General features: G+C 32.6%; 3 protein-coding genes across 3 annotated transcripts; 1 reads left to right on the top strand and 2 right to left on the bottom strand.

Moving 5' to 3' along the window:
* The first annotated feature begins 23,971 nt into the window (after positions 1-23,971).
* On the top strand, positions 23,972-29,934 carry MP (Transcriptional factor B3 family protein / auxin-responsive factor AUX/IAA-like protein). Its single transcript, XM_020377501.3, has 14 exons — positions 23,972-25,017; positions 25,123-25,235; positions 25,404-25,502; positions 25,625-25,681; positions 25,793-25,945; positions 26,046-26,130; positions 26,373-26,463; positions 26,753-26,917; positions 27,006-27,128; positions 27,255-27,330; positions 27,511-27,646; positions 27,727-29,012; positions 29,168-29,358; positions 29,468-29,934. The coding sequence occupies exons 1-14, from the start codon at positions 24,888-24,890 to the stop codon at positions 29,583-29,585; spliced, it is 2,823 nt and encodes a 940-aa protein (XP_020233090.1). The 5' UTR covers positions 23,972-24,887; the 3' UTR covers positions 29,586-29,934.
* Positions 29,935-35,307: 5,373 nt separating this feature from the next.
* Positions 35,308-37,170, bottom strand: LOC109813344 (putative methyltransferase At1g29790). The gene has a single exon (XM_020377507.3). It carries the CDS (start codon positions 36,955-36,957, stop codon positions 35,698-35,700), a length of 1,260 nt encoding a protein of 419 aa, XP_020233096.1. The 5' UTR covers positions 36,958-37,170; the 3' UTR covers positions 35,308-35,697.
* A 3,935-nt stretch (positions 37,171-41,105) lies between these two features.
* LOC109813336 (ATP-dependent RNA helicase) lies at positions 41,106-48,267 on the bottom strand. Its single transcript, XM_020377496.3, has 4 exons — positions 48,128-48,267; positions 44,705-47,990; positions 43,922-44,318; positions 41,106-41,680 (listed from the first exon to the last, which is right to left on the bottom strand). The coding sequence occupies exons 2-3, from the start codon at positions 47,977-47,979 to the stop codon at positions 43,925-43,927; spliced, it is 3,669 nt and encodes a 1,222-aa protein (XP_020233085.1). The 5' UTR covers positions 47,980-47,990; positions 48,128-48,267; the 3' UTR covers positions 41,106-41,680; positions 43,922-43,924.
* Positions 48,268-72,089: the final 23,822 nt, after the last annotated feature.

Raw genomic sequence — 72,089 nt, 5'->3', positions numbered from 1 at the left:
TAGTCGAGTGTGGAGACCTAGTGAGTAATGAATATCTGAAAATGAAATATTTTCCAAGTTCACTAACCAAACATGCTTTTATGTGGTTTATGACTTTGCCACCTAATTCAATTATTACTTGGGCACAACTGGAAAAGAGTTTCCACGAACACTTTTTTCGAGAGGAAACTAAGGTGAGCATAGTTGATCTGATGAATATAAAGAGGCAACATCATGAGACATTGAACAAATATTTGAATAGATACAGGCAACTAAAGTCTCTCAATTATGTGATATTGAACGATGAACTATACAAGAGAGGCTTCGATGGAATCTTATTTAACTGCCTCGAAAATCATGAAAGCTACATAGCCATGGCAGAGGTACATGAAGGTATTTGTGGAGCTCATCAAGCCGAGGAGAAAATGAAATGGACTTTGTCCATAAAAGGATATTTTTGGCCAGGTATGTTCAAAGACTGTATCGAATTTGCAAAAGATTGCGAGGAATGCCAAAAGCATGGTCCAATACATAAATTACCAACAACTGAGTTGCATGCGATTGTCAAACCTTGGCCATTTCGAGGTTGGGCAATTGATATAATTGGTCAGATTCATCCTCCATCAACAAAAAACCACAAATACATAATTGTGGCCATCGATTATTTTACAAAGTGGGTGGAAGCAATTCTTGTAAAAGAGGTGATAAAATTTATCAAAGAAACATTATATTTCGATTCGGAACACCCCAGACAATAACTACATATCAAGGTACGGTATTCACAGGTTGAAAAGTTCCACAATATGCTCAATCGAGAGGAATCAAACTGATTACTTCGACACCTTACTATGCACAAGCTAATGGCCAGGTCGAGGCTGCTAATAAAGTAATCATAGCTTTGATTAAGAAACATATTTCAGGGAAACCTCGAACTTGGCATGAAACATTATTGCAAGTGTTGTGGGCTTATAGAAATTCACCGAGGAATGCCACTCAAACTACGCCATACAAGTTGGTTTATGGTCACGAAACAATGTTGCCTATTGATATCAACTTACAATCCGTTCACGTGCAAAGGCAAAATGATCTACCAGTCGAGGATTATTGGAATCTAATGTATGATGAGTTAATTCGACTAGATGACGAAAGAATAATAGCCATGTAGAATATCATTCAACAGAAAGAGAAAATAACTCAAGTTTACAACAAAAAGGTGAGGAGTAAACAATTTTCGAGCGGAGACTTAGTCTTAAAAGTTATCCTCCCAATGGACCAGAAATCTCGAGATCGTGGTAAGTGGTCCTACAATTGGGAAGGACCGTTCGTCATTGAAAGACTCTACTCGAACAATGCATATTTGATTAAAGAGATGAATTTGAGAAATACGAGTAAAGTGATCAACGGAAAATACTTGAAGAAATTTCATGAAGGTAACATGTACTGAGATTGGTGTCCAAAGAGATAAGCAATAAAGGTACAAGGGATAAATACCAAAATATATATAGGCATCTCTCATCTTCTCGATCATTTGCAGAATTTAGATTTGAGTGCTTTATATGCCTTATATGCCTGATCGAGACTTTGTTTCCTCGAAGCACACAATACTTCCAATCTTTTCTTTTGCTCGAATGACTTCGAGAGTTTGAGAGATATGCATTTTCCTTTTTCCCTTAGGCCTTTCTACTTCAACATAATCTCTTGACTTTGGAGCCTCAAAGCAGCATGTTTTGATTTGATCGAATCAACCTCTTGTTGTAACGCTGCAAAGGAATTCTCCGTGTCTTCCTCAGACTGTTTAAGCCTCATCAATTCTGGAACCAACTGAGAAGTGGATTCCTTGATCGAGAGAAGCTTTGCTTTGAGTTCTTCTAATTTGGTTCGATCCCCTTCAGTATCAAGCTCGATCTGGACTACCTTTTGATTCGAAGCTGACCACTTTGTGTGCAACTCGGAGGCAGCAGCAAAAGTATGCACATATTCATTTAATTCCATTGTTACCTCCAGGGAAGATCAGGAAATGCATTTAGATCATCAACCATCTGCTCGATCTCTATTTTGAATTGGGGATCCATAAGAGCTTGGTCCAGATCATCCATATATGCCTTCGAGCGGAAGGAAGGTAATAGAAGTCGAAAACTCGCAACCACCTCTTGGGTTTTACCTGAGGCCGAGGTTCCGCTAGTCCAATTCTCCAAGACCTCAAAAATATCATCTTGAACAGCTTCATCATCGAAAAAGCTCATGAAGTCCACATCATCGGGAGGAATGGAAGCGAGTAGAGTTTTCAAGGGTCTAGCATCAGTTGTTGTCGCAAGATGATCAAGGGAGGGAGATTGGTGAAATTTATCCTTAGAGGATACCTCTAAACTTGCGCAAGAAAAATAATAGTTTTACTAATTCAGAGGTAATCTTGAAAACAAGCATAACGCCAAAGAAACAATTACCTACCTTGGCCAGAAGACACCCCAGTATCGAAATTAAACGAAGGTGCTTTGCCTTGCAAGGGATCTGGGGGAGAAGCTTCGACAGTTTCCACAACGATGGGAATGCTATCCGCGATAATATTGGAGGCGACAGTCTGCTAAGTAAAACACTTCGTTAGTATAAGACTTCGAGAATGCTCAAAAAACGTGAAAATCAAAGTTTAGTAGAATATAACTCAAAGGGGCGTTCAGGAGGAAGCAATGTCTCAAGGTTCTCGATGATGTCTCGAGAATGTAGAGCATTCGTAGGGGAAACATCCTCAGTCAAGGGGATACTTTGAGGGCTCTCAGAAGAAGATTCAGACACCTCTGAATCCACCTTTTTCTAAAAGAGGTAATCTTTATGAAGGATGAAATCGAATTAATAGAAAAGGTATTACATGGACAAACGCATTACTTGTACAGAAGATTTCATGGCATCCTTCAAGAGTTTCTCAGTGGAAATTTTCGGCTTAGGGACAGATTTAGCCGAAGTTGCTTTTCGTTTCCCTTTATCTTTGGAGGCCCTCCGAGTAGTGGAGATCTAAAACAAGACGAAGGGCGAGGGAATCAAAATTTCTTTCGGATGACGATTTTGACTAAAACAGGAAAAATGACTTACAGATTGACCACTATGAGAATCCGAATGGAGTTTTTTCTTAGGAATTTCGACCTCCTGCAAAGAATGCAAATACATGAATTTGTGACAACCATAAATTCATCACAATTACAAAAGAGAGGATGTATTTTCGATGTTCTTACTCTTGAGCGAAGGAAAAGCCTATCAGAAACATTTTTTGTTTTTCGAGGCTATAATGAAGTGTTCCCTTCATCATCTTCCGAATCACTCTCCTAGTGTGGGGTATCCTCTTGATGTTGAGGAACTTTTTGGGCTATAGCAGCTAAACATAAGAAAGTTGAAAATGAGTAAAGATGCGAGATTCGAGGTGGTCACAAAGGAAAAATAGGTAAAAGTTCAATTACCAGGATAGACAACAGTGTTATCGACCCAACACAAAGGCCAGCGCTTATCCCTGGGAAAACCATACACAGAACATCTCGCACTTGTCACTCGATCCTTAACAGGGATAGTCTTGTTATCCTCATACAAAGGATCAAGAGTCCTCACCCAAGGAGGATAATCAAGATATTTCGCAAGTCCAAAAAGGGCATTGGGAAGAGGAGGTATGTTTTTAGGACAAAACTTTTCGAAATCAGTTTGGCCTCGAGGATTAATGACTTTGTTTCGACGGATGTTCTTTTGTACCATTCTAGACAGGGATAAAGAGGCATCGAAAATTGTTTGAAACTTGTTGTCGGGGCGATAACAAACTTTAAAATATTTCTCAAACGGATAAATAATGTAGCAATTTTTATAAGTACCTAGGATTTTCGGGCCCTGCAGAGGAAAGGGAAATTTGGAATTAATGTTGTCAGGAGCATTTAATGTTCTAGGGTCTCATCAGAGATAAGGAAAATTAGAGCATTGGAAAACATTCTTTCTCGACTACCTCAAAACAAATGTTTTCCAGGGGGCATCTGTTAGCACCAAAAAAGGTAATTTGGAAATGCTCGAAATACGAGGCTTTCGAAATCGAAGGTGATCAGAAAAAGGGCAAAAGAGAAGTTCTAGAATTGGAAACATACGAAGCACAAGGAAAATCAGGAGATACTCGAATACATCTTTCGTGAAGCACTCGAAATCCTTGAAGTTGTCACTCGTGAAAAGGCTTCACAACTTCGCAACCTCTCAAAGTACAAGAAGAATCAGGAAACACTCGAGTATATTTTTCGTAAATCGCTCGAAATCCTAGGGACTCGGACATTCATGAATATACTTCGCAACCTCTCAAAATGAAGAAATCAGGGCAGACACAACTAAGGGAGGTCGAAGTAAATCGAAGGGATAAGTATCAGACTGCAGAGCAGTTTGGGGGGTTATAAGCGGTTCCGAAAGTTACTAAAAGATGTGCATGAAGTGACCCACGATTTGGAGGTTCAAAACGGTTACATATTCGTGACACACCAGATACAGTTATTTATGATCCCTCAAATTTCTATAAATTGACGAGCCATGCTTGTAGCAAAGGGTCAGAAAGCTCACACTCACAACACCTCACAAGCACTCTTCGCTTGCGCATATGGCTCACGTGCACGAGAAGGCTGGGTACGATTTCTCGACCACCCTTTCTTTTTCCTTTTTAGCGTAGCGTAGTGTAGCATAGTGTAGCGTAGTGTAGTCTTCTAAGTCCTTTTCATTATCCTTACGAATTGTAATTCTGTTATCATCGAATGAAGGATATGATTTCTGTAATCAATATACATGTCATTTATTCGATTCACATCAACATTCACGTGCATGAAATTGATTGTATGATAAGCATAGATATTTTGTTATGCTAAACAACACCCTAATCAATTAACTCTGCTACTGGTATGATTTATCACCAAAATTCTTCGAACCTGTCATGTCACACCACACCTAAATTGAAATTGTTCTAGTTCGAATAAAAAGAACCTACAAACAAAAATCCCCACAAACAATTCGGTAAATTCTCGTTGTGATGTTTCAAGAAAATGAACATCAATTTATAGGCACACAATAAAACGTGTAATTAAAACAATCATGACCCCTCATAATTTGTTGGAATTAATGCCTATGAAGCAATTGTGTAAACCACCTTTACTCGGTCAACTAATCATAATTTATTGTTGATTTGAATTTTTGGTGATATACTTATATCTTAACACGTGCAGGACACAAATTAAATGTTTATTACATATTAAAACTTGCAAAAAAAAATTATTCTATATTCATTCTTTTCCAACTTAAATTTTCATAGACTTTTAATGTTTGTAACTTACTAATTATTAATATATTTAATAAATATATCTAATTATTTTAGAATTAGTGTATGTTCATTTGTTATATTGTATTTCTTTTAGGATTTGTAAATGTTTCTTTGTGCCTTCGCTTTCAAATTGGCTTCCATTTTATTCTCGTGTTAACAAAGAAAGAGTTTATATATGGTTGACGAGAATGTTGGACCCTTTTCATGTGTGACTAAAAAACATTAATTTTCATCTTTTGCATTGAGACATATTTTAAAATAAATTCATAATAAGTATAATGTTGTCTTGAAATTTTGGAATGGTGGTTAAGTGATAACAAAAATTTACCAAGGCATAGAGAATTAAAATGGATTCAAAGGGTTAAATCAATGATTATGTCACCTAATAACTCTTTATTGATCGTTCTTGTGATTATTAGCTCTTGTGAGTCTGTTGACAATATCAAGAAAAGGAATATATCACATTGGTGGGAGGATCTCGAACATCTGAATAGTCAAAAACATAAATAAAGAACATGTAAAAAGTTAATTAATTATAGAGATTAATAACTTATAAAACATTTAAAGTAGACAAATGTTATAAAAAAAAATTATTAGTGTTGTCATTACTAGTCTCAGTAAAGCCATAGTGCGTAACATCGTGGATTGCAATGACAGATAATTTATCTCATTTTAAATCACAATCCTAAGTACAATGTCGATAAATTAGAGGAGTATTTATATAATTTATACAACGAAAGACATAATTCACCTTACACATGATTTAAATTAATTCTTTTTAAAATTTTGAGTCATGTAATCTTTTAAAAAATAAAAGTGGATATATTATGTGTAATTAGCCTATTAAACAATTGTATAAACCACTTTTACCGAATCTAACTCATCATAAATTCTTAAATATTTTTTTTTAATAATATATTAACACATATTATATTTATAATATTAATATAAATAACCTTTAATAATAAATAATTGTATCATGATGTGTTCTTATATTATAATTTTTTTTAGTGTTCCAACAAATAATTAGTCATGATTAAGACACATGACATCTTTCCAACCATCATAATGAACCTCAAAACACAGACTTGAAGCGGAAAACACCTAAATGTATATCACTATATAGCCTATATGGTTTGAGAGGCTTAATCTATTTTGGGTAGTGATCCCGAGGTTTAATCTAAACCAGAGTTTCACAAAATAAAAATATATTGTTAAGTTTATTTTCTCCTCTATTTTCCGGACTTAAACAAATGTTTCCATTACTCTACAACATTAAAATATCAATTTAATTCTTAAGGCTAACGTAGTGGTTGAGTAAATACTCGTTTCAATTTTTAATATTAAGTATTGATTGTTTTACTTTTGTAAAATTTTAAGTTCTTGATTGTGCATAAAGATTTCACTTTTCCTTCTATTATTGTTATTATTTTATTTTTATAATTATTTTGCACTAAAAATATTAGAGTGAATGTCTTTATACAAAATTAAAAATTAAAATGATAATTTTCACAAAGGCAAATATTAAATTGACTAACAAAATAAAAATTAATTTTTTTTATTTTACCCAATATTCCAAGATTTTATCTTTAATTAATCCGAATAAGTGAAATATGATTAATAATCATTTTGGTGATCAAACTCAAACACTTATTTTAAACTAAGATAATTAAAATAATAAAGAACATTTTAAATTGATATAGTTTGATTATTTTAAGGTGTAAAATTTAATTTAGTAATGTACTTATTGTTTTATATAAATAAAGAAATTACATATATTTTACTTCAATATTTTTTATTTATATATATTTCAATGCATTATTAACAATGATTTTTATTACTTCAAATATTGTTCTTACATTTTAATTCATTAATTGTTTTTAATTATGTACTTTTTAAGAGATATATATATATATATATATATATATATATATATATATATATAAAATCTATTTAGACGCTTTCAATTTATTTTTAACACATTATTTTTGTCTTTTGAGATAATTGTTTGTGATGTATTTAAAAATTAAATTATATTGAAACTAAAATATAATGTTAAAAGTAAGAATAATGAATTAAAAATTAATAATAATATTAAAAATAACAAAAAAAAATGTTCATAATTACAAAAAAAAATATAAAAACAAATTATGAATAATTACCTTTTTATATAAAATAAAAAATTATTTAATTAAATTATGCACATAATATTTTCTAATAATCTCAGTTAATTTTTTATTATTATTAAGAATGTGTTTGAAAAAACAGTAAATATTAAATTATTTTAATAATCAAATTTTGTTATATATAATCAATTTTTATAAGTCACCAAATAAAGAAAAAATTTATAATTAAAATGAAATTTTGTTTGAATAAATTTGCTATAAAAAAAAATTTTAAGATGTTTAATTTTATTTGATAACACCAAAATATTTTGCTTTTATATAATAAATTCATTTTAAAAAAATATTTTGAAAAACAATCCCAAGTTTCAAATTTTCGGATTCTATAAAAATAATTTATTTTTAAAATAAAAAAAATACAAATTTAAACTATTACCTTAAACAATTAGTTTATCTTATAAAAAAAATTCGAAAATAACATGAAAATTATTGTTATATATAACAGAAGTCATATATAGTATGATTCACAAATTGAAGTGAAAAACTCATTTTCATTTGAATGAAATTCGATGAAAAAATCTTTAATTTATGTGACGTTATAAAACCTACAAAAATAAAATAAACAACTCACTCTAACAATCAAGCATTATATATGTTCTGAGTCAATTTTCGTTTTCTTCTTCATTAATTATTTCTTTTCCCAGTTTATTCTGCAGGTAGACACGTCTAATTTTACTTCATTGTCCCAAGTGTTTTACTATTCCTCGTCATTATACCAACTATTATATTCTTTCTTCTTTAAATTCGGATTGAATGTTCGATCTCTTTATGTAAATTATTCTTTTTGAAATAAAAACAGTTTTTTTTTTTAAATAAGTAATTTTTTTAATGTATTTGTTTAAATTGTCTAAAGTTTTTTATAGAACCAATTAACTTACCCCATTTAACAAGTTGTCCAAACCAAACCAAATGGAGCAAACTCATTTTATCATTCCTATCCACAACCTTATAAAATAATTTGTATAATTTTCTTTTATAGAGGTACGGATATTCTACGAAAATAGATAATATTGGTTACATGGATGGGTTTACCCGAATAGGATATAAAGTCAATGAGTTTGTAAAGGAATCGAAAATAAGTGAGAAAGAGGGTTATCTGGGTTTCTATTGTATAAAATGATTTTTTTTAACTCTTTGACTAATGCACTTAAGTTCTATGTTATACAATTTTTTTACAATTTATTCTTATATAATTAAATTAAATTAACATTCTTGAGAGTGAAATAATTATTTTACATATTCTCATTAATTATTACACAAGAATAATTAAGTTGAGAGTAAAGTAAAACATGGTATAGTTGCTCAATAATTTTGTTCATTAAGTTTATGATCAAGAGTTTGATTCTTAGTCTGTGTATAGAAAGAATATTTGTTGAAGAAAGTTAATCTTTTAAATAAATCTTATTACTTTAAAGAATTAATCCTTACATTTCGATTATGAGATTATTTAGTTTACAGAACTTCAAAGAAAAAAAAATATCATTTCTAATTTTTATCACAAGGGAGTGGAATCCATATAGAAGAATGGTAATCACTTCTGAATGAATATTTCCATTTAAACAAAACCAGAATGTGAGGGGATTATTTATCTCTCCATATTTAGCTTCGGGTGGACCAAAAACAAAGATATAGGGAATATTGCTATCATGTTAGATATAGATAGGTTTCTGCCAATGAAACTAGATAACATAGCAGTGACTTTGACATAGGATACTTAAAAAGGTAAAGATAAACATTGAAGCATTTAGATAATCTTTTATATTTCTTATATCTCACAAGAGTTCAATAATTTGGCAAACAAGACCAAAACCTGAGCTAGATACGTAGATTATCAAGAGATTAACTCCTAGTGGTCAAGATTGACGTGAAAGATTGGCATACTCTAAAATCTAAATTAACACAAGTTGAATTAGAAGATAATCAATAGAGTTCTTCATGCACAAGTCACTATGAAAGGTTCAAATAGGTTAGTAAGTACAATGTCATTGTCAAGAAACCTAAAAAGTACATTCTTATTCGATTTTTCTTCACTAAATTTATGAATTTGACTTCTAATATATCCTTAATAAAAGGAAGGAACAAATTCGATGTCTGTGGATTAATTTTCTAATTTTCTTAAACATTAGTAGCTGTATGGTGGACTGAATTAAAGTGAAAAAGAGATGTAGAATAGCACACGCCATTAGATAGAAACATTGGATTTTGTGGGGCATTTGTTTGTGCAGAAGTGTGAAGAGTGTAGCAGAGGATAAGAGGGGAAAGTTATCGATTCAAAAGAGAGAGACAAAAAAAAAAAAAAAAGAGAAAAATAATATTTATAAATAATTTAATATAAAATAATAAGTATACATTTGTAATAAGAAGGAAAAAGTTGACTTATTTAATGAATAAGTTTATTTAGACTTGTCCATTTAATAACTCAAATTATACATCAAATTTTAATGATTCAATTGTTGTATTAAAAATTCTTAATATATAGATTAAGTATACAAATTTTTAAAAATTTTAAAAATTTTATTTGATACACTTTTTTATTAATTCAAAATAACAGATAATCATAAAAATATTTTATACGTTAATTTGAATTTATGAAATGAGTATCAATTTTTTTAAAAAAATTATAGACATAATCTATACATTAAAGGCCTTTAATTCAACTGTTGAATCGTTAAAATTTGATGTAAAATTTGAGGCATTGAGTGAAGTAAGTCTAAGTAAATTTACTCCTAAAATAAGTAAATTCCTCCTATATATATTAGAGGGGTTGAGGTATTTTGTACGTCTAACAGTTACATAGACATGATATTAGATGATTGTGAGTGATTATTTAGAAATGATATGAGAAGTTATATTTTTTTAACATCCAATGGGTATAATGATCCACTAAAAAGTAGAAATAAAAAGTGATTACAAAAATATCCCCTTTATAATATAGGTATGTATATGTATGTGGAGGAATCCATAGAACTAGTAAAGGAGAAGACAACCCCAAGCGTGTGGTTCAATGATAAGGGATGATCCACGCTTAAGCAAGGTCAGGGGTTTGAATCCTGCCTTGTGTATGCAGTCGCGTTAAATCTTGGGGCCAGCTATCCTACCCTTTGAGGTGCCTCGTTTTTACCTTTATAATTATTTAATTTTTAAGTAATATAATTCATTAATTAAAGTTCACAAATAAGAAAATTTTATTAAAACTTTACAATGTTGTTTATTATGTTTCTAATAATAATTTTTTAATTAAATTTATTTTTTTAAAACAATTTCATATTAAAATTTATTATATTTTATATTTATTAAAAAAATGTAATTTATAGGGGTAGAGGGTTAGACTTGACCCGTGCCTGCCTCTTCTAGATCCTTTCCTATATACATAACATAATTAATTATGTTATATATTTTTAAGAATAATATATTTTTTTGCTTAAAAAAGAACATAATGAATAAATATTTATTTAAATTTTTAATCAAAAAACATTTAATAAGAAAAAAAACATTATAAGGAATATAATGACTTGTCCTAGTCATCACACTAAAAGGAATCACTGTAACTAGTAACTGGAAACTAGATTACTAAAATATACAAAATTAAAAAAGAGGATGTGTGATGCATATATATAAAATATGAATATAAAAGTAAAACATCTATACTAATATTGATAAGTTATATACATGTATACAATAATCCCAAAATAATCTTATGTCCTATTGCTAGTTGAACACAACTATACAAGCTACATCTAACAACATCGACACCAGTAAAAGGTCACACCACCAGTTAGCTTAAGTTTAGTCTTGGTCTATTCTCATATAATGTATGATTATCATAATCCAAATCACAATAGAAATAGAAAGGTAAGTTAGAGTTTAAAAACATGTAAGCATAGAAAACATTTCTATAATCTAGACATCATAGCTAAACCTACATGAAAATCAAACACTCCAAAGTAAACATGTTCTCATCTACACTATATAAACCAAGACATGTATAAATGCATATAAACACACCACAACATACATCATATGCAAACACCCTAACTAATGTATTATCACGTATTCACTTATGGAAATCTCTTAAACCCTAAATTCTAAACCCTACCAAACCAACACAATCATTTTTGCACCTGAAGCGTTGACTCAATCACAACAAAATAGGACCCTTCTTTGGTTTCTTGGGTCTTGTCTCTTACACAACTGAGTTTACCATGACCTTAACATGCATTATCAAGTCACATATGAAATTCGCCCACTGATTATCCTCAAGGAATCATGCAACCTTTCTAGGTACTTGGTTAAGGGTTATAGCCCTCGACTTTTTACCTTACTCAACCACTAACTAAGGACCTAGGGAAGACATCAACACACCTCAAAACCCATTATAAGAGACACCTACCAAATGAGGGTTTTCCAAAAGTGATCTACCAGAACACCACTCCAAGATTCCCTATATGGGATCTTCAATTTTCAAAAATAATTTTATCTCCTTAAATCCTAAGTTAGCCAACATGTCTTAATGTCATTACCACATTCTCAGTATCCACACCTTACCATACATCATCTATATGCATCACATCCAATCAATACATATAAAGATCATCAGCATCATACATATATACAACATATATATGCTCATCCTCATCCAAAACCATACAATTATCTACATATGTCATATCCAGTCAAAACACATAGAATAATCATCATACATCATACAACATTCAATAAAACTTAAAACATCTATTCATGTTCATTATACAACACCACTAAAACATCCCCATCATCTTGGAACCTTGCACCCAACACAACGTACCTTGTGCCCGACATCACTTGAACTGTGTTCGCATGATCAAGGTGGAGGCCCCCTGGGACCTCGTGCCTAACGTGGAAAAACCTACATCTAGCCTCATATTAAGCAGAAAGTTTCTGTTTGACTCACGTTTGATGTCACCTCAATGGCGCCTGACATTACCAAGTTAGAGACTCCCATACTCTCACATCCAATGCCATTCAAATTGTGCCCAACGCCATCCCAACCTGAGATAAATCTCTCTCCTCATGCCTGACACCATCGATCTTGTGCCCAACGTGACTGAGAGAGAGACCTCTTATTGGAACTACGCCCGACGCCATGATGGCGCACTTGGCGTGACTATGATTTCTACATATTGCAGATTACAAAAATTGCCCCAAGCACCTAAAAACCAAAAAATCTTAAACATGCAAAGCATCCAACACTACATATACATCATATATGACTTAAATTAAGATAAAACAACACCCATAACCATAAATAAAAGAAATCACCAATTTCATCTCCATAAACCCAACCATTCGAGTTCAACATAAATAGCCCTAATTTCATGTACTTTCACCATATAAACGCATGTAATCCATAACCCCTTTAATGTATTCAACTCAACCATTCATTAAAACACTTCCTAACTCTCCTTACCTCTATTCTGCACTCTTGAAACTAAAGAAGAGGAAGAAGGAGAATTTGAGCTTCAAAGCTTTGCACTCGAACAAGCGTAACACCACCATTGATCCAAGCTTCCCAAGTCTTAATAACACTTCTAAGAGCTTCCAACAGCAAGAACCTTCACTATGTATGTTATGGACCTCAATAAAGAAGGAGAAAAAGATTGAGAATCTTAGCTTTGATTTCTCCCCACTAGCAACACCTTGACAAAAATATCTAACTCCATGTGTTACAAGAAACGATGATTATACATTTGTGGAGAAGTTAAAGACCTTAAGTGATGAGAAAAATATAAAGAGAGAAAAAATAAAATATAATAAGTGATGTGATAAAAAAATGAAGAGAGAAACATAAATAAATAATTAATAAATTATAAAAATAAGACATTTTTAAAAATAACTTTACTAAGTATTACACCGTTCAATAACTTTATATTAAATATGAATTTTATAAATCCAACCGTTAGATCAAAAGTTCTTTACTCTTAGACCATATATACAAAATTTTATATTAATCCAAGATAGTTTGATACTTCATTCTTATAAAACAAAATCGATGTAATATATATATTTTAAAATATAATAAAATATGAACACTTTGATTACCTTCAAGTTGTTGTTCAATTTTAACAAAATTTGATATAAACATATAAAGTGATATGAAGTTATAATTCAACGGTTGGATTTACAAAATTTACATTTAATATAAAGTTATTGTGCGATGTAATACTTAGTAAAAATTATACCGGTATCGTTTGAACCCTCCTCTGTGAGTGTATATGTATATATATATATATATATATATATATATATATATATATATATATAAAAGGAGGGATCGGTTTACTTTAGGAGTAAGTTTACTTAGACTTCCTTCCTTCAATAACTCATGTTCTACATTAAATTTCAATAATCCAGCTGTTGAATTTAAAGTTCTTAATGCATAGATCAAGTCTGCAAATTTTTAAAAAATTTGAAAATCATTTAATACTTCATTTCATTAATTCAAATTGACAGATAATTATAAAATTATTTTATATATTAATTTGAATTAATGAAACGAAATATCTAATAATTCTCAAATTTTTTAAAAATTTACAGATTTAATATATACATTAAAAATTTTAATTTCAACGAGTAAATTATTAAAATTTAATATAAAATATAAATTATTAAATATTTCTAAACTTACTTTTTGAATAAATGAATTTCTCTTTTGAGATAACAAATTTTTTTGAAGTCTTTTAAGACAACGTTATATAAATATGTATGTATAATTTTTGGGGGCCAATGACACCCACAACCAATGGCTCCACCCTACATCCAAACTTTATCTAAAAAATTGAGTTCTTTTTTTTCGGTGCATGATAAAAATTAAGATAATTTAAAATAAAACAATTTTTTTAAAGGCAGAGTCATTTTCTGTGAAAGATAAAATATTATTTTTTTATTTGTAAAAAAGAAAAAGTAGGTCAAAAAGGTTAGGAACGTGGAATGTCAAATATGGAAAACGGCGCCGTGAGTAAATAGACAGCACAGTGACACGTGGCATACATCTTTCACACTTTCACCTCATTCCTTTGTCGTGAATCGCACGCGTGATGAACGGTCAAACATCAGGTGCTAAACTACTGGCGAAAATGCTTTTTATATTTCTATTTTCATTCCGATAAATAATTATGTCTTTCTATCAATTAACCACATTATATTGCACATCCTTTTGTTCTCACAAAACCACGCTATTTTTTTTTTTTTAAGGAAAATACTCGATACTTATAAATCTGCCATTTACATTGGATTTGATAGAGGTTAAAAAAATGGTGAGATTAGAAGATGAAAAAAATAGAAGAGAAAAAAAGGAGGTAAAAAAATAACTTATAAATAAAAGTTTAGTAGTAGAAAAATTAAAAAATAAATAAGTTTAATTGTACTTTTAATTACATATTTTCATATTTTTGTGACCTTTTAAAATTGTATATTTTATCACATATTTTTTATATTTTAAACATTTTGTCACATTTATTTGAACATTATCGTTATTAATAAATTGTTAATGTATCATGTTGACAACTAACATAACACGTTAACATATACTAATTGATAATATGATATAATGTGATTCATCAATAATTAACTTAACATGTCATGTTAAGAGTTAACATGTTACTTTAGTAATTAATTTTGAATACTCAATTAACGAATGACAAAATGTAAAAATTTTTAAAGTTGAGTGACAAAATTTACAAAAATAAAAAATGTAAAAAATGGATGACAAAAAAGTGTAATAAGAAAAAAAGTTAGTTTTTTTAGAAGATATTTAATTTAAAAATAATAATTTTCCATATTAATTTATTTATTTATTATAATAATTATATATAAATAATTACATGATAAATTATATATATATATATATAGAGGAGGATTCAAACGACACTGGTGTAACTTTTACTAAGTCTTACACCGCTTAATAACTTTATATTAAATGTGAATTTTGAAAATCCAACCGTTAGATTGAAAGTTCATATCTCTTAGATCATATATGTCAAATTTTGTTAAAATTGAACAACAACTTGAAGGTAATCAAAGTGTTCATATTTTAGTATATTTTGAAATGTATATATTACGTCAATTTTGTTTTATGAGAATGAAGTATCAAATCATCTTAGATTAATATAAAATTTGACATATATGATCTAAGAGATATGAACTTTCAATCTAACGGTTGGATTTTCAAAATTCACATTTAATATAAAGTTATTGAGCGGTGTAACACTTTATAAAAGTTACACCGGTGTCGTTTGAACCCTCCTCATATAGATAACTAGTTAAGTAATCAATCATATATAATATTTACATAATCCATTATGTCTATATATATATAAGCGTAAAATCGATGAGTGAACGAGAATAATTCATATTTCTTTATACATGAATTTTAGTGAATTCAATCTTCTCAATGTGAAAGTTATTTTGATATAATTTTCATTAGTATTTAATACTCTTTGATATTACCTCAATTCCACACACGTATAAAGAATGATATTTCACGCATTTTTTTTCACTTCATGCAAGTTTTACACTACTAATTGAAGTGCTAAAAAATAATATAACCATTTCCACATTTCTACTATTTTTTTTTTATTGTGTATTATTATTTTATTATTGCTTATTTCCTAAGGAAAAAAGGATTGTGTATTTGGATTATGTACTATACATTTTAACCAACAAAATCAACATAATTAATAGATTGTTGATTTTTTTATATAAAAATATTAACAAAAGATTAATTTCCGATTGATTATATATAATATTTACATAATCAATTATGTTTAAATATATAAACATAAAATTGATGGGTGAATGAGAATAAGTCGCATTTCTTTATATAGGAATTTTGGTGAATTCATAATTCTTGATGTGAAAGTTATTTTGATGTGGATCCCACTAATATTCAATGCACTTTGAGGTTACTTCTGTTCTAAATACGTATAAAGAGTGATGCTTCAAGCACTCCTTGTGCCCTCCATGCAAGTTTTTCGCTATTTATTAAAGTGTTATTAAATAATCTCATCACTTCTTGAATTCTACTAATTTTTTTATTGTGTATTATTATTTCACTTTTGCTTATTTTCACATGAAAAAAAAAAGATTGTGTACTTGTGCTATATACTGTTCATTTTAACCAACAAGATTCAACATAATTAGTAGATAGTTGATTTTCTTAAAAATATTGATAAAAGTTTAATTTTTTGATTGTTTTATACATGAACTTCTGTGAATTTAGTCTTATCAAGGTGGAAGTTATTTTAATGTGGGTTCCACTGATATTTAATACTCCTTGATGTTATCTATATTCAAAACATGCATAAATAGTGATGTTTAGGACACACTTTTTCTCTTCATGTAAGTTTTGTGCTACTAACTGAAGCATTAATAAATAATCTCACCATTTTTGCATTTCTACTGATTTTTTTATTGTGCATTATTATTTCATTGTTCCTTATTTATAAGTTAAAAAAAATATTATGTACTTGAGATATGTACTGTGCATTTTATCCAATAAGATATTTGGGTTATATTATGATATTTTTGTCAAGGGATATATATTTATTATGAAGAGGGTTATATCTTATTTTATCGAATTATTTCATAAACAACTTCACATTGATAAAATATTTTTATTTTGGGACTCAATCCTCGTGATTTTGTTTTTGAATAATCCAAAAGGTCACTTTTCAATGAAGTATGTATGCTTTATAAAATTTTATTGCTTTTTTTGTTCTAATGACGTGAGATTTCATTTGTATCTCAACATCATATTCAACTTAATTCATAAATAGTTTATTCTCTAAAAAATGTTGACAAAAATTTAATTTTCTAACCAATTATACATAATATTTATACAATCAATTATGTTTATATCTATAAACATAAAATCAATGAGTGAATGAGAATAAGTAGTGTCTCTTTATACAAGAAGTTCCATGAATTCAATTTTCTCATTCGAAAGTTATTTTGATGTGGGTCTCACTAATTTTTAATACTCATTGACGTTATTTCTATTCCAAACACGCATAAAGATTGATGTTCTGCACGCTCCTTTTCTCTTCCACGCAAGTTCTGTGCTACTAACTAAAGTGTTATTAAATAATCTCACCACTTCTCCATTTCTACTAAATTCTTTTTATTGTGTATTATTATTTCATTGTTGTTTATTTCCAAATGAAAAAATGATTGTGTACGTTCGTTATATACTATACATTTTAATCAACAAGATTCAACTTAATTAGTTGATAGTTAATTTTCTTAAAAATGTTGAAAGATGTTTAATTTTCTTATCAATCATATATAATATTTACACAATCAATTATGTTTATATATATGAACATAAAATCAGTGAGTGAATGAGAATAAGTCGTGTTTCTTTATACAAAATCTTCCATGAATTCAATCTTCTCACATGGAAGTTATTTTGATGTGAGTCCCACTAATTTTAATATACTTTGATGTTAATTTTATTCCAACACGCATAAAGAGTGATGTTTTACACATTCCTTTTCTCCTCCACACAAGTTCTGTGCAATTAACTAAGTGTTATTAACTAATCTCACTATTTCTACATTTCTACTATTTTTTTTATTGCGTACTATTATTTCATTGTTGCTTATTTTCAAATGAAAAATGGATTGTGTACTTTTCTTATATACTATACATTTTAACTAACATGATTCAACTTAATTTGTAGATAGTTGGTATGTTTTTTAAAATGTTGACAGATGTTTAATTTTCTGATCGATTAAATATAATATTTTACACAATCAATTATATTTATATACAAAACTTTCATGGATTAAGTTTTCTCACGTCGAAATTATTTTAATGTGGGTCCCACTAATTTTAATACATTTTGACGTTACTTCTATTACAAACACGCATAAAAAGTGTATGTTCTCCACACTCCTTTTCTCTTCCACGCAAGTTTCGCACTACTAACTAAAGCATTGTTAAATAATCTCACTATTTCTCCATTTCTACTAATTTTTTTTATTGCGTACTATTATTTCATTGTTGCTTATTTTCAAATGAAAAATGGATTGTGTACTTTTCCTATATACTATACATTTTAACTAACATGATTCAACTTAATTTGTAGACAGTTGGTATGTTCTTTAAAATGTTGACAGATGTTTAATTTTCTGATCGATTAAATATAATATTTTACACAATCAATTATATTTATATACAAAACTTTCATGGATTAAGTTTTCTCACGTCGAAATTATTTTAATGTGGGTCCCACTAATTTTAATACATTTTGATGTTACTTCTATTACAAACACGCATAAAAAGTGTATGTTCTCCACACTCCTTTTCTCCTCCACGCAAGTTTCGCACTACTAACTGAAGCATTGTTAAATAATCTCACTATTTCTCCATTTCTACTAATTTTTTTATTGCGTACTATTATTTCATTGTTGCTTATTTTCAAATGAAAAAAAGGATTGTGTACTTTCCTATATACTATACATTTTAACTAACATGATTCAACTTAATTTGTAGATAGTTAGTATGTTTTTTAAAAATGTTGATAGATATGTTTAATTTTCTGATCAATTATATATAATATTTTACACAATCAATTATATTTATATACAAAACTTTCATGGATTAAGTTTTCTCATGTAGAAGTTATTTTAATGTGGGTCCCACTAATTTTAATACATTTTGACGTTACTTCTATTCCAAACACGCAAAAAAAGTGATGTTCTCCACACTCCTTTTCTCCACCACGCAAATTTTGTACTACTAACTGAAGCATTGTTAAATAATCTCACTATTTCTCCATTTCTACTAATTTTTTTATTGCGTACTATTATTTCATTGTTGCTTATTTTCAAATGAAAAAAAGGATTATGTACTTTTCCTATATACTATACATTTTAACTAACATGATTCAACTTAATTTGTAGATAATTGGTATGTTTTTAAAATTGTTGATATATGTTTAATTTTCTGATCGATTGTATATAATATTTTACACAATCAATTATATTTATATACAAAACTTTCATGGATTAAGTTTTCTCACGTGGAAGTTATTTTAATGTGGGTCCCACTAATTTTAATACATTTTGACGTTACTTCTATTACAAACACGCATAAAAAGTGTATGTTCTCCATACTCCTTTTCTCCTCCACGCAAGTTTTGCACTACTAACTAAAGCATTGTTAAATAATCTCACTATTTCTCCATTTCTACTAATTTTTTTTATTGCGTACTATTATTTCATTGTTGCTTATTTTCAAATGAAAAAAAGGATTGTGTATCTTTCCTATATACTATACATTTTAACTAACATGATTCAACTTAATTTGTAGATATTTGGTATGTTTTTTTAAAAATGTTGATGGATGTTTAATTTTCTGATCGATTATATATAATATTTTACACAATCAATTATATTTATATACAACACTTTCATGGATTAAGTTTTCTCACATGGAAGTTATTTTAATGTAGGTCCCACTAATTTTAATACATTTTGACGTTACTTCTATTCGAAACACGTATAAAAAGTGATGTTCTCCACACTCCTTTTCTCCACCACGCAAATTTCGCATTACTAACCGAAGCGTTGTTAAATAATCTAACTATTTCTCCATTTCTACTAATTTTTTTATTGCTAACTATTATTTCATTGTTGCTTATTTTCAAATGAAAAAAATGATTGTGTACTTTTCCTATATACTATACATTTTAACTAACATGATTCAACTTAATTTGTAGATAATTGGTATCTTTTTAAAATTGTTGATAGATGTTTAATTTTCTGATCGATTATATATAATATTTTACACTATCAATTATATTTATATACAAAACTTTCATAGATTAAGTTTTCTCACGTGGAAGTTATTTTAATGTAGGTCCCACTAATTTTAATACATTTTGACGTTACTTCTATTCTAAACACGCATAAAAAGTGTATGTTCTCCACACTCCTTTTCTCCTCCACGCAAGTTTCGCACTACTAACTGAAGCGTTGTTAAATAATCTCATTATTTCTCCATTTCTACTAATTTTTTTTATTGCGTACTATTATTTCATTGTTGCTTATTTTCAAATGAAAAACGGATTGTGTACTTTTCTTATATACTATACATTTTAACTAACATGATTCAACTTAATTTGTAGATAGTTGGTATGTTTTTAAAAATGTTGATAGATGTTTACTTTTTTGATTGATTATATATAATATTTTACACAATTAATTATATTTATATACAAAACTTTCATGTATTAAGTTTTCTCATGTGGAAGTTATTTTAATGTGGGTCCCTCTAATTTTAATACATTTTGACGTTACTTCTATTCCAAACACGCATAAAAAGTGATGTTCTCCGCACTTTTTTTCTCGTCCACACAAGTTTTGCACTACTAACTGAAGCGTTGTTAAATAATCCCACTAATTGTACATTTCTGCCAATTTTTTTTATTGTATATTATTATTTCATTGTTGCTTATTTCCAAATGAAAAAAAAGGGATTGTGTACTCTTGCTATATACTATACATTTTAACTAACAAGATTCAACTTCATTAGTAGAATGTTTGTTTTCTTAAAAATGTTGATAAATGTTAATTTTTTTGATAGATTATACATAATATTTATACAATCAATTATGTTTATATATATAAACATAAAATTGACGAGTGAATGAGAATAAGTCGTTTCTCTTTATACAGAAACTTATGTGAATTGAGTCTCCTTAGTATGTTAGTTATTTTGATGTGGGTCCCATTAATATTCAATTAACTTTGTCGTTACTTTTATTCCAAACACGCATAAAGATTGATGTACCTATCACTTCATTTGTTCTCTACGCAAGTTCTACGTTAGTAACCGAAGTATTAATAAATAATTTCATCATTTCCTAGTTTCTATTATTCTTTTAGAGTTAGAATTTGTTGACATCAGATATAAATCTAAAATTATATAGCAAATCTTGTATCTTCAATAACTTTTTATATAAAGTAAATTGAATTGATCCAAACGTTGAATTATATGAAATTATATTCAATATCATGTATATCAAATTTCACCCAATTTAAATTTCTTTTAGATATGTTAACTAAAAATAGATATTTACATTTTTTAAATTCATATTTTACGTTAAAATAAAAAATATGATAAACTACTAAATAATTTTAAAATCATGTGAAATTTGAGATATATGATCTTGAGTGTAATATCACATAATTCAACAATTGGATCGATTAAGTTTGTATTTTACAAAATGTTATTAATTAAGAATATAAGATTTGGTTTTAGTTTTTAAACTTATACATAATGTTAATATATCTTGACTTATTTTTCTAATGTGTATTATTATTTCATTGTTGTTTATTTCCAAATTAAAATGAAAAAAAGATCGTGTCCTTATGCTATATTTACATTTTAACCAACTAGATTCAACTTAATTAGTAGATAGTTAATTTTCTATAAAAATGTTGACAGAAGTTTAATTTTCTAATCAATAATATACAATATTTATATAATCAATTACATTTATATATACTAACGTACAAAAGGCATTATGTACCTCGGTGAATTATTTTTAAAAATAATAAATGATAAAAATTATATAATAGTGAATAATTATTAAAAATATAAGCAATTATGGAAAGAAATTTACAAAAAAGAATAAAAAAATTGTAACTTGCAAAATAGTAGCTATAAGCGTAAAATTGGACAAAAATTATGTACACTAAAATGTTCAATTTTTTTATTTTATTTTATTTTATTTTATAATTAGTGAAGTCAAGACACTTTGTATTTATATAAAATTATTAATATTTATTAAATTGATGTTGTATTTGGTCCTCAAACTTAATGGTCATAAATTTAAGTATTATATTTATAAAATAATTAAATTTTAATATCATTTTTTATAATTTAAAATTTTAAGGATAAAATTATTTAAAAAAAATATATACATAAAATGAAACAATTCTTTTTATTATATGTTATAAATCATAGATAAACATAAAGAGTGAAAATAAATAGCGTCTCTTTATACATGAACTTCAACGAATTCAATCTTTTCAGTGCAAAAGTTATTTTAATGTAAGTCCTTCTAATATTTGATACACTTTAACGTTATCTTTGTTCCAAACACATAAAGAAGTGATATTTCATGCATTCCTTTTCCCTTTCAAGTAAGTTTCGTGCTACTAATTAAAGCGTCAATAAATAATCTCACCACTTCCACATTTCTATTTAATTTTTTTTATTATGTTATTATTTCATTGTTGCTTATTTTCAAATGAAAAAAAGATTGTATACTTATGCTATATGCTAAACATATTAACCAACAACATTCAACACAATTAGTACATAGTAGATTTTCTTAAAAATGTTCACAGAAATTTAATTTTCTAATTGTACATATGGAAAAGATATTGTTATTTGAGGCAAAATTCACTTTTGTTATTTCTACATCTAAGAGAGAATTAGACTTAGACTTCGACTATAGTTTTTTTTTCTTCCTTTTTTTTTTCAATAAAACAATATGTAATATACATTTTACGAAACAAACTAACGTGTATGTATTCGTCATCGAATGATTCATTTAATGTATGAAAAATAAATTGAAGTAGTTGAAATTTTTTGTTACATCTTCTTTCTTAACTGTACTGAATCAAACATGAAAATGGCTTAAGAAGAAAAGAAGACATTAAGAAAATGGTAGAAACAGCAAAAGCAAATTAGCAAGGGCACATAATCCATGCGAGAGAAAGCAATCACTGCTGGGGATATATTATTAGCATTTAACATTCCACGTGACAATTGGAGCTATATTAATAAATCATGTTTTCTCCACATTTCTACATTCGAGAAGAAAAACTCCATCTCTATGATATTAGGGTACACAAGACATTTAGAATATTGTATAACTACTTCTTTTCATAGAATTTGTTTTTACACACAACACTCGCACAAAATTTTATTTTAAAATAAATGCACCTTATATGATATGGCGTTGATATGAAATATTTACTAATTTTATAAATAAAAAATATTAAATTTTTTATTATTTAAATACAAATAAATTTTAATTAAGTCAATTTTATTTAATTTTTTATTATCTAAACATATACTTAAAATAATAAATGATAACATTATTTAAAAAAATTAATTAAGAATATTTTTATAAATATAATGTATGTTTTATATAAAATAATAAAAATTAACTACATTTAATCACGAAATTATTTTTTTCAGAAATATTTGTTAAGAAATTTGACCAGTTATCTTTAATAAAATGTACCTTCTTAATCACATTTTTTATCTATGATTTGGTGGTACATGATAAAACGCAATATACTGAACTGAACTAAACTTCGGTCGTGATAAAATAAATAAATATAGTTGCATATTTATTAAAGTACACGCCCACGTATCTCACTCAAAACAAACAAATAAATAGAACACGTCTCTTGTCATTAATTGGTGGCAAATAATCTCGTAATAATAGAAGCCTGAAAAATAAGGTAGAATCAAATCAACATAACCAAATGTTAAAGAAGGTGAATAATGCAAAAGCTAGTGTGTGTAGCGCTGCTAGTGATTTCATGTCGTCATTACATTTCCTGAGATGAGGGGAGGTTGATAGTGTGTTGTACTGTTTTCGTGTTGATATAGACTAGCTCCACTTTTTATGTGATTTTCATTTAATGCAAGTATACGAGTTTTTTGTTTTGTTTTGGTGTTAATTATTTTAATGATATAAATAGCTTAAAGCTGCAAAGGGGTAGGACTTGGTAGCATGCACACACTAGTTGCTGTTTGAAGCAAAGAGAGAGAAAGAGAGAGAGAGAAGGGACAGGGAGGTTTTAGTTTTTGGCATTGGTGCTTGTGCTTGAGAAATGGAAAAGGAAAAGAAAGAAAGAAAGAAGGGAACAGTATCAGCGTCAGTGTGATGAGTGGTTTCACTGAAAGGTTGGTTTCTTTTCGAGATAGAAAAGAAGAAAAGGCACAACAAGTAGTATAGTACTCAACTCAAACCCAATAATACTAGCCACTCATGCTTTCCTTTGGTCCGCGTGCTTCGATGCAAACCCTTTAATTTGGTTGCTTTGTGTTGTGCCAAGCCCCACCCTTTGAAAGAAAGATCTCTGCACTCTGCCTTTTTCTCAGGTTTTGCTCTTCTTTGTTCTCTAGGGGCACAACACCACATGAGATTCTCACATTAACAACGTGGACCCTTCTTCTCTCCCTTCTCTCATATGGGGTGGTGAGTCAAGGTGGTGATGGGAGAGGAGGGAAAGGAGAGTTTTTGTTTGGTGGGGATGCAACTTGTGAATTGAAGACTTAGAAACGTAGGTTCCTCTAAGTTGAAGAAGACGTAGAGAGTGGTGCAGCTTAGGAATAGGATTATGATGGCTTCCGTAGAAGAAAAGATTAAAACCGGAGGAGTTGGTGTTGGAGTTGGCGGAGGAATGGTTGTTGGGGGTCAAAGTCTTGTTGCTGAGATGAAACTGCTGAAAGAAATGCAGGAACATTCTGGTCTGTTTCATTATTTTGTTTTTGTTTTGGAAAATCATTCTTAATTTCTTACCTTTTGGTTACATTTTTAATGAATGGCTTGCTTGATGCTGCTAAATTTTGCAGGGTTCAGAAAGACTTTGAATTCAGAGTTATGGCATGCTTGTGCAGGCCCTCTTGTGTCACTACCTCAGGTTGGGAGTCTTGTGTTTTACTTCCCTCAGGGACATAGTGAGCAGGTGAAGGAATGAATTTGTTTTCGAAGCGCTAATTTTTCTAACCTTGCTTTGTTATCTCTAACTCATTATTTCTTTTGAATATCTAACCAAGATTCTTAGCTGAGTGACTTTGTTGTTTGTTGTGGTTGGCTGAAGCATGTTTGTCACTGTGTCTAAATATATGAACAGGTGGCAGCTTCTACTAGAAGAACAGCAACCTCGCAGATTCCAAACTACCCCAATCTTCCATCTCAGTTGTTGTGTCAAGTTCAAAATGTCACACTGCATGTGAGTGCTGTGTTCTGGTTTACCACTTGTTGAGCTTATTTTGACTTAAAATCTTCAAAACTCTGAACAAAATTTAACCTTTTTTTTTTTTTTTTTTTTTTCCCTCCTGTATGTTATGATAGGCAGACAAGGAGACAGATGAAATCTATGCTCAAATGACTCTCCAACCGCTGAATTCTGTAAGCTTGGAAGTCTCAGTCTTGGAGTTTTTGTCATTCAACATTTAAATCTCAATGTTGGTTGTGATGTATTGGACATTCTTAGTTTGAATTTGGATTTCTATGTTTCAGGAAAAAGAAGTCTTTCCCATATCTGATTTTGGACTAAAGCACAGTAAACATCCCAGCGAGTTCTTCTGCAAAACTTTGACTGCTAGTGATACAAGCACGCATGGCGGCTTTTCGGTTCCTCGCAGGGCAGCAGAGAAGCTCTTTCCTCCGTTGGTATGGCCATAACACCATCTGGTTGCAAATCAAGCTTTGCCTGTGCTTGGTAAGATTTTATAATTTTCATTTCATTGATATGTTTTATGTTTTACTTTAGGATTACACTATTCAACCCCCAACTCAAGAACTCGTTGTTCGAGATTTGCATGACAATACCTGGACATTTCGACATATATACCGCGGTGAGTATGCTTTTTGGCTTTCAACTCTATCTATTGCTTTGTCAGAAAATGGAATGAGTGATTTGTTGTGGATTCAATTTCATATTAAGCACTGCATTCTTGCTCTCTTTTTTTCAAGTTAGTGTTTGGCTTTGCACTTGCAGGCTTGCAGCTTTCTTCTGTGGCATTTTTGTTTTTATTATTTTATCCTTGAGTGGATTAGAGTCCTCATTTTTATTTTTCTTTTTAACATTTTCTTTTAGGTCAACCAAAGAGACACCTTCTCACAACAGGATGGAGTTTGTTTGTAGGCTCAAAAAGGCTTAGAGCTGGTGATTCTGTTCTTTTCATCAGGTAATTGCCTAATTGTTGGCTACAGGCAGCATTCTTTATTTGTATGTTACATATAGAAGACATCATTTCAATTTTCAAGGGGAAGGGTAGCAAAAGTACTAAAATTTTTGTCCAAAACAAAGTCTCTACAATTCTCTAATAACGTTGTTTTCCCCATGGTGACATTGCCCTGTAATGGATTATGGATCCAACCATAGTATTGTGAAAATTTTGAAATTCAGATTGAAACTTATTCCTTTCAGTTGCATAACCTTCTTTATACTAAAAATAATATGTAAATTACTACAAGGGATGAGAAATCTCAATTGCGAGTTGGCGTGAGGCGCGTTAATCGTCAACAGACAACTCTGCCATCATCAGTGCTTTCTGCTGATAGCATGCACATTGGTGTGCTTGCTGCTGCAGCTCATGCTGCTGCCAATCGAAGTCCATTTACTATTTTCTACAATCCAAGGTATATTTAGTATGTTCATACACCTAACATATGTTATAATTTTGTTTCAAATATAGTGTAATATGTATTTCTACTTTTTTATTTGTAGGGCATGCCCTTCAGAATTTGTTATTCCGCTGGCTAAATACAGAAAATCTGTATTTGGGACTCAGGTCTCAGTTGGTATGAGATTTGGCATGATGTTTGAGACTGAAGAATCGGGTAAGCGCAGGTAAATTCTCGAATGCTTGGATTATGCTACAGCTAAATATGCCGTGTGAACTATTTTGGTGATAGGGTGAAATACTGAAATCCCAAACAAGCATGAAAAGTTGACACATACTTCATATTTCTGCAGATATATGGGTACAATAGTTGGTATTAGTGACGTAGATCCCTTAAGGTGGCCTGGTTCTAAATGGAGAAATATTCAGGTACATGAAGTTAAAACTTGTTCTTTAACATTGGTTCAATATGAAGTTCTATCATATTTTGCTGTATGGTCCAATAAAATCTAATAGTTCTATGAAGCATAATGCCTTGAGTTTAGTGGAAATAGTTGGCCTACTCTCATAGCTGAACATTAAACAACTTGATGATTTCTCTGGAAACAGGTGGAGTGGGATGAACCAGGGTGTGGTGATAAGCAGAATAGAGTTAGTGTATGGGAGATTGAGACTCCTGAAAGCCTTTTTATCTTCCCTTCTTTGACTTCAAGTCTGAAACGGCCATTACAATCTGGACTTTTAGGTAAGTTTGTTTCTTATATTTCTCTTCCTACTTAGTAGATGAGTCTCCTATTTGATGACTTGTTATGTTGGTTGGTGCAGAAAATGAGTGGGGAATGTTAAGAAGACCTTTTATAAGAGTTCCAGAAAATGGAACTATGGAGCTCTCTAATTCAATGCCAAATCTCTACTCAGAACACCTGATGAAAATGCTTTTTAAACCCCAGCTTATGAACAACAATGGAGCATTTTTATCTGTCATGCAACAAGAATCTGCAGCTTCAAGAGCTCCCTTGCAAGATATGAAGGCCACGCTGGCAGCAGAGAGCCTGAAAGCTCAACTTGCAAGTACAGAGAACATGCCACTGAAAAATCTACATTCTCAATCTATCCCTGACCAAGCCTTAAACATGCAATCAGTTTTGAAAAGTGATCAAATTGAAAAATTGCATCCTCTGGCCAAAATTGACAATCATTTGCCTTGTGGAGCAGTTACTGACAAGTCAAAATTAGAATGTGAGGTACTACCTGATCATATTGTTGATTACCCTTCCATGGAAGGCTGCATCCTAGAAAAGGTTGCAGCAAATCCTGTTAACCAGCAAGGCCTACCAAGCCAATTTACATTCCATAATCAAAACCAGAGTCCACTACTTCCTCAATCTAGTCCATGGCCTATGCAACCTCAGCTAGAATCATCCTTACCCCATCCTCAAATGATTGACATGGCTCAAGCTGATTCTGCTTTGGCAAATGGCATGATTCCTCAACTTGACATTGATGAATGGATGGCGTATGCTTCTTCCCAACCTTTTGTTGGGCAGAACAAATCAACTGGACCTTTATCAGATTTGCAAGATCATGCTTCACTTCAACCTCAAGCAATGAACCCCCCTTTACCTTCAACAAACCAAGAAGTGTGGGATCATTATGTCAAGAACTTAAAGCTCTTATCTCAACCAGACCAGATAACATCTATCACTCAGCCAGGGATGTATGGCCTCAATGGCATACCTAGTTCAAACAGTTTGAGGGATCTTTCGGCTGAGAGCAACAACCAAAGTGAGATTTGTGTCAATGTTGATGTTAGTAACAGTGTAGGCACCACCATGGTTGATCCTTCTACTTCAAGCACCATTTTGGATGAGTTTTGCACAATGAAGGACAGAGAATTCCAGACACCACAAGATTGCATGGTGGGCAACTTGAGTTCAAGCCAGGATGTCCAGTCTCAGATAACATCTGCAAGTCTAGCTGAGTCACATGCATTTTCTCTGAGAGACAACTCGGGTGGTACTTCTTCAAGCCATGTTGATTTTGATGAAAGCAGCTTTCTGCAGAATAACTCATGGCAGCAAGTACCTGCTCCCATCCGAACCTACACAAAGGTTTGTAGCAGAGAGACATGAAAGAAAAAAATCTTTTCACATTTGTATTCATACTATATTATGTTATGCTAGTGCTAATTTTATATTTTGTCAACTGTATTATTTGGCTAAACATCTTAAATCATGTATCTCATCATGATTTTGGTTTCTGACAGGTGCAAAAGGCAGGTTCTGTAGGAAGATCAATTGATGTCACTACTTTCAAGAACTATGAAGAGTTGATCCGTGCAATTGAATGCATGTTTGGACTCGATGGTCTGCTGAATGACACTAAAGGTTCAGGATGGAAATTGGTGTATGTAGATTATGAGAATGATGTTCTTCTTGTTGGGGATGATCCTTGGGAGTAAGTTTCTTACCTCTTATTATGTGTGGTGATAGCCATAGGCTGAGAATTCTTTTGAACCAAGATAATTTGTGTGGCAATCTGATATATTATAAAATGCTGTGTCTAGGGAATTTGTTGGCTGTGTCCGCTGCATCAGAATTTTATCGCCTTCAGAAGTTCAGCAGATGAGTGAAGAAGGGATGAAGATTCTAAACAGTGGAGCTTTGCAAGGGATGAATGTTTGAATATTAGGTGGCTGCATGCAATGTCACTGAGCCATACTTAGCTATTTTATTGGATAACATTGGCCTCAAATGGTTTTATCGTCCAAGCAATCTTTCAAAAGCTAAGGCATATGTTGTGAAAGCCATATATTATTACCTTGTCCTTACGAGAGTGTCTTGTCATGTATGAACTAAAGTTGAAGGACACTCGTTATTGGAACATTAGTTGGTATATACCCAACCTTGAAGAGGGTTTAGCTTATTATCACAGATCAAAAGTTGTAATATGTTCCATTGAGTCAAGGGTTACACACTTCATGTTATAAGACATTCTTGTAGGCAATGGAAGTATTATGCTTTATTATTATTACTACGCATTGGTACCTGTCCAAATAATCAACCATCCAATGCTACGTTATTTGCACTCTAGTTGGGTTATAAACCAAATTTAAGCAAATCAAAAGAGTTGAAAAATGAAGAGATTTCAAGGTATTAGATTTATAAGTTCTTCTCAATCTTGTTTAACTTGTTCATTTTTACTAGAGCTTGTTACTCACACTTATTACTCAAATCTATGAAACAAGTCTTAAAAGAGGGCATGTTTTAATGAAAGTATGGATTTCTATAAACAGGGTAACATACTTTTCAAATTGTTGAAATATTCTTTTCTGTATTGGCATAAAAGTTCAAAAACAAATGTAGTTTTTTTTTTTTTCCTTTTCAAATAATACTTCATGTTCGAATGGTAATAAGAGATTAAGTCGCCAAATCAATATGAAGTCAATATATGATTTAGTAGAATAATGGTGAGACAAAAAGAGGACTTGTCTATACCTCGTGATGTTAAGAGTTTTTATAGGCTTGTATAAACAATTATTGGAGTGAGGTTGTTATCCATGCAGATAGTTTGTTACAGAATGTGTCACGATTGAGCAAGTTTATCATGTCTTTCGTTAATAAGTTAACGTTTACATGACCAAATTGGCTTTGGTGTGACTAAGTCGGTTTATGATTGACGTAGGTGTATTTTTGCTTGGAGTAACTGCATTGTAGACTAGACTAAATCGGATACCGAGTGAATTTAGGTTCAAGAAGCCCTTGGCTAAGGTAGACTTTAGATGACATCCAAAACACTTCACATTTAAAAGTGTCCCTTGCTTGTGGACCATTTGTTTATTTTCTTCATTTTTTTCAATTTATTTCCATGCAAAATTACAAATCCAACCGGGCCAGCAACATTTAAAGCCACTAGAGTTCTCACAATGAATGAGCTGCATCAATTCATCACTTGTTATATCGTTTTGTGTCAAATTTGACTTCATTGTTTGGATTTCTGATTTCTGATCTTCCCTCTTGGAAGTATATATAATCAAACCCTATACGAAAAATCTTGATAAATTTGACGGTGCAACACGTATTGCATTTTGAGACTCCCGAAATTGCTTGCATGAATGAGACTATTGATTAATGGGGTACACATTTTTAGCCACTGCCATTAGCCCCTCAATAAAATACTGACAATGGCAGTTAAAGGCTTCTGCACCTTGGGGGCGCCATAAAGGGATAGAAACAAGATGGGCAATTAATTCCACAAGCACATACTTACATAATTCATCTCAACTGCAATGTTCATGAGCACAGATACATGCCCCAGCAATAACTGTGCTCTCGGTGTTGTTATAATTAAATACAAAGCTTCAGCTACAAGGTTTCATAATTAAATTGAAGCTTCACCTTCAAGTTATTACACTAAGATTCAGATGGTACGTGCCTAGTTTAAGATATTATAAAGTTAATCAATGCGTTTCATTATTTAACTGCAGGTGATGCGCAAATATATATAATAGAGAAGTGTTGAAATACAAATAAGGTTCCAAATTAATAAAATAAAAAAAGAAATAATAATTTATAAACATATACTTCTAATGATTGAGACATTTTTTTAATGAGATAATCAAAAGGAAAATCGTGAGAATTAGTTCCAAAACAAATAATATTTCATCATTATAGAGTTTTATGTGAAATAACCTTATAAAAATAATAAAATTATAATCTTCCACTTGATATAAATATATCCCTTTAGACAAATACCCACAAAATAACTCTAATAAGAAGTTATGATTTGAAAATTCAAATCAAAACCGTAGTCTGTTAAAACTCACCGTCGGAACAATGATAGTTACAATATCGCGAGTGAATTTAATCCTTGTGGTAGAAAAAAAAATAAAAAATAAAAAATAGAACCTTACTGTGTTAAAAAATTTCTAAGTAATTATAAGTATTCATGTTCTGTGGCCCAGTGAGCCGAAACAAGCTAGGCTAGCTTCTTTGCAGCAAATTGGGCTTGAAGAACAAATTTAGGTAACACCGTATATGAAGCAAGTGGATGCTGCAAACGAAGTTGAAAAATGCTAAAAACATACTTAAACGCATATATTATACACTCTTACCTATTAGGCAAATTCATGTGGGTCTCTTTAAATATGCGAGTCTTATTCTCCATGTGGTAAAAACCCACATGAATTGCAACTAATGAGAGATTTTGTTGAAAATAGAATATTAAGAAGTGAGTTGCTTCACTTTCTTGCACTCTTCAAGACTCTTAAAATTTGATGTAAAATATAAGTTATTGAGTGAAGTGAGTTTACCAAAATTTATATACATGAAAAAGGAATCCACTTCAAGTGTAAGTCTAGATAGAATTATCCTATTCAATAACTCAATATTTATATTGAATTTTAATGATTCAATTGTTAAATTAAAAGTTTTAAAAGAGTAGATAAAGTTTACAAATTTTTACAAAATATGTTTTTATTTATATGCATTAATTTGAATTAATGTAACAAAGTATCAAATAGTTTTTAAATTTTGTAAGAAGTTGTAGACTTGATCTACTCATTTAAAACTTTTAATTTAATAGTTAAATTGTTAAAATTTGATATAGAATATAAATTATTGAGTGGAATAAGTTTTAGACTTACTTCACTCAATAATTTATTATCTACATTAAATTTTATCGATTCAACTGTTGAATTACAATTTTTTAATATATAGATATAACCTACAAATTTTTAAAAATTTGAAAAATATGTAATATTTTGCTTCATTAATTCAAATTTACTAATAATCATAAAAATATTTTATATGTTGATATATATCTTTATATATATATATATATATATAAAATGAGGATCATATGGTTTTTGAATTTTCTTAAAATTCGCAGACTAGGTCTATACATTAAGAATTTTTAATTTAACGATTGAATATTTAAAATTTGGTGTAGAACATAAGTTATTGAGTGGAGTAAGTTGACCCCTCTTTTATATACTAGTAGGGTTGAGACACTCCGTACCGATCTATATTTTATTTAAATAAAATAAAAATTGAGATTAGGAAATAAAAATATTAAAGTGGGTAGTTACTAAAATAAAATCGTAGTTACTAAAAATATTATTAATTATTATTATTTTTATAATAGAAAAGTATAATGATCTATCAAATGTGGAGACTAAAGGTAATTACTGAAAGAGATATCTCCTTGACAGACTTATTTCATTTGATAACTAATTTTTTATACCAAATTTTGATAATCTAATTGTTAAATTAAAAATTTTTAATGCATAATTTAAGTATACAATTTTTTTTAAAAAAATTGAAAAACTATATATAGATTCAAATGAATGTATAAAATATTTCTATATTTATCTACCAATCTGAATTAATGAGACAAAATATCAAATAATTTTTAAAATCTTTTAAAAATTTATAGATTTGATCTACACAGCAAAATTTTTTAATTTAATGATTAAATCATTAAATTTTAAAATAGAACATGAGTTATTGAGTATATTTAGTGTACCAAGGTTTATTATTTGAATAAATGAATATCTTCTCATATATAAATGGATTTGTTGACATAACATTGAAGAACGCTAACAACAAAGTTGATGGGAGTTATTTTATGATATTTTTCTAAGGAGATATTTTATAAAGATTATTTTTATAAGGTTATTTTATACACAACTCCACAATGATGAGATATTTTTCGCGTTGGACCTAAGTTTTTACGGTTTTACTTTTGGTCATCATCCAAAAAGTCTCTTAATCATTGAAGTACGTGTATATTTTATAAGTTTTTATTTCTTATCTTATTTTATCGATGTGAGACTCATTTATATCTTAACAAAATTCTCTTTAACATTTTTTCTTATCGGGTAAATTTCCTAATGCAAGTCTCACTAAATATGTGAATCCTATTCCCCTTTGGATAACATAGTATTTTTGAGGATATAATTGTGCTTTTAAATTTAGTGAATTGTGTGAATGTGTTGTTTAATTATGTTATAATGGTGTTAATATTGAGCAAAGGAAAATATTGAGCGCCAAATATTGGGGCTCAAAAAGTGGCACTCAATGCTAGGTGCTAAATATGTAACTGCTATACAATGTGATTATTTTGGATAATTTTTGGGTAGTTTTGGAGGGTTAGAAACCTTACAGACAAAAGTTCTAGGGGAGGAACTCTGGGATTCAAGGAACTTTTTGTTGGTACTTCCTTAATTTCACTATTTATGCTTTCTTAATCGTGTTTAGGAGTAGCTAAACTCCATTCTTGTTGGAGTTAGCTGTAAAGTCCCTTGGGAAACAAGTTTTACTCATACTATCTACTTGTTAAGACTTGGTACACTTGCCAATAGTTACAAAAGAGACAAACAACTTGCATGAATTTTAACTAATAAAAGATGATGTGTTAGAAAAAAATACTAGATAATGTGTTGTTTGCACTCAACCAAATTTGTGTTTTATATTTTTCTAGCTCATTCTCAACCTTTGATGTTGCTTTAAATCCTAATCCTTTCAACTCTCTCCTTTCCAGGTTCACTTTTTAGGTGTGGGGCTTTAATAAATCGTCGTGATTAAATTAAACGCAATCTCCACTTTAAGTGATAATTTAGTGTTATTAAGTTAGTGTAAACAATGAAGTAGTTTACTTCATAACGGTGACGCCAAGAGGAACACAAAGCAGTTTAATAGAACATCAAAACTCTATTAGCAAGGCATCATCAGCTACTGGCCTCTGTACTAAGGCCATTAGAATATCAAACTTAGACTATGTTTTGTTACACGTTTGCATATTGCAACCTCAGTTAGTCAGTCTCGAGCACAGTGCCTACATGTTTGACAATTTCTTTTCCCATTCCGTTGAGAGTGAACCGTAGTTTAATCAAACGAGAGAAGGTGTTTTTTTTTTATAATATATATATATATATATATATATATATATATTATGATGTTTGGAAACTAGTTTGCATAATTAAAAACAGAAAAACACACATTTCAAAACACCAAATTAAGAAGTAATTTTTTTTTATCTTTTCTGTTGAATGTGACTTTGTAGGTTTCTCACCGAAACCAAACACACACTTAATAAATGTATCTTCCATTACGAGATTAGCAACATTCTTGTGAGTTGACTCATTAGAGCAGTGAGTAGGATGAACGAGATGGTTATATAGAAGTAAATGACATATAACATTCTCGTTTGCTATACCTAGAGATCAAGCCTGGGTTCATGACTTTCTGAATGAAGATAGGTGCCACTAAGTTAAAAGGCCATTGAGAATGGATGATTTCTTTTAGATGTGAAAAAAAAACAATCCTTAATGACCGTCCCAAAGATTGCAGTGGTCATGTTTATGATGCAGAAATATGCCGTAGAAAAAATAAAAGGATATGCATATAGTAAAATTATTAAGACCAGACTACCAATTAATCATTGACTGGATCCATCACAGTCAATAAAGTAAAATTATAGCCTTACAATTATAGGTTGTAATTCGTTTATCATCTTTCTAATAACTTATCAATTACAAAACAGCTAATACAGAAATACTGAATGAAATACAATAAAACAGAACTTAAAATAAAATACAGAATATATGTCACCTCAAAAAGCTGGTTTACAATTGGTAAGGAAACAATTCTTCTACTTATTCCAGGTCTAATCGGGTTTGATGATGAAGCCAGAAGCAATTCATTCACACAAATTGTGTGCGAAACTGAAAGAGATATAATATAGCAGAACCAAGATTATTCTTCCTTCTTGCAGTTTATTGTATAAGCCAAGCCCCTATGCTCTAATAGGTTTCTGAAGAACAGCAGACAACACAACTTCAGGTTTGCCAGAGCCAACACTATCAACCTTCTCCCCCACAACCCATTTCAACTTCTTATATCCGAATCGTTCGATCAACCGAGTCAAAGCTTGTTTCTTCGCCTCATTGGCACAGAAGAAGTTATCCAGCCAAAACAAGCCACCAGCCCTCAAGACCCTATCAACATCAAACATCAAAAACTCCAACTTCTCAATCTTCCCTCCAACATCCAAGCCACTTGAAGCATGTACCAAGTCAAACACATTATCAAAGAAAGGGAACCTATGATCCAAGCTCAAGTAGAGAGGGAAAAGCCCCCTTGCAGCAATGAACTCACTGAAGGGGGCATCAACATTGAGAGTACTAGTAACCACAGTGACATTCCTCTCAGCCATTCTAGCAGCAAAGGATCCAGACCCTCCACCAATGTCAAGCCCTATCCTAACCCCTCCACCACCCAAGGCCAAAACATCATCAACAACAAAATCATTCTTACTCTTAGCTCTAACAAACCTAACATTCTCATTCCCATGGACCAAATCAAAGCAACCAATGCATTCCCTACTCAACTTCCGACCATTCAAACACTCAAAATTCTTGCAACCAAGGCCACTCCAATTAACAGTCTTGTTACCAACAGGCTTCCAAAGAGAATCAGGAAAGGGGAACAAACCTGATTTTGGAATAGTCTTGGCAAAGCACCTCCTCCTAGGCAAGGGCTCACACCCTCTTAGGATCAGCTTCTGGGCCACACTCCAATCATCAGGGCAAGGCCCAAAAGCCTTGTAACTCATGAACTGGGACAGCAAGTCTGAATTTTTCTCGCACGTGTGGCCCACAGAAGGCACCATCTCAGTGATCCCGGTTCTTGAGTCCTTACCCAGAGGGAGCTGGTGGCGGGTTAGGAAGAGTTTGAGCTCTGTGGCAATGTTGGGCCTCGAAAGATCGAGGCTTTCGTAGCCCAGAAGCTCTTTCTCCATCTGGGCAAGTTTCTTTTGGGACAAGTCGATCTCTCTGAGGATGAGTGAGACTTGTTCAGAGATGAGGGAAATGTTCTTGTGGGCATGGTGGTGGAGCAAGTGATGGGGCTGTTTTGGGGAAGTGAAGGCGTAGAGGGCGAAGAGGTTGGTGGTGATAACAGAAAATATCATGAGAATGTTAACTGCTGAAGAACACAGTGTTGCTCTCTGGAATCTTGCGGTTCCATCTCCTATCTTCAGAGAAACAGAACCCATCTCAGAAACAAGTTTCAGATCAGAGAGTGAATTATTAGTAGATTTGTTTGGACTTGGAGTGAGTGAGTGAGTGGAGTGAGTAAGAAAGCTTGTTTTCAAAGGTAACCCAATTACCAAATCCAAATGGAACCTTGTCGGTTGCGCTTGTTGTGTGGGTTGTGTTTAGGTTGAGAGCTTGTGGAATTGTTTAATGAGAAATTGAATCTATGGCATGACAGAGTAAATAATTTTCATATCATACTTTATTAAACTGTTTTTCTGCACAGAGATTAAGAGATCTATCGCCAACATGCATTTTTTTAATTGGAAAACAGGAAAATATAGCATACACTTTCGTGTGTAAGAATTTTAATTTGTAAACAACGTTGTGGTTAGTTTTATTTTAATGAAGTGATATATATGTTTTTATTATAACTATGGGAATTCAGATACTTCGAGAGATTTGGAGAAGGAAATTTATCAGAGGTGGAGAAAAAATAACAAAACTTAAATAAAAAAATGAAAAATAGTAAAAAAAATGAGTAATTTGAAGGTAGTTTATAAAAATAAAATATTAAAAGTAATGTGTAAAAAATGATTTTTTTAATTATGTTCATAGGTTATTTTGCAAATATTTTGCAAAACAGATTCGTAATTATTGAAGGAATTGTTTTTTCTTTACGAAATATTTATTATATATGTTTTTAAAAAAAAGTGTTGTTGGTTAATTTTGATATATTTTTTTGTACAGAATGTCAAATAAAACAAAGTATGGCTTTATAAATTAGTTTTCACTGATTTAATGAAATGCTTTGGGCTTTGAAGAGTGACTTTCGCTAGCCTACCAGTACAACTTGTAAATAAAAAAGTCAATGCATACACTGGAACCAAACGGTAAAAGAATGTGTTTGACAATTTCAGTTAACTTATGATTTATTGTAGTGTTTATTTGATATAAATTAAAATATTATTTTATGAGTTTATTCTATTACCTTATAGTACTTTTCGTACACAGCTTAAAATAACGTTTTAATTTATAATTTTGTTTTAATTTATAATTTCATTTTAATTTTTACTTATATTATTAATATTTATTAAATTAAGTTGACATAAATGACAAAAGATTCACATTGCTTAATTAAATAGTTAGAAATCAAATATTGAGTATTACGAATGCAAAATAACTCAAGTTATAAAACGATATCACCTATTTAATACCTATCAAATTTTTAAAAAAAATTGTTCACATGTTCAACCTTGATAATGAATTAATAAAATATTTTTTTAATTACCATTTCTTTAAATGTTAAATTATTTATTGTAAAAAAAATTCTTCTTCAATATTAAGTGTTACATTATTTACACTATTTTAATTTTTACTAAAGTATATAATCTTTAGTCATTATTTTACTATTTACAACATTTACTAACAATATTTCACACATTCTACTTAACAATATTTACTATTTTAATTTATTTTTTTCACTTGAGTTGTCCTTTTGAACTTTGTTCACTTTAGTTGTCATTTTGTATTATCAATCTACACTTATTAATTTTATACTTAACAAGTAAGGCACAAATGATTTTTGAATACTATTATTTATTATTTATCAACTAAATTACAGTCTTAATTTTTTTAATTAATAATTTTGGTTATTCAGTCTTCTAAATCTAAAATTACCATATTTGGATCATGCTATCAATTTGACATTTATAAATATTAGACTACTTTAGTAAGATGACATTCAAAATTAAAAAAATAAATAAAAATACATACAAAAATCTTAATATATTTATTTTAACGTGATTAATACTTATTTTATTACTAAGCCTCTTTTGTATATTTTTTAATTTTTATCTCTAAAATCATTCCACTTGCACAATAATATGTTATTAATTATTGTTAAAGCATAATCACCAAATAGGTGATTATCAAATTAATGGTAATCTTTTTGTATTTTTAACATTAAAAGCAATTAAATATCTCTATTTTAAATCTTGGAACCAGCTATCCCATCCTTTGAGGTGCCTCCAACGTAGCGAGGAGATTAGTCACTGCTATTGGCGGTAGATACTCTAGGAACGAACAAAAAAAAAATCTCTATTTTATAACATGAATTCAAAATTGTAAATTAAAAAATAGAGAAATAAAAAATATAAAGGTTATAATAATACTAGTATAACTTTTATTAAGTATTACATTGCTCAATAATTTTATATTAAATAAAAATTTTGTAAATCTAACCAGTAGATTAAAAGTTCATATTACTTTATACATTTGTATCAAATTTTGTTAAAATTGAACAACTTAAAAATAATCAAAACGTTCATATTTTAGTATACTTTGAAATGTATATATTACATCAATTTTTATAAATATTTTATAAAAATGAATTATCAAATCAACTTGAATTAATATAAAATTTTGTATATATGATTTAAGAGTAAAGAACTTTCAATCTAATAGTTAGATTTACAAAATTCACATTTAATATAAAGTTATTGAGTGATATAATACTTAATAAAAGTTACACCAGTATTATTATAATTATCCTCTAATTAAAACATTAGCAAATAATTATCTTTGTAACTTTGAAAATAATAAATTTACCATGCATCAAAATTGTAAATTTATTAATGAGTAATAATTATTCGGAACTTAAATAATTAAAAGAGTTGTTTGGTGAGCTTATCTTATTAAGTAAATGTTATTTGAAATTTATTTAATGCAACTGAATCCGACGTACACCCTCTGAAAGCTGTGAGTGTAAGCTTTTCAACAAAATCCGACCTACACCATCTGAAAGCTGTGTTGGCTTTTCAACAAAACAAACGGTGCTCCAAACTGTGACCTATACCAGCCTGTAGGATTAGATTTGTGCACCAAACTGTGACCCATACAACAAAAGAAGCCTCTGTAAAACCCCACTCCTCTTACTGCCTGTAGTCATTAAAATTTGAAACAGGCTGAATAGCATAATAGCTTCATATGCAAAACAAATTCAGGCCAAACAAGACAAGGTAGAAAATTAGCCTTCCCAAGTGAATCTTCCAATATATTCTTTCTTATTGTTTTACCCTTCCTCTTCTTCCTTTGAAGTATTGTAAAGTGAATTCCAACTCCGTACCCTCGTCTGCAAGCATCAGAATAAGATCTTTGCAAGTGACTAGCGAGTATAGGCTGGTGAGCAGACACTCCCTTTCTGTCAAACCCAACACTGAACTATTTTCATGGGGGGAAGAAGTATGAACAGTCTCTCTCTCTCTTTTTTTTTTTTTTTTTTTTTTTTTTTTTTTTTTTTTCTGACCATGGTACTTGCAGAACATAAAAGAAACGGCTTACGTATTTTTACAAAATTAAAAACATAAATATTCCTAAAAATTTTTTATAACCCCTGAATATACGAAAAGAAAAAAAAATCAGATGATAAATATGCTTCCTATTTCATAACACCACCGTCAACATGGCATACATCACGTTTACCCAACCCATATGTAAAGGGCTGCTCAATGCTACAATCTTCACCAAAATATTGCAATTGCATTCATTTTTGTTACTACTCATCCATCAAGAGGATAAATGAAGTCTTCGCTCAGGCCTTAAAATAAATTATTAGAGCATAAACGAAATTACCAATAGACACTGCAATGAGAAACGGGGAGAGGAATCTAAATCAAAACACAAACCATGACCAAAAAAGCACTTTAAAGTAGCATAAATAAAAGAAATCAGCATCAATGAGCATAAATCTATCAGCAATTAGCATCCACAACTATAACAAGTAAAAAAAAAAAAAAAAAAACTTTACCTGAGAAAGGCTTAAATGGTTCACCCCACGTGACTGGTGGCAAAGAAGCAATCTCAACCACCAAGCTTCCTTATATTGGCTTGTATGCTCAACAAACACCACCCAATTTCTTTTCTGGCGCGTGTCCATTTAAATCATCTTGTATCCCTAGACTGCTGTCATCTAAAAGGGTGGGCATGGTTTGTTTTTCCCAAAAACCCAAACTATAAAATCAGTTTGGAATTAAAAATAAAACTATATATTTTTTTCTTTTTTCTTTTTGTGGAAAACTTCAGTTTTGAAAGTGGTTTTAAAAGAAGTTTTTCTCCAAAAAACTGTTTCAAATTTCTACTTTTTTTAAAAAGTGGTTTTAAAAAAAAATAAGAGGGAAAATATACTATCCTCTATTTTTCAACATATCAATGATTTAGTTGTAAGCATCCAACTTTATACTACAATTACTGTTCTATCCTTTCATGGCCTACATACAAAAAAGGTCCTCTTCTAGTCAGTTTTGCTGTATCAAAGTAAATAAAATTAGGAAATACATCACATGTTCTGAACTTGGCCTTCTCTCAAAATGAGCCTCACACAACCTTTCAATAAAACTGTGAGACTTGTAATCTGTTGATAATTAGTAACTAACCAGCACTGATCGATCACACAATTACAATGAGGTTTCCAAGAGAGCATCCACTGACAGGTAGGATATGAACTTCCTGCTTGCCCACATTTCAGATCTGTTGCCTTCAATGTTAAACCATTTAACTAAACACTCTTGATGCACCAGTGCAAATTCACCTTTGCAGGTGCACACCATTATAAGGGTATCAACACCTTTCTCCCGATTCAAGCAGACAAATTCTGCAGGCGAATTCTTCAGGAATATCTTCCTACCTCGTTTACATCTGAACCAGAACTTCAGACGCACAAGATGGATATTGATAGAACTTAATCTGCAGACAAGAAAGGGAAATAAGAAAGGAAATGATAGGGAAAAATGAAAGCTTAACAAGAATGAATAAAGGTTAGTAGGGTGGTTGGTTCGTGGTCAGAATAAAAGTATTGCAATAAAGACAAAGGATTCAACAGTATAAACATCAAGAACTTCTAGGTTATAACACAGCATTAAAATTAATGGAAATAGGATAGAACTATTCTCGTTTCCAACATCAGGTATAAAAAGACAAATATGCATCAAGCCATCTGTAATTTCAAGTAAAAAAAAATGGCAATTGTGAATTGTGTTTGACATAAAGTCACTAGCCTAGAACTCAGGTTCAGATCTTGATAGTTGAGACTACAGGGATATTCTGGTTTCTTGATTAATCAAGTAAGGGGCAACAATTCCTTTTTCAAACCAAAGCACAACTAAAGTCAAATTTTGATTTGGATATGGAATTTTAGTTGGTACACCAGAAAGTCTAATTTTGACGTTACAAGCTGCAGAAGTGTGCAAATCATCTGTTTTGCTTCTTTCAAGTTTATCCTTGTTATATCTAAAACACTAACAATGTAAAATTAATAAAACATAGACATCAAAATTAATAAATCATTTTGAGTGTCCAAAATGCAATGTGAGAACATCCTCATGAAGACCATGAAAAAACACAATAATAGGCAACATTAAAAATGCAAAGGCCAATGATTGCAAATGATTTAATATATTTGCAGACCAGAAAGAGGAGCTAAGAAAACACATTTTCATCAGAGAAGGACAACTTTTATGTCAATTTATGAATGTAGATAATCATTGTCATGTCAAACTTTGTTTGAGTTCAATAGTGATGTTGCATGTGAATAATCTGCCCATGTTTCAGATGCTTACTTAGGTCATAAGACTTAAGAGTCAAGTTAAATGCTAATGACCAAAGCAATAACACATCTGGCACTCTATAAATCCTGAATACCAACTGATAGGACAGTTAAGTCAGTTATGTCAATAGTATGGCAGTTCTGTATGTGTTCAGTACTTTAGGGCATACTGTTTAAACATTTTACAGTTACATATGTGTGTCTCTTATGTATATTGCATGTCAGTTTCTGCATTCAGTGTGGAGATTGTATTTTGAGTGTTATTGAGAGAGGAAGGCTCTCTGTTAGGGCTTAAGCCTGTGTATTGTGTACTGAGAGAGGTTATTCTCTGTGAGGGACTTCTTCCTGTATTCTTTTAATGCCTGTTATCAATTGTAAAATTTTCTAGTTTAACCCAGAAAATATATAAAGAAAACTACCTAGTTTATGTATGTAATTATCTTGAAGTCCAACAAATACAAAAACAATTGGGAAGTTCAAATACACTAACTTAAAAGATGCTATTCTACCCATGCTTCAGATATCCTCCTAATATTACTACTTCTCAACAACTCTTTGTGGATAAATAGGCATCATTTCAATGTAAATGGTGCTGAAGAACTTATCCAAATAGCATATGAACAAATATCAAGACACCGTCAACTCGTAATTGTATGAAGCTATAACAAGATATGAAAACAGGCATGGATATCAACGTCTAGAAAACATATTAATCTAAGTAGTCCTTCTAATCTAATAGATATTAAATGACAAAAGAAAACAAGCATCTAAAGCTGCAGCCAATCATCAAATATGTCCAAAATAGAATTCTTTGCAAAATCCTTCTATTGCCGAAATGGAACTAAGTCTAAGAGCAGTGATGAATAATGATATATTTGAACTTCAAAGACAAATAATTTTGCGGCTCTGGCAGTTTATGGAGAATAAAGGATTCTCTCGAGTCAAGTTTCAGTGGAGCTAACCTATCCATCCAACCTCCAAATTTCTCTAGTGGTTCTCATCGATAATTTTAAGCAAGGCCATGACATAGAAGACTTGGTAGTTCTATCTGGTATATGTATTAATTATTCAAATAATTGAAGTATTATATAAGAAACAGAAATGAGTATTTACAGAAATTAATGATGATGAATCAAGAAAACAAAAACAAGTCTAGGAACTAACAACAACTAATGAACCTATAATTCTTAACATTGTATTTCTACAATAATATTATTAAAAAAAAACGTCTATGTAGTAATTTACACTTTCCTAGTAATAAAAGAAAAAGATGCCTAAATATTCATTTAAATCATCATATAAGGAGGAAAGATACATGTAAAACTAAATGCAACATATAACAGTATATAAGACATTGCATTAAGAGGAAATAGATGAATTACATATCATGCTCGGCGTTTACTCAAACGCCACGAATTAGGCTCATGGTATCTATCATATAGTGGTTCAATTCGCTCTTGACGTTTTCGCTTGCTCATCTTTGTAGGATCTGCCACTTTGAAGAATCTGGGAGCCAATTCAACAAGCCATTTTGGGTCTATGACAGTGACCTCACGCATATATTCCTTAGTTGTCATCACAAGCTCATGGTAAATGACCCAGTCAGGCTGTCTCTGGAACAAAGCTGAACTTGGATGGATATACACAGGCTGGTTCTCAACAAGGGTTCTGTAACCTTCCTGGGGGTCCTTTCTAGCAGCATGGAAAAAGAATCCTGCAGTGATAGCTTTCCTGACTTTGGTGAAGTTTTTTCCAGCATTTACGACATCCAATTTGTACCTGAATATCCATCCAAGTGATTTAGAATGCAATTTAATATGATTAAACAACACGATTAAACCACAATGCAAGGGACTCTAGTCAACACAATACCAACTGCATTAAAATTAAAATGTTCTTTAGAATCACAAGAAAAGGAAACCTGAAGTCAAAATACTTAGGGCATCCCATACATAAATACAGAGAAGAGATTTCACTTTTCACTAAATATAGAATTTTATATATAAAAACAATAATATTTGTAAAAACATTGGGAAATTAATAATTTTGTACATAGTATATGTATCAAACAAAAAAAAAACACAAATGCAGAACAAAGAGCAAGAAGAAAAAGAAGCTGAAATCAAAGCAAACAAAATATGTAGAAGAATGGATAGATATCATACTTATCCATGATGGTGAGGAGCTGTTTTCTGACATCCTGCGCTCTTCTCAATGATCGGGATTGAACAAAGTTCTCAAAACACCAGGGTCCAGAAAAATTCTTGGCTTTCCAAGCCTCATAAACAGCAAGTAGGGTAAGATGGTCACCCTCTGGCTGGAAAAACTTTGCCCTCTTCTGATCTGCTTGGGCTTGTTTTTCCCTTGGCCTGTAAAAAATATTTCCGGTCTGGATCATGGCAATTATGGTCAAAATCTCATCACTGCATCCAAGGTCTACACTTGCAAGTAACATCTTGGACAATGGTGGATCCAAGGGAAATTCTGCCATTTTTCTCCCTAATTTGGTTAAAAGACCCTCTTCATCCAATGCTCCAAGACTGTAAAGCTGCTCCATGGCAGAAATCAGTGCTTGGGGTGATGGTGGATCCATAAAATCAAAGGACAGTAAATCATTTATCCCCATAGCTTTCATATTAAGAGTAATCATCCCCAGATTTATCCTTTGAATCTCAGGAATTGTGGTGGGAGACATCTCATTCCTATATGCACTCTCAGTATATAGGCGATAACACTTCCCAGGTCCGGTACGCCCTGCACGTCCAGCTCTTTGTTTGGCTGATGCTTGTGAAATCGGAGTTATTACCAAGGAATCAAGACCTTGCTTTGGATTATAAACATTTTGCTTAGCAAATCCAGGATCAATCACATAAAATATCCCATCAATAGTCAAAGATGCCTCAGCAATGTTAGTAGCCACAACCACTTTCCTTTTCCCAGGAGGAGCAGGTTCAAATATCCTAGATTGCATTTCACTAGGAAGTGCACTGTAAACTGGTAAAATGATCAGCTCTGGAACATTCTTACCTAATCCTTTCATTCTTTCATAGAGAGATTGGCATGCAAAATCAATTTCTTCTTGACCAGTCAAGAAAAGAAGAACGTCTCCTTCAGGCTCTGTCAAATGGATTTGTAGGACAGTGATTAAAGCTGCATCTAGGTAATCACTTTCAGGTTGTTTGGTATAAAGTATCTCCACAGGAAAAGTTCTACCAGGAATGGTGAAGATGTTACAGTTAAAGAAATATCCTGAAAACTTCTCAGCATCCAGCGTAGCAGATGTGACAATCAACCGCAATTCTGGTCTGCGTTTTACTAACTGCTTCAGCAGTCCAAATAGAACATCGGTGTGAATAGTTCGTTCATGGGCTTCATCAAGCATTATAACAGAATACTGAGACAGATTCTCATCAACCAATATTTCCCTAAGAAGCATACCATCTGTCATGTACTTGATAACAGTATCTGGTCCAGTGCAATCCTCAAACCGAATGGCATAACCAACTTCCTCTCCCAATCGACAACCAAACTCTTCTGCAACTCTCTTCGCAACTGACATTGCAGCCACCCTACGTGGTTGAGTACATCCAATTTTGCCTCTTGTAGTGTATCCTGCTTCAGCAAGATACTGTGTGACTTGAGTAGTCTTACCTGAGCCAGTTTCTCCAATGACTACCAACACCTGATTATCATGCACAGCCTGAATCAATTCTTTTTTTAACTTGTAAATGGGCAAACTCTGCCTCTGCTCCTGAATAGAAAGCTTTGATCTTTGCCCAAAGGTAATGGTTTTCCCATAGGCATCCTTCTTCCATTCCGGCATATCATAGGCTGATAAGCCAACACCTCTAAGCTCCTGAGCAAGATGCCTTTCACCTGACTCTGGCATAGGGTCTTCCCAAGGTCGATTGAGATCCTTTGGAATTGAATCAAGCATTGTGCGTTGTTGTTGTTCTCGCACTTCCCTACGCTCCTTTATAAGTGCAGACTGGAGTGCAGCAGCTCGACCCAGAGAACCTTCAGGATTCTTAAAAATCTTAACAGGAGACATGTCCATTGAGTATCTGCTCTGCCCTTGTAAGAAGGCAGGTTCATCCTCATTCAACTCAATCTCAAGCTCCTCCTCAGCACCTTCCTCTTGGTACAACAATCCGTCCCCCTCATCATCATAAGTTGGATACTCAGAAACGCTCAAGACACCTGAAGCAATCAACTGTTTAGCTTCCCATCTTTCCGGAGAGCTCATTCTCTTCAAGGGTCTCCGTGAAGAACCAACATCATCTTCTTCCACAATTCTGATACCCGAAAGCCCCGTCCTAGCAACTGGCCCATCCTTTGAGTCTTGCGGATTCATCCTCAGTGTATCATCCTCGGAGCTCTTCTTCAATGGAAGAAGATCCTTGCCAGTATGCTGATCAACATCCCTCATGGAAAGAGACAACTTCTGACCTGAAACCGAAATTACTTTAACATAAACCTCCTGGTCCCTCTTCACAACATCCTTGGCATTCGTAATCCTCCGGGTGGCCATCTGTGAAACATGTACCAACCCTTCTTTCCCTCTAATGTCATCCAACTGGACAAAGCATCCAGTCTCCATTACCCTTGACACCCTCCCTTTATAAACTGCATACAGTTCAGGTTCACCAGAACCATTCCGTGAACCCTTCCTATTACCACTATCTCTATCCCCATTCTCCCTTCCACGCCCATCATCCTCTTCATATCCATCTCTTCTGTGCCTCTCGTGTCTATCTTGATCCCCATCATACCTATCTCTATCTCTTCCTCTTCTGCCATAATCCCTTCTATCATCTTCATCATCTCTATCTCTTCTCCTTCTGCCCTGACCCCTTCTATCATCTTCATCATCTCTATCTCTTCCCCTTCTTCCATGATCCCTTCTATCATCTTCATCATCTCTATCTCTTCCTCTTCTGCTGTAATCCCTCCTATCATCTTCATCATCTCTGTCTCTTCCATACCTATCTCTGCGCCTATCTCTCCTATCCCTATCTCTATCTCTGTACCCATCATCTTCCTCAATTCGTTCTTTCTGCTTTCCTCTGGCCTCAGATTCTAACTCCTTCTGAAGCTCCTTGGCCCGGTCTCTATCGTCTGCGATAGCCAGAGCCTTGAACTTGGTCTTGCCGGTGCTACTCTCTTTCTCCTTCTTCAAATCCTTGGGCTTGGGAGGGAGAATGGCGTGAATAATTGTGAGGAGCGTTCGGACAAAGTAATCCGGCATCTCCGCACCGTTCTCCTTCAGCTTCGTGTCGAATTCCTCAACGTTCTCCGATGATCGACCCAACTCGGTGATGAACTCGGCGAGAACCTTGTCACCGGTGCCAGTGTGGGACTCCAATTCAGTGCACACCTTCGACACCAACGACAAGTATTCTAGCTTCTTCAATCCATCCTCAGGATTATCCACAGCCATCTATCGAAACCCTAATTAAACAAAAATATTCGCTAAATTTGATTGAGTTGAAAACAAGTACTAGAAACGAAGATACAATCTCTTTCGGTGGAAAAACAACACTGATTAACAAGTAGAATGCACAGTTGAGGAAGATGAGACACAGTACCTGAGACAAAGGATGAGCGATTGAGGGTTTTGATTTGTCTTCTCCGTTGCAAGATTTCCCACAGGGAAGGTAGGGTTCGAGGTAAAAGCGGGGAACAATAAAATATGCCAGATAAAAAACTCACTCATTGGGATTTTATTTAACTTAAATCTTTCAAATTAAAAATCTAAACAAAAAATAGTACAGGATGGTTAAAATTATTTATTTTATATAAATAAAAAATTTCATAATAAACAAATATTTTTAATTATATATTTATATGTATTACAATTAAAATTTATAAAAAAAACAAATAATTTTAAACATATAATTTATAACTTATATTTTAGATTTATAGTAAATAATTTATATTATAAGATAAATTTGTTATTTTAAAATATTAATAATCTGTTTAAGAAAACATTGAAATAAATATCAAAATGATATATTTAAAGAAACACATTACATAATATGTTACAAAATATTGAAGTAAATATAAAAATGACGTAAAGGACTATAATTGAATTATGATAATAAAATAATTATTTTATTTTGATATTTAATTGTTATACATTGGATAGTAGATTATTCACTCGGCAGGATTTTGTTGGTGGATTAAGATCCATATAATTAGTGATTATGGCATCATTTTTGTTGTTGTTTGTGTCACATTTGGAAGGACAAAAATGTAGTCATCTTTGGTGATAAATTGGTCCCTCTTTGGCTTACCCTCAACAAAATTCAAATGCTTCTTAACATCATTTGTTCTTCATTCAACAGGGTTGATCACAGTCGTACTGCTCTTCAAGTTCAATGTTTCCGTAACAAGAGTTTATTAACAATTTATTTATATTTATTTTATTTTACAAATATTTATAAGAGTATTCGAATAAATTTATAAAATATTTTATGGATAATTTATAAGATATTTTAAATTTATTTTAATAAATTATCTAATATAATTTCTTACTTAGGAACTTATTAAAAAAATACTTAAACTTATATTATGTGGAAAGAAATAGTTTTTTTTTTCATTGTTTCACTTAAAATCAATTATATATTTTTTTCATTACTTCTTCTAAAGATTTTTGTTTCTATGCTAATTTTTTTTTCTTTATTTTTTTTTCTTTTTCCTTAATTTTTTTTATCTCTTTTCCTCAAAATTCACATTTTTTTATTATAAAAAACTCATAACATTTTTTTTTCTAAAATAGAATATATGGAATAATTTTATTGTTAATATTTATACAATAATTTTTTAATCATGATTTTATATAATATATATGATTAATTTTTAATTTTTAAAATTTATGATTCTTAATTTTTAATCATATAATATATATATATATATATATATAATTGATTTCTCATATTTTATTATTAATTTTATTTTTTATAAACTAAAGTTAGGTGAATAGTGATTAGTAATTTTTTATTTTTATTTTTTAATACTATTATAATGTATAATGTCATTTTTAAAAATTATTTAGTTACTTTTAATGTTTTATTTGTTTTAATTATGTTTTTATTTCTTGTAAAATTTGGATGTTTTGATTTTGATCTTGTAATTTTTTTTCTTTACTTTTCATCCTTTTAAATCTTGTAAACAATATTTTTATCCTTTATAAAATAAATAAATTTTGGTTTGATACTTATATAATATAATATATATATATATATATATAGTATTTTCATCCTTTTAAAATTCAAAGTCTCAATTTTTTGTCCCTAATGATTATATTAAGATAGATCAATAATAGTTATTTTAAGGATTTATACAAATTTTTAGAAGTGTCAAATACTGATATCACTAACTGTCGTATGTAACACCTAAACATGTTCACTTAATCTTTTAATAAACATATAGACTATATAAATAAAAATTTTAATTTTAAAGGGATGAAAATAAAGAAGTTTTTTACAAAAACTAAAACCAAAACCAATTAATTTTGTTGGGACTAAAAATATTTTTAAGCCTTTTATTTTAATTTTAGTCAAAATTTAATTTGTATTTTTAAAATGAGATAATATCTTATAAGTTATTGAATATTGATAAATCCAAACACTTTAAAATTGTATAAGTGTTTATTATCATGTGTATACAAATGCAACAACTTATTAAATTTTAAACACTTATACATGTAACGCATGATCACTACATACTATTACAAATACTTAGAATTATATATCTACAAATACCTATATATGTACCATATAGCATACATATAAGTGTAAACACAACTATACAAATATAATACAATATAAGTACAGTAATTTATTAAATTTCAAATATACAACCTAAGTTGTCAGTTTAACAACATCTATGCAAAAGCTACATAGAAGTAGCATCAAAATAACCAACTACATCGCCATCTTCTTGATAGCCTCCTACTACACATCTCCTTAGATCTATTCTTGCCCTAATCTTATACCAAGTATGGTCATCACAATCCAACTACATGAAAATAGGTAAGGGTAAACTAGATTTCCAAAAAGGATCAAACATACTACAAGTACAAAAGAATACAACTATACCATAGACACCAACATGCAAACCAACCAAGCAACACCTCATAGCTTACATCATATAACCATTAACATAGCATCAACATTTTTGAAAGCTTAACATCCAATCAATTCAAACTTCCACCATAATCATATCATACGACAAGATATCCATCCAACACATGAACAACATCAATCCACACCATATCATATGCATATATCACAACTAATATGTCATCACACATTCACCTACGAAGATCTCCTAAAACACTTAAACAACCTAAGTGGCTTGACCCTATCGAACTAATCCAATCATTTTCATGCCTCATGCACCCACTAGATCGACAACTAAATTGGGATACCAATCCTTATCCTCTGATTTATCGGATGTCAGCAATTAAACAAGGAAAGTTCGATTCAACTGTCAAGACTAGTATAGCTAGGTGTGGACATACCATGACCTTGACATTCATTATCAAGTCACTTGTGGGATTAGCCCCCTAACTATCCTTGAGGCATCACTAGGGATGTCAAAACAATCCATACATATAGGTATCTATGGATAAAATTCGTAATGAGTAGAAAATGAATATTGTAAATGGGTTCCCATAGGTAATGATACAAATATTTTCATGTACATGTATTATGCCAAATCAATATACATAGAACTATCACCATCATTCAACATACAACACGCAATATATTAAAAAATTATATTCATGTTCACCATTCAACTCATCAAACAACAAATATTCTCAAAATAATCCGCGCTCAATACCACACAATCGGACAACTCAACCTGCACCTAACGTGGCTAAGGTAGGGAACCCCTAGGACTTCACGCCTAGCATGATGAAAATCCCACGTCCAGCCTCATGCCAACTTGAGACAATTCTCTCTCCTTATGTCGAGTGCCACTCTTTTGGCTCCCAACTCCAATCTAACTCAAGGCAATTCTCTCACCTCACGCTTAGCACCATTTAAACCCCACTTAGCATTAGTCCAACTCAAGATGATTCTCTCTCTCTTTACGCTCAACACCATTGTTGGAGAAAAATATACACACTAGAAGGGAGTTGAATAGTGTATATAAAAACTTGCACTTTTGAAACGCAGTGTAATAGTAAAAACTTTGACGAATTAAGTACTGGAAAGCAATAGACGAGGGAACACTGATCTTTTATACTTGTTCGTCTCAAACATGGAGACTACATCCAGTTTTCAATTTAACCAGATTGAGTTTCACTATCTCATGATGATTCTCTCTTTTCACGCTCAACACCTTTGATCTTGCTCCCGATGTGAACGAGATAAAGGCCTCTGATTGAAATCGTGCCGACGTAACGATGAGTTCTACACATGCAAACTCATAAATTTTCCCCAAGGTATCTGAAAAATAGAGAATCCCAAGCATACAATACTATAAACCACTCATATACATCATTTTCAAATCATTTCACACCAAAATAGCCACATGCAACCACTACTTAAGTAATTCACTAAATTTCACATTCATGAACTCAACCACCTAAGTTCAACATTTTCATCATACCATCAAAAAATCCAACAACCTAAACATGTTTTAATAACAATCAAACAATATACAACTCCACAAACCAACAATAAATCATTTATAGCTCCCCTTACCTCAACTCTAAGTAATATAGGGGAAGAAGAAGATGAATAGTGGCTCCATTGAAAACTTTACACAACACATCATAATTCTCAGCAATAAGCTTTGAATCAACACCCATCACAAATCAACAGAGGTATCCTACACCTTCGAGAGCTTAGAAAGAAGAAAAAAAGAATCAGAATTCCCATAGCACTTCTCTTTAGTTCTCTCTATAAGTTTTTTTAAGACTTGAGTTTATGAGGCTCAAGTTTAAAAGAAACCTTATATACCCTCACAAGGTTAAATGGACCTCTGGCCAGAGAAACTTAGTCTTCCTTTACCTTAGTTGCTTCCACAACAAGAAGAATCTAAGAAAAAAGGAGGTATAATGGGACCTTTAAGGTTTGACTTCTTTTTAAGATTCCAAGCTCCTTAATTCAAATCTCCACTTCAACTACTCGATCATAACCTTAGGGAAAGATAAAGACATTCTTGATGAAGTGAATGTTAGGCAAGTGAATGTTAGGCACAAGAAAGAGGGGTTGAATTGTTGTCTTTCTTAAGAATCAATTCTTTATGAAAATTTGTTACTTAGAAAATGGTGTTTCTGAGTGTTTTAAAAACTTAGTTACTTCAAAGTATGCTTCTAAGAAGTTCAAAGTAAAATTGTTCTTTAGAAGTTTATGCTTCTAACTGAGTGAGTATAGTGAGTAAAACTTAGTCTTTCCTTTAGAACCTTCTTTAATCAAATGTTTAGACAACAATAAAACTTGACATCTTAGCCACCGATATAGTCGAGAGGGTCGAGACGTGGAAAACATCCTACGTCTTGATACGTGACGGCCATGTGCCTCGATGACACATGGTGTGATACGTGGCATGACACGTGGCTTCCTATTCCTTTTTGGTACACAAGCCCCCCAACCTTAAGAAGCGAAGTGACGCAAAGGGTAGAGTTATGGAAGCTCCTCGTAATGGTCATAACGATCATGACCCTTTGTTTCTAATGGAAGTCGAGGAGTCATGTCTTGAGGACCCTTGGATCGAATAGATCCAATGGTTGATGGGGGTGTATCGCTTAGGGTTTCCACCCCACGAACACTATAAATAGAAAGTGGGGGAGTACGACTCATGTTTTGCAAAGTTATCCCACAATTGAGACCGAGAGTTGCAATTGGGAGCAGAGACCGAGACTAAAGACCAAGAGCATTGCTTTATCCACAGGTACATATAGCTTTTTGTTTTAAATGTCTAACGCCAAGGAGGGTTTTCCTGTCGAGTTAGTGGAGGTTCGTTCTTCTTTTGAGGGGAAGAGCAGTTCATCCTTGTTGAGGACCAAATCAGATTCATTCTCATTGCCCACCTTGTCTAATGATTATGCCTCAGCATCTAATGCCCTAGGGAGCGTTGAAGTTGTCCAAAGGAGTGACTGAGATGAAAGTGACGATAGGGAATCTTTGGTCTTTGTTTCCGAAGGTAGGCCTAGAAGGTTAACAATCGCATCCACAAGCCGAAAGTTCCCACCTGTGGCTATTCTGGGTTATGAATGGATACACGAGGAAGTTGTTAGCGCGTACTCTTGTTATATTGATAGGGCTTCTATTGGCTTATTAGTGACAGGCGAGAAGTTCATCAAGTTTTGAGCCGACAAGAATCCGTTTCCCATCATCTTGTAGTCGTGCCAGAATGATGGTGGACCTAACCTGGACTTCATGTTTTTAGGTTAAGAGAATTATAAATACCAAGTTTTTTTTTTACGTAAATGACTATCTGAACGTCGCGCCGACACAACTACACCCAAATAGTTGGGCTGAGATGTAAGAATTTTGGCATTTTATGCTGGTTCCTTCATATAAAGTTGACAACATTATTATTTATGTATTTTTACTACTCCTGTTCCTCAAATAAAGCTAAGTCGAGATGGATTTTGCTTTTTCGGAAGGTTGACACATGCTTACTCGAGCCCTATACTTCTTCATATAAGAGATTCAAGGTGTGCTTCTTTAAAATAATGATTCAGTTGAGCATAGGTAACAAATACTTCTTTGATACTGATAGAATGCCCTTATTCCTCTTCTGTTGGACTCAGGTCCCTTAGAAGCATGATGTAGTGTCAACCTCATACCTCACCCCCGAGGAGAAGATGAGCCTCCGCTTTCTTCTACACCTACCTTAGTGCATGTAATGTCGGGCTTTGGTTAGGTTACCAAGGTCATCAAAAATACTTCATGATTTGATGGGTACGATGTCCTTCCTTTAATTGATATTATGTACTTGTGTTATAATTGATTTTGACTTATTTTTTTTTATAGAAATCATGGTGAGTAGCGACAACGACGACTTGGACATCCAAATTCTGATTAGTGGCTGAGTGTGTGAAGCCATCAAGATCATAATGTTGACCTAAGGGGGCTGAGTGGAAATCTTATCCCTCCTTCGACTAATGTTCAACTTCCCCCAAATAGGTAAAAGGGACAAGGAAAGGGGAAAAGTAACAAGGATGCATGTTAGCCCAAGTTAGGGATAAGGAGGCCAAAAGATGTGGAAGCCGAAGATGCAGCTGGAAAAATGAAGCAACAAAAGCCAACTACTTTTACCGTCCCACAAGCTCTTTTGGGGCCAAGCTTTCTGCTGCCAATGTCAATGCCTAGGACTTTCTAAGTCAAGACTTGACTTCTAAGTAAGGACAAGCATTTCTCGGTTAACATAACTCCACACATAAGTGGAATTACTTTTGCAAGTTGTAGGCTCGGTCATTGGCTTTGGCCTAGAGCATTATCATGGATCCAAACACCATGGTCGAGGAACTCCAAAAGAAGTTGACCGACTCAGAGAAATCCCTATAAGAGACTCTAGCAGTCATGATTGACGCGACCACGACCAATAAGAAGTATGAGGCCAAGGTGAACCGGCTGCGCCGTGTTAATATGACTTAATGTTCTCGGTGTAGAAGCTTGAAACTTTAGTTACAAGTGATGTTGAAGAGATCCCCTGGTTGAAGGGGGATTTAGAGACCGAGAAGAAAGTTTTTGTGTCCTATAGGGAGAGGGCTCGAAAGAAGGTCTTTTTGCAACACAAGTTGGGCTTTGCACAAGCTGAAGTTTAGTGGAAAACACATAGAAGGGGGGGTTGAATATATGTGTGTGAACAAAGGAATTTTAAAAAAAAAATTTCGCAAAAAGGCTCTTTTCCGTCCAGTAAATAATATTAATAAATGCTAAACTGGAACTGCCCAACCTCTTTAGGTTTGAAGTAGTGATATATATTATTCTGTAGGATTTGCCCGTTGCAAGTGTCCGTTGAAGAAGATATAGTCGTTCATGACTAGCTTGATATTTCATTTAATACTCAAGATCTTGCATTAAATGTTGTTTCCTGTTTATAGACATTGCGTGAAGTCTTCTTTGCTTTGTTAGCAGTTGTGTCTGAATTTAGCAGAGACCTAGGAACTTTTTTGTCCTTTTCTGGTTGCGTAGCTGTAGAGTTTTGTCCTTATCTAAAAAAATAATTTACTTTTTTTGACACATGCATGCTTTTGCTTTTGCGTGCTTTTCTTTTTCTTCTTTCATCACGCTATCATGTTGAGAGCATTTAAGTGATCATAGACGATGCCTTAATTTATCCTTTGAGACTTGATTTTTTAAGTGCTTGCTTGGCAGTCTTCGTCTGCGTCTGTTAGTCCTATGCGTCTCAATCTGTGATTTTTGTCTGAGCATTTTAGTTTAATGCTTTGACTTTCTTTTGATCTAGTCAACATTATAGATGGACAAACTTTATTTTTGTCTAAAATATCTTTCAGTCTATGCTTTCCTTCGTCTTATGCGTAGTTGACTTTCTTATGTTATTTGACTCATGCTTTGTCTAATTTCTTATGTTGTACTGGAGGTTGCCCTTGACACACCTTCGTCTAAAATTAGACTTATAGTCGTTTGGCGCACATATCATACTTTGTCTATTCAGTTAGCTTGATTTGTCTGATTCTCATGATGTGCCTTGCCTTGACTGTTCTTTTATCTGAGTTGACCATCTAGTTTCATCTGATATTTGATGCATCTTTGTCTTGTTCCAGATTTAGCCATGCTTTGACTTTTCATCTAATACTTCAAGGTTTCAACTTGTAGTAGACCTCGTCTAGCATTTGTTGAATGTTCTTTTATTTTTGATCAGACCTGATCTTGATGCATGACCAACCATCATCTGATTTTCTTGTTTAGTTCGTCCAAACTTCATAGATCTTGTATTTAATATATTTGATCTTGCATTAAATGTTTGCTTGCCAAATCTGTGTTACGTGAAGTCTTTTGTACCGTTTATGTACTTTTATGTCTAACTTCAGTCATGACCTAGGCATATCTGTACTTTCCTGGCATTGTATCTGCAAAGGCGTTGTCTTTTACTAACTAGTAGGTGTACTTATTTTGACACATGCAACTTTGACTTTTGGATAAGCGCTAGTCCATTTTTCTCTTCTCTCTTCTTCTATTTTTGATGACTTCATGTGTTCTTCTGAGAGTGTGGATGATAAGCAATACTTCTCGTTGTGATTTAGTAGACTTCAAACGCAATCCAACATTCTTCATTTTCGTTTGTATATTTGAATGTCTGTCTAATAGATAAACTTTGACTTTTTCTTTCATCTGGTCAGCTGTGCAGACTTTTAACTTCGTCTAGTATGCTTTGATTTAGATTGTCCATTGTCTGTGGTCTTGTATCATCTGAGGCTTCATTATTTTCCTTCTTGTGCTGGACTTGATTTCATTTGATCTCTTCATCTAATATCTTGTAGCTTTTACCTTTTATCTTGGTTGTTCATGCTCTGTTCTTTATTTTGTGTTGTGTCTGTGTTGGGAAGAAAGGATTGAATTTGCTGTAATGCAAGGTTTGTAGTTTGTGGGTAGCTTTGTCTGGTGTATATCCTTTTTTTGATCAGACTTCATCTAGTGCTTAGCTCATTTTATCTTGGTTCTAGTGTAGAAAGTGGTATATGCATATTCTCTATTCTTCAACTTACATATACTTATGTTTTTCTGAAACACTAACACATTCGTTAGAAATAACGACATGCATTATATTTGTCTCATTCAAAACCTTACTAGGAATTGCTTCATCTGACTTAACACAAGCGTCTCGGCAAGCCTGGTATTTGGTGAATTCCCTCGTGATTTTCAATTTGACATCATGAGGGACTTTTATCACGGGTTTCTTGTCAACCTTACCCAAATTCCTCCTAATAAGCAGCCAGACGCTGAGACATTCGTCCTTCACCGAGAGCCGAGTCTTGTGGGTGAGGAGAAGACCATGTATGAGGAGGAGGAGGAGCCTGCCAGGGATGTAAAGGGTCAAGTCCAAGGGGAAAAGAATGATGTGGACTCTTAGGAAATTTTTTTTCTTTTGTTTTGATGTAAGGTTGGGCCGCTGGGCCGCTGTTTTGTAAGCTCAGGCCGATGGAGCCTTTTTGATATTTTGTAATTTGGGGCCAATAGTGCCTGTTTGTAATGAATGTTGATCATATTATCTTTTTAGCTTATATGTGTTGTGGTCAAGACTAATTGACATATATCGTGAGAGAATTTGTAATCATTAAAGGAACAACTAATGTATGTTATTCAAACTAGGAGTGTAAGGAAAAATGTGAGGATTTTAAACAAGTTATATCCTTGGTCGAGAGTAAACTCAGGAGGAAAACTCGAGAAATTTTTGTCAAATTACATCCTTGGTTGAGAGGTAAACTCGAGAGGGGAAAACTTGGTAATTTTTTATAAGTTACATCGTTGGTCGAGAGGTATCTCGGGAGGGAAACTTGAGCTTTTTAATAAGTTACATCCTTGGTTTAGAGGTATCTCAAGAGTGTCAGAACCCAAAAAATTTCTGATCTAGCCCATAGATGATTTGGACTTCCAATTTGAAAATCTCATCGGTTAAGGAATTCTTGAAGACCAGACTAATCTCTAATCAATGGTTTTAGAAAAAAAGTTTGAAGGATTTTCCACCGATATTTTTCTCAAAACATCAAAAAAAGAAAAGGTTTTTGAAATTACCAAAATGGCCCTCATAGCCAGGATTGGGTTCGGGGGTCGTTTACGTGTAGGGAAGGTGTTAGGCATCCTACAACGCCCTATATCGATACCCTATGATGAAATTAGCGAGATAAAGAGTAAAAGTTCTCATATTTAGTCCCTTTTATTAACGATTATTTACATGCTTAATCTTAAAATTACATAATTAAACTTAAGACATCTACATGGTTGCTTTTATTTACAACAATATTCATGACAAAAATAGTAAATGATAGAGAAGAAAATTGATGGAAATACCTCTTGAGTAAGCTTTTATAAAATGTGCTTCCAATATGATTGACTTGAGGCACTTTTTGGTTGCCTTAGACACAACAATTTACCTCTCAAATCTTAAGAAATACAAGGAGGGGAAAAAAGAGAAGAATTTAAGCTATATGGGACTCTAGTAGGCAATTTTTTCGACCCCGAACATTGTACACGAGGCTTGTATATATAGACGTCAAACTTTATCGAAATGGGCTATTTTGATCATTGGAATGAGGCATTCCAGACTAGTTTGTTATGAGTAATTTTTGAATTTGGAATGGCTTGTTCCGGATTTAAAGTTAACTCATAACAACTTGGGTAAAAATGACCCGTTCTAGATTGGAAATTCTCCGTTTTGACCTAAGGTTTCTAGGCCATTTTAGAAGATTGGAACAAATGACCCATTGAGTGCTCCTAATTCATCCTTTTGGGTTTTTGGGCCTTTTGATGTCATTTTTGATATCGTACTTGGGCCTTCGGGAATTCTTTGTCCTTTACTAAAGGCCTATTTCCTTGTTTGCATGTCCCGAATGAAATTAGGTGTCTATAGATGCCCCTCTTTACTTGTCCTTTGGATAGTTATGTGTTGCTTTTCGAAAGGCAAGTAAAGACATAGACATTTCTTCCAGGTCTCCTCTTTTGTTTCATAGTGTAGGTGCTTCCATATTGCTTCCTTCGGATAGATGGGTTTACCTATATCCTTGCCCTTTGGAGAAACTAAATTATAGAGTTTCTTGTTTCGTTGGGTCACAAGGATGGTAAATTATACCATCTGGATTTTTGGCTTGATGTATATGCTCCATGTTGATGCCCCTGGTCACTTGTTCGGTAATGGCATGAATGAGGTTTTATCTAAAGCTCGTTAGGGAATAAGTATATTTTGAGATCAACCTCTCTAGGCTGGACTAACATTAAGACTTCAACCGATCTTTTTTGAGTTATTGCTTAAGTATTCTTTGTCAGCCTCTCTAGGCCTAAGGTGAGTATTCTTTGCTAACCTCTCCAGGCTAATGAGTGTTCTTTCCAGCCTCTCTAAGTTGGTGAGTATTCTCTATAGCCTCTCCAGGTCAGTGATTTGATAATTTCTCTGAAGTGCCCTAATGCTGGTGGGCAAAGGATCATTCTCTTTGCAAGATGATTGTAACCATGTGGTGAGTATTTTTTGTAGCCTCTTCAGGTCAGTGAGTATTCTCCGTAGCTTTTTTAGGCTGGTGAGTGTTCTCTATAGCCTTCCCAGGTTGGTGAGTATTCTCTATAGCCTCTCTAGACTAGTGAGTATTCTTTTCAGCTTCTCCAAGCTAGTGAGTATTCTCTACAGCCTCTCCAGGTCAATGAGTATTCTTTGTAGCCTTTCTAGGCTAATGAGTCGGTAATTCATCTTAAGTGCCCTAATGCTGGTGGGCAAAAGATCATCTTCTTTGTAGGATGATCATAACTGTGTGGTGAGTATTCTTCATAGCCTTTCCAGGACGATGAGTATTCTTTATAGCTTATTCAAGCTAGTAAGTATTCTCTCCAACCCTTCCAGGCTAGTGAGTATCTCTACAACCTCTTCAGGCTGGTGAGTATTCTCTACAGCCTCTCCAGGCTGATGAGTCGGTGATTCATCTAAAGTGCCCCAATGGTGGTGGGCAAAAGATCATCTTCTTTGCAGGATGATCATAGCTATGTGGTGAGTATTCTTTGCAGCCTCTTCAGGCTGGTGAGTATTCTCCGCAGCCTCTCTAGGCTGGTGAGTATTCTGTATAGCCTCTCCAGGCCAATAAGTCGGTGATTCGTCTAAAGTGCCCTATGCTGGTGGGCAAAGGATCATCCTTTTTGTAGGATGATCGTAGCTATGTGTTGAATATTCTCTACAGCCTCTCTAAGCTAGTGAATATTCTTTGCAGCCTCTCTAGGCTGATGAATATTCTCTACAACCTCTCTAGGCTAGAGATGAGCATATATCAATGCCCTTTGTGAAGGTGGACATAGTAACCTCTGGCAGGATCATGCTCTAGTATCTTGGTGTCATTTTTTGATTGAGGAACTTGGTGGTGTCCTCTAATTGATGTCTATAGAGTGCCTTGGGGTTGACGAGTATTGGATGCCTAAAATGCCCTTGTTTTGGGCTGAGATTAACAAGATGTTGGTGATGCCCTACTAGGTGAGTATTGTGATGCCTCTCTAAATGTCTTGTATTGGGGGATGGATGGGTGGTAGAGACTCTGGTGTTGCCTATACCATGTGAGTATTGTGATGCCTCTCTAGGCGTCTCTATTGGGAATGAAATGTGTGGCAAAGATTTTGGTGTTATTCCTAACGTGTGAATATTGTGATGCCTTTCTAGATGTTTGTATTGGGGATGTATGGCAAGAATTATGTATTATTCCTGCCATGTGAATTTTATGATGCCTCTCCAAGCGTCCTTTAGGGATTCTTAGAGCTTGAGTATTGTTTAAGTTGAAGCCTCCCCAGGCTTAATCTGAGCTTGCTCAAGATGTTTGAGAAGTAGGCTATTCTTTTAGTCGAACTTTGTGGTATGTGGGTCTTGGTTACCCAGGTAGTTAATCTGACTTGGTTGGGGATCTTTGTTCGTGGCAATCCTTGCCCCTTGTTTGGATCTGTTTAGCTCTTGCTTAGCTCTTAGCTGACTCCTCTTTGGGGGAGAAAGTGATGTCTTTATTTTGGATAAAGGAGATATGGTGACTTTGCCATTTATTTGGATCTTTGATATTTAGTAGCCTAGACGACTATTGGTCTTGGATAGCTCGGTTGGGGTTTTTAGTTGGAGAGTCTCTAAAACTTTATTTTCTTAGCTTTGGCTTTTTAACATGTTTGAATCCTGCCTTTTTTCTTACTATTTTTGCCTTTTTTTATTTAGTCGCTAATGATGCAAAGATCCATTCTCCTTGATGATGGTGCTTGATGAAGAGTTTATTTGATGGGTATTATTTTGAAATCACTCTTGGCTTTGGTCTTTTGTAATTCGTTCTTGGTTCTAGCATTCTCTTGATTCATCCTTGATTTTAGCCGAAGATAGCATGAAGCTTGGTCAAAGGTAGAATGAAGCTTGGTGTCCTTTTCATACTTGTAGGCTTGCTTATTCCCCCTTGGCAAGTTTTAATCCTTCTTACTGTTGATGTGCCTTTCTTTGCTTGGTGGCTATACGGAACCACTTGTAGGGAGTGCCCCTATTGGGTTAGGCTTCTCACATTGTTTCAACTCTTGAAGCCTTGCTTGGCTGTTGAGCTTACTGGCGGCGTTTGTGGGTGTTTCAGCTTGATGATTCCCCGTGACCCATAGCAAGTAGACATAAAGAATGTAAGGATGCAAAAGCAAATGCAAAATAGGAAGGTTTGATTTTTTTATATGTCGGCATATAGAATGTTGAATGCTTGCTTTATTTATAGTTTTTTCATATTTTGAATAATTTCCCTTGGATAAAGAAAATTCTCTAAGTGCATGAAATGCTTTTAGATGCATGTAATGCATATTTTGATTTTAAATCTTCAGAAGGTGGCTTTCCTTTTCTCTTTCATTCAAGAGAAAATTCTTTGGTTAGTTGATGCGCAACATTAATTATATTGGCCAATCAATGTGTTGAATCGTCATGGAGGCTCTCCTTTTGCTTTTAGAAAACCCTAACTTTTGCCTAGGCCACTCTTTATAGGTTGTCAAACTAGCAAGTCATTTTTATTATTATTATTTTTTTAAATATTTTTTTTGTATTTTTTCAATTTTTGACATCCATCAATAATATACGTCATTATAAATAGACAAGAGAAAAGAAAGAAAGTGATATTTTATTAATTTCAAAAGCTTTATGTAGAAAGGAATACAAGAGGTATTTAAAAAGAATGAGTGGCCGAGGTAGGTTAGTGTTTAAGTTTTAAACAAACACTTCTTTGGATAATAAGCATAATCATTCTCCTAATTATCCTAGACTACATGTATGAGTCTCGGGCATAATCTTCATAGAAACTTGGCCTCTTGAAGCAATATTCGAATCATTTTTTTTGTTTACAACTTGGATAGTCGTCACTTACTATTTTTATTTATTTATTTTTTTAATCCCTAATTTTTGCCTAGAAAGTATCCTAGTAGGAACTTTTGTTTTTTTTTCTTTTGCCTTAACTTTTTCCTAAGATGCCCTTTGTGAGTTTTCATCCTAGCGGGCTTTTGCAAGTGCTATTTTTGGGCCTAATACTTCTTCATGTGTCAGAGTTCATCGAGAAAGAAAGTTCTTGCCATCTACATCAAGGGAGGATCGATGCTTTTCTGAGAAAACTCGTTTAAACACATATGGAATTTCATGATTGGGTTCACCTTGATAGGTAACACTGCCTCCATTCATGTGCCAAGGAGAAAAGTGTTGTTCGGTGTATAGGTGTCAAAAATCCCTTCACGGACCAAAAAATCCTTTAAAGTTTCTTATCTTTTCCTTGTTTGAGATTAACTTTCTTGATTTCTTCAGTAATTTTGTGTGTTTTGGAGAAATGACTTTCTCATCTACCTTGGACTCGAATAATGCATCATAGATGTTCATAGTTTGATTAATTTTATTATCTTCAGTCGTGTTTGTTTTTCAATTACTATGATTGGTTTTAGAACTTAATGCACTAGAAAAGAGAGAAAAGAATAAACATAGAGATTTGTAGAAATGATGTATGCTATTAATGAATGTAAAAAACTTATACAGGCCCTTATCATATGAACTCGTGACCATGGGCAAAGGTCACAAGTTAAAATTAAGAGGAAACAAATTTATATTTTCCTAGAGCCCCCCTTTAAAATAGCTTTTTAATAGACCACTCCAAGATTGGTTGTTCATCATACTCAGGGAATGGCTGCATATGAATTTTTGGTGTATTAGCCTTGAATTTTAGCCACCCGACTTTGATAAGCCTTTGTACATGGGTCTTTAGGGCTCTCCATTTCTCTGTGGAGTGTCTTGTAGTCCCAGAGTGATAATCACAAGTTTCTTTAGCTTTGTACCATCACGAATATGGTGGCTTTAGCTTTTTTCACGATGGAGTTCGTACCAACATTGAAGCCTTTAATAGTTGAGGAAATAGTTTTTCATAACTTGTAGGAATTTTGTCAAAATTATTTTCCATCTTTGACACTGCTTTGGTCCTTTGAGGAAGAATGGAGACGGTTGTAGCGTTAATTCCTTAGCCTTCCTTATTTTCATAAACCTTATTTGTCTGGCCTTTGTCCAACGGTGGGGGCTCTATGGTTTCGTGTATGAATAGGATGTCCTGTACTAAGCACATCTCAGTAGCTTCCCTTCCATCAAGTTTGTGATCCTCAACGACCCTCAACCTCTCCTCTAAAGCACTCAAATGGCCTCTAGTTTTGTCATCGTTGTGTTACATTTTGATCATGGCCTCGAACATCCTATCCATTTGTTCCTTAAACTGTGTGAGTTCTTCGAAGAGATCGCGATTCCTTTCTTCTAGGGCCTCCATTATTCTTCCCTTTTGAACCCTTGTGAGAATAGAGTGTTGAAAAGCCACTTCGGGGGAAAAAGTTTTCTATTAGGCTAATGAATGAAGATGCATGAAGGAGGTCTCTAACAAATATTTGGTGACCATTCCTTTGAAGGTGAATCAGCAGTGTTCCTTATCATAATGTTTTATGATATGACAAAGGTCACACTGATTAGAGTTTGCTAGTCTTTGTTGGAGATCTCTTAGTGATCCTAGGTGATGGAAATCTAATTCCAAGGATCCCTTTGGAAGGAGTAAGACCAAGAAAGGTGAAGGTTGATCCATAGGAGAGCTCACACTTGAAGACCATTGGACCTTTAACTAGGTCCATGGTTAGGAGGCTAGCAGAGGCTTCTATAGAGGAGGTGCTTCTTAGACCTATGCTCAATATGAGCATTAAGTATGATTCCTCTTTTTAGTCTCATAGTCTCTATTGTACATACCTTGTATAGTTTGAATTCTTGTACCTTGTATTTAGTAAATACTTGTATAGGTGTATTTTGTCTTTGTATTTGTAAGACACATTTTCCTTTTCTTATAGGTCATCCCTTTGGGATTTTAGGGCATGTTGTTTGGAGACTTTTGCTCTATTTGATCTTGTATTAAGAGTCATTGATTTCCATATTTTTAGTAGTAGAAGTGGGGTGACAAATAGTAAAGTGTGTAGGTGAAGCTAGCAATTGGGCCTGTAGTGGGCCTAGACTAATTTTTACATATTGGGATTGTTTTGCTCCATTTAATCCAAGGAATTGATTTAGCTAGGTCTCATCCCCATTAGATGAACCTAAATAAACCAATTCCAACATTTTTGGATTGGATTAAGTGAAGGAAAACAAGATGGGCCGCTTAGCTCTTCTAGCTTCTCACACACACTTGGTTAGCTTGTGCTAGAAACTTCTAGCTTGGCTTGCTCCACAAGCTTTGAAGCTTAGCTTGTTCCACAAGCTTCCAAGTTACTAGACCGGTTAACTTCAGTGTAAAAAGGCTAACCATGGTTCTCCTTGAACCATAGTTAGCCTAGCTTGCATCACAAGCTACCTCCTTACTATATAAGTTTTTTTCTTCACTTTGTAAACACTTTTGAAGCATATTTTGAGAGAATTCTGAAAATTGTTCAGATTTTCTCTCTTCCAAAAGTCTCAACCTCTTTGGTTTTAATCTATGTGGAAGATCGTATGTAAAGGATTTTGATGATGCCAAAGAAGTTGTAGAAAACAAGAGGTCAAGTTAAATAAAGGTGATCAAGAAACAAAAATCTAAAAGGGTTTTAGATAAGTCTTGTCAACCTAGCTTAATATGTAAAAAGAAATCTTTAGAAACATTGCATAAGATTCTTGGCCATTTAAAATAAAGAATTTCAATGAAAACCCAAATATAATTTTTTATATATAAATAAGGTTTTGAAAATAGAAGTTTTCTATATTAAGTTTTAAATGAGGTAATTATTGTTTTAAGAGTCTGGTAATTGATTACCATTACATGTAATCGATTACCAGAGGATGAAACTCATATATTCAAATTTTGCTTTACTAAAACTTGCTCTGGTAATCGATTACCCATCCCTGTAATCGATTACCAGAAGATAAAAATTTCAAAATTTGAATTTAAACTTTACAACATTCCAATCATTTTGAAATTGAACCGTTGTAATCGATTACCAAGTCTTGTAATCGATTACCAGAGCCTATTTTCTGAAAAATTTTAGAAAGTCACAACTCTTCATGAAAAGTCATGACCTATGAAACAATCATCTATAAATACCAATAATTTTTCAGAAAAAGGTTACGAACTCAATTGTGAAAAATTATCTTTACAATCACTTGGCCAAAATCATTTGCAAATTATCTAAAGAGTTCTACTAAGATCAACAAGTGTAAAATCCACTCTTCAAAGAGAGTTGTTCTACTTCATTCATCTCATCTATTGATTTGTAAAGGAGAAAATGTTGTTCTCCTTGGTGGTCTGTGATTCTCAACACGAGGAAAGGGAATTCCTAGGTGTTGGAGAATTTGAGTCTTGTAAAGGTTACAAGCATAGTGAAAAATCTCAAGTGGGAGACTTAAGGACTTGATGTAGGCAAGGTTGGCCGAACCAGTATAAAATCAAGTTTGCAATTTTCTTTCCCTATACTTTTAATTTTGTTGTAAAGTTTTTGCATCATTACATACAATTTGTGTATGATATTGATTTTATAAGAAAGAAGTTAGAAAAACTTATAAAGAGAAGAAAAATTAGATAACTTAATTCACCCCCCCTCTTAAGTTACATGAGGCTACTTGACTAACAATCTATTTCTCTTATCCTCTTCATATAAGAGTGTGGTGAGATTTGAAGTGGCTAATCTTTGTCTAAGGAGTGGCACCACTTGAGAGTGTTCTTCACCATCGAAGGTGAAATTCGAAGCTTCTTCCTCCATTAGAAGCTTTGGAGAAGCTTAAGGAGAACCAAGGAGCCAAAAGTCTAGGGAGAAGCTTGAAGAGGAATCAACATCAATCCGGTTCCATGTCAAGTTTCCATCACTAGTGATTTTTTTAATGAAGGAATGCATGTTTCTCGCAAATTTTATTTTCACATTAGGTTTTCCCTCATTATAATGTATTTTTTTTAATTCTTTTTTGTGTTTTCTTTACTTAGGGGAACTATGGAAAAAGAAACAAACAATATGCACAAACAAATGCATAGACATATGCTCAATCAACATACACCTACGAATAGTCACATGTTCAAATCCATGGTCTGGAGTCCCTGTCAAGAAAAGTACGTTGTATAGGACGATTATAATTATCCTCACTGGTCTTTAAAGGCCCCCAAGATGCTCCCATTGTAGGGATTTGATACCTCTATCGTCGTCACCTGGAAAAATATCAAAGAGGCTTCAACCCAAATAATACTCAAAGCATTGAAAAATATCCCTAGTAGAATGCACCAAGCCTAAAGAGGCTTCAGATAAATAATACTTCAGCTAAAGGATACCCCCAAAAGAAAGGACTAAGCTTGGAGAGGCTTTAGCACAAGAATACTTAAACTTCAAAACTGTACAATCCCTAGTGGATAACTGCCTAGATAGAGGCGAGATAGTCAAAACTAGGGGCATCAAGAGTATCCCATTTTCACATTAATAGGAAGTGTTTGCCTTATTGCTTTCCAACATTCTCACCTAACAGCAAGCCAATAGTAAAGCTTGCCAAGGCATCATCAGTTATTCTCTCCTATTCTCGTCCAACCTAAGAAGGCTATGCTTATAGAATACCTTCGGTCTACATGGAACCACTTGTTGCGGGTTGCATCAATTGTCCCGTGGCAGAGGCTAGGTGGGCCAAGTCACTGTCGAATCATGGCGCTTAGGCTGTTGCGCTCTTAAGTAAAAAGAGTTGCGCCCTGACTATCAGCTATAGCTTTTGGCCTAGTGGTAAGCGCTCGATCCAATAATTGGTATCAGAGCCAAGGTCATGAGTTTGATACCCAGCGGGGCAATTGCTGAGGGGGAGATTGTTGCGGGTTGCATCAATTGTCCCGTGGCGGAGGCTAGGTGGGCCAAGTCACTGTCGAATCATGGCGTTTGGGCTGCTGCGCTCTTAAGTAAAAAGAGTTGTGCCTTGACTATCAGCTATAGCTTTTGGCCTAGTGGTAAGCGCTCGATCTAACACCACTAATACCCATCCTGCTTGAGGAGGTTATGCTCAGAGAATACCTTCGATTGGTGCGAAATTGCCAATACCTGTCCAGCTAGAGGAGGCTATGCTTAGAGAATACCTTCAGTTGGCATGGAACCATCAATCCCCATCCAGCCTAGAGAGGCTGAGCTTAAGAATACTCTCAATTGATGCAAAATGGCCAATTCTCATTCAACTTAGAGAGGCTGACTCAACAACACTTGAGAGACCTAGAGAGGTCTGAACAAAATACTCACTGAGCTTGGAGAAGCTCAATAAAGATGAACTCAACACTCCTTAGTGAGCTTGGAAAAGCTCAGTAAAGATGAACTCATCCGTTCAGCTACAAGACATCAGCAGATCTTGCCCAACACCAACACCACCATCATTCTATAGCAATCGTGAAGAACCTTCTTTCCTAGTGATCCCTGTGGAGATGGGAAGCTGAAGACCCGTACATAACGTCTACGTCTTTACTTTCCTTTGGAAAACACAATCATAGTGTCTTACTATCTAAAGGGCAAGTAAAGAAGGGCAGTTTAGGCACCAGGTTTTGTCCAAGCTTTATCAGCAAAGGTTAGAGAGCTTTTAAGATGAGAAAAGAAACTCCCTAAAGCCGAGAAGGACACATAAGTAAGACGAAATGGAACACAGAACATCTGGGAAGTTCTATTGTACCAAAAAGGGTCAAAAACCTTCTCTTGGGTTGGGAACAACCATTCCCAAAGGCAGAACGACCGTTCCCACTTCACACTGTGCATGGTAAGGACCGGTCGTTCCAGATCACAAAACCATGTGCATTTGCAACTTGCAAAAATGACCGTTCTGAGATTGGGAATAATCGTTCCCCTTCCCAGGTACCTATAAAAGCGTGCCATGGGCTCCACTTCTCACACACCTCATTTCTCTTTTCCCCCTACTCTCTTCAAGTCACTCTAAGTAAGATGAACTCATTGCAATGCCTGATTAAGAAATCTCTGGTCCCTTTGGTAGAGATTTTAGAGTTTCTAGTCTAAAATTTGTCCTTGAGTGTTAGAGAGGTCTCTATAAAGTGAGGAGGCTGTAAAAAAGTGCCCCCACATGATTTACGAGAAGATAATATCAAAGCTTTCTTTGGAGGTTCCAATATATTTTCCCTATTTATTGTTTTAACTGTATGCTTAGGATAGTCATCATGTAGATAATAAGACAATCTGCAGTAGAGTAGGAATAATGTAGAAATAAATAGCCATGTATGTTTAATAAATAAAAGGGTAAAAACTTAATTATGCTGTTATAATGCTAGAATTGTCATAGGTATCGAAATCGTGCTTTGTAAGGTGCCTAACACCTTTCTCACGCATAACCAACCCTCGAACCCAACTCTGGCTATGAAGGCCAAAGTTGAATTTTCGAAAACAATTTTGTTTTTCCAATATTTTGTGTAAAATATCGGTGGCGACTCCTTCAAACCATTTTTCAAAACCATCAATCAAAATATTAGTTTAGTCTTTGGGCAATCCGAAGCTGATGAGATTTTACAAATGGAGGTCTCAACCATCTGTTGGCCGTGAGGTCCGATCAGAATCACCTTTCGGGTTTTGGCACCCATTCATCGTGATCCATTCTAGGGTCTAGGTCTAAGGTCGAGGAAGAGGATGCCGATATAGGAGGGGTTATCGCATTGACCCTTTTCGATTCATCTTCTTCAAACCGAGACATCTTAGACTTGTCACTACAAGAAAAATCAGGATTATCTACGGAAGAAATCCGTATATAAGCATGAAAATCTATAGATAAGTCTTAATTATCTACGTATTATCTACAACCAAAAATTTGTAGGTAATAAGGTCATAGATAACGTTACCTACGAAAAAGTTTCCATAGATAACGTTACCTACGAAAATTTTTTTGTAGATAACCTTTGGAAAATTTTTGGTTAATTTTAATAAATTTATTAATGTAACAACCCTCATATTTGTCTTCTCAAGGATGCTATTTCACAATACTTCACTTTTCAATATGTTTTGTCCTTATTGCACATTTTATGGGAAACTTTCCAGAAAGTCACTCATCCCTATATTACTCCAAGTCAAGCACGATTAACTATAGAGTTAAGATGAGATAAGCTACCGAAAAATAGATGTATGTTGTCAGTATAAGTAGTACAAATTAATTCATTTAAGTCATCTTTAACTATACAATCTCATACTTATACTATTTTTGGATCTCTCTCATTTTGGTGTGTCTAGACTGCTATAAAAATATAAAAATTTATATAATAATTATATTACCAATAATAATTATATTATGTTTAATTAATGTTTATTGTTATATATATATATATATACTTACTTGTATAATTAATAATCTACTTATTTTTATTTAAAATTAATATTATGATACAATTTAAATTATTTATTATTAATTTAAAAGTTTAAATAATAATTTATATATTTTAAAATAATAAGGGTTATAATAACACCGGTGTAACTTTTACTAAGTATCAATAACTTTATATTAAATGTGAATTTTGTAAATCCAACCGTTAGATTGAAAGTTCATATCACTTTATATGTTTATATCAAATTTTGTTAAAATTGAACAACAACTTGAAGGTAATCAAAGTGTTCATATTTTAGTATATTTTGAAATGTATATATTACGTCAATTTTGTTCTACAAGAGTGAAGTATCAAATCATCTTGAATTAATATAAAATTTTGTATATATGAGCTAAGAGTAAAATACTTTCAATCTAATGGTTGAATTTATAAAATTCACATTTAATATAAAATTATTGAGTGGTGTAATACTTAGTAAAAGTTACACCGGTGTTATTATAACCCTTCTCTTTTAAAATATTATTTTTATAAATTAAATTATAACATTTTAAATAAATTATTAATTAACAATATATTTATTCATCTTAAATCTAAGATATAAAATTCAAAAAATGTATTTATTCTTGTTTTATTTTCAATTATCAATCATTAATAAAATATTAATTTAAAATCTTATCTAATTATATCATAATATTTTCATATCAAATTTAAAACCAGATATTAGTATATTATTTTTTATCATCATTAATTTATAAAAATTTAAAATTTAAAATGACAATTTTTAATAATATTTATTTTTTTACCAAATATTCTTCACATCACTTAGAGCATAAAAAATTTTGTCTTGCATCCCGCCAAGGTTATCTATGGAAAATTTGTAGATAACATTATCTACGAAAAGTTTATCTATAGATAACGTTATCTATGGAAAGTTTTCCATAGATAACCCATGAAAGTTGTTATCTATGGAAAGTTTATCCGTTGACAACGTTATCTATGGAAATTTTTCTGTAGATAACCCACAAAAGTTTTTATCTACGAATTTTATTCGTAGATAACGTGATCTACGAAAAGTTGTTATCTACGGATTTTATCCGGTAGATAACTAAACATTATCTACAAAAAAAAATTTGTAGGTAATATTCTGTAGATAACTAAAAATTATCTACAGAAAAAATTTGTAGGTAATATTCCGTAGATAACTAAACATTATCTACAGAAAAAATTCCGTAGCTAATATTTTGTAGATAACTAAAAATTATGTACAGAAAAAATTCTATAGGTAATATTTCATAGATAATTACAGTTTTTCTTGTAGTGTGTAAAGTAGCATTTGTTAGCTGTCTTCTGATTAACATGTATGGTGAGAATCCTTCTTGTTTCTGACAGGAACTTCATTGCCAGGTGTGGCATAGAGACTATCGCTCCTAGGGTGTCCAACGATAGCCAACCAAGGAGCATGTGTGTTAGCATGTACCACCACATATTTCACTTGCCTGTCTTGGTATTCTCTATCATCGAAGGAGAATCAGGTGAAAAGCTTGATATACCCCTTGGTTTTGACTCTTTCACCTGAAAAGCTGACCAAAGGCTCACTATAGGGAACCAACTCCTTTTTAGAAATCCCCAATTTGAAGGTGTTCCAGTACAGTATGTCAGCCAAACTCCCTTTATTAACTAGTGTTTTCTTGACAATGCAATTGTGTATCTCTTTACTGATCACCATTGGGTTGTCTTGGATAGGATCGATCCCTTGGAAGTCTGCATCAATGAAAGTTATGGCCAGTAATTTTCTTGTTGCATGATGTTCTACCGCATGTACTGCTTAGATCGCTCATAAGTGTCTTCTTTAGGCCGAGGAGGTTGAATCTCCACCTGCAAATCCTCCTACAATGGTATTAATTACTTGTCTGGGTTGCATTTGGGGTTCTTGCTCTCTCTTTTCTCTAGATTGGCTATGTTCCCCATGGGTTTGTCTGTCCGTTCATCCTTGCCCATACTAGTTATGGTGTCTAGGCTTTTCATGTGCCAAGATGAGACTGGTCGGTCAATGAAGCTCTGAAGTTGACCTTGCTTGGTCAAGTCTTCAA

The sequence above is a fragment of the Cajanus cajan genome, chromosome 9 (assembly GCF_000230855.2).
Source record: "Cajanus cajan strain Asha chromosome 9, NIPB_CcT2T_4, whole genome shotgun sequence".
NCBI classification, from domain to species: Eukaryota; Viridiplantae; Streptophyta; class Magnoliopsida; order Fabales; family Fabaceae; genus Cajanus; species Cajanus cajan.
Note: the sequence above shows the minus strand (reverse complement) of the source record. Positions and strands in the feature narration are given on the sequence as shown.

Coding starts and splice junctions, on each gene's coding strand:
- LOC109813344 (XM_020377507.3), bottom strand. CDS start 36,957: ATGGGTTCTGTTTCTCTGAAGATAGGAGATGGAACCGCAAGATTCCAG.
- MP (XM_020377501.3), top strand. CDS start 24,888: ATGATGGCTTCCGTAGAAGAAAAGATTAAAACCGGAGGAGTTGGTGTT. Junction 27,129..27,254: donor GAAGAATCGGGTAAGCGCAG/GTAAATTCTCGA, acceptor ATATTTCTGCAG/ATATATGGGTACAATAGTTG. Junction 27,647..27,726: donor ATTACAATCTGGACTTTTAG/GTAAGTTTGTTT, acceptor TGGTTGGTGCAG/AAAATGAGTGGGGAATGTTA.
- LOC109813336 (XM_020377496.3), bottom strand. CDS start 47,979: ATGGCTGTGGATAATCCTGAGGATGGATTGAAGAAGCTAGAATACTTG. Junction 44,319..44,704: donor CTCCTCACCATCATGGATAA/GTATGATATCTA, acceptor ATGGATATTCAG/GTACAAATTGGATGTCGTAA.